General features: G+C 39.7%; 1 pseudogene; it reads left to right on the forward strand.

The window, feature by feature from the left end:
* The first annotated feature begins 26,585 nt into the window (after window positions 1–26,585).
* On the forward strand, window positions 26,586–35,971 carry LOC129649243 (tigger transposable element-derived protein 1-like; annotated as a pseudogene).
* The last annotated feature ends 36,118 nt before the right edge of the window (window positions 35,972–72,089 follow it).

Here is a 72,089-nt window from a genome sequence, read left to right on the forward strand (position 1 = left end):
ACCACTGGGAAAAACCATAGCTTTGAGTGCTGTACTCTCAGCCTTTAGGGGCAAGGTTTCCTGCTCTGCCTTGGCCCAGGCATCAACCTGCACCAGCTCTAGATCTAGCCCAAACCAACTCCCCAAAGGATCTCTTCTCTACCCTCAAAGTCTATGGAGACTTTACCCACTTCTGGTTTTTATAACCATTCATCTTCTAAATCGCATCCACCTCTACTGTTCCTTTCCCAGTCAGGGGAGGGAAAGAGGGCAGAGGTTATGATGTCTCCATTGCAAGTCTCTGATGGTTATCTCTTCATCTATCCTAGTAGACTATAGACTATGGAATTAGGGAGAATAAAAGATTAGTTATCCTCTGAGAACAGCTTTAATGTTAAACTACCTGGGAGTATCTAAATCTTTAAACAGAAAATAAGTGCAAGAAAAACAACCCACGAGTGATGGTGGATTTTTAAGTTCTTAGTTAGAAGAGTTCTAGCTGTTTTTCAGATACAGGGTCTGATCATTCAAGTGGTTGCTGCAATGTAGAAATGGGAGCCACCAGGAACCAGGGCCAGATGACTTATTTTTAGTATTTAGACAAACATCTCTGCACAGTTTAGGTCTGAGAAGCAGGGTTCAGGATTTGGGATTTCTAGGAAAACAAGCCCAGCCCCACTTCCTCCCAATGTGGTGGTGGAGGAGGGTGCTGCAAGTGAAGCACCACATAGTTATGGAAGCCTTAGCTTCCTGGTGTAGCAGTTACACAGAGCAGTTTTCTTGACCTCAGGAATTTCCAGTCTTTAACAGATGAATGTGTAACATACAGACATACATCAATATACACACATACTATATTTACACATACAAAACAGGGCTGCACTCATTTTGTGTTGCAGGATGGGGGAGTTGAGGGGTACTGGGAAAATGGACACATTTTCAATAGGTTTCTCATATTTTTCCGCATTTGCTTCTTTTTGTCCCCCTTCTCTACAAGGATGGTGTTTTAAAAAATTAATGCATGTTTAATTTTCTTAAAAGTTTATGTCTTTTTCTTAAAAGACAAATATGTTTAATCAGTGAACTACTGAACTCCTCTGCTTCATTTTTCCTGGTAACCTATTAACAACTAGAATACGGTTCTGCAAAGTCCAACTTGAAAAATGCCAAGTGTGATGGTTAATTTTATGTGTCAACTTGGCTGAGCCACAGTGCCCAAATATTTGGTCAAACATCATTCTTAAAGTTCCTATGAGGGTGTTTTTTGTATGAGATATACATTTAAATCAGTGGACTTTGAGCAAAGCAGATTGCCGTCCTTAAGGTATGTGGGCCTCTTCCAATCAGCTGAAAACCTGACTAGAATAAAGGGCTTGACTTCCCCTGAGCAAGAAGGAATTCTACCAGCAAACTGCCTTTGGACTTAAATTATAACTCTTTACTGATTCTTCAGCCTGCTGATCTTCCCCATCAGATTTTGGATACACCAAGCCTGCATAATTGCAGAAACCAATTTCTTAAAATAAATTTCTTTATATATGTGTGTGCATATATACTGGTTCTGTTTCTCTGGAGAACCTTGACTAACACATTAAATTAATGTGAATTTGGAAAACAAAATGGAGTCTATTTCCAGATAGACTGTTATTCATTGTAAAAAAAAAAAAGCAATAAGAGCACACACATTTCTAATACTCTATACAAGTAGATTTTGAGATAAAGGACAGTTAAAAACCAGGCACTGTGATCAACTGTGAAACATGTTAAAACAAAGTAAAAAAAAAAAAAGTAAAAAAAGCGCCACCATAAGAAGTAAGGAATTAAGACATCAAAAAAAAAAAAAAAAAAAAAAAAATCCTAGATTCTTACTGAGGGACTATCTAAGGCAAGCCAGACAGACATGAAGCTTTAAGCTGACATGCTGGCAGAGGCTTCAACTCAGGGCTGGCTGATTTCAATCTCTTGACCATAGCGGTTTTCAATAAACCAATGCCATGATTCCTCTGCACACTCAAGAGCCATTGGCTCCCTGGTTAAGAGAATAAACTCTGAAGTTTTGCTATAGTCTAATACGTGACTCAGGTCATATTACTTAACCTTTCTGAGATTCTCTAACTTATCCAAAGCATGAAGATAACAGAACCCTGTAAGGTTACTATAATGATTAAATAATGGATGCACAGTGCCAAGTTCATGGTCTAGTCTGGAACATAGTAACTATTATTACCTCCACATGACATTAATTTTATTTTCTCTTTGCTTTCTCATTCAACTTCAGGATTTATTAGGTTTGGTTTCCTCCCTATCATTCAACTGAAAGCAGGCAAGTGTATATCCTAACCGGCCTCCTTTCCAAATCCAATGACCTTTTTTATCAAATCTCCTTCATCTCTGTATCCAGTTTGCCTATCAATTAGTCATTAAAACTGTATTGCACAACTTCTCTGGACCATACAGTGGGCCACATGTAAGGTACACAATGGTGAATATGTCAGGTGCAATCCCTACCCTCATGGAACATTCAGTCTTGTGCTGGGACTTTGACTTCAACAAGTAACTGCATGAAACCATATTAAGAAATTATACAATCAAAGAAAAGAACAGTGTGCACTAAAAGAGAGTGACAGAAGGGATATTTCATCAAGGAGTGTCAGGGAATTTCTGGGACCAGAGAAGGCAGGTTCCTTCCCACAGAAAGAACAGCAGCAAGTGGGAAGACCGTAAGGTGGAAAAGAGCTTCTCAGAGTGAAGGAAATAAAACAGCATCCACGTAGTTGGACAAGAGGAAGGGTGGTATGAAATGAACCCGGAGAACAGGCATGGGCTTAGTGACACAGGGCCTTGTAAATCATGCTGAAGGTTTAGACTGAATTCCAAGGGCAACTTGGGGCCACTGGAGGACTCCGAGCCAGAGATGATACAATCGCTGTGGCTGTGATCTGGAGAATGGATTAGAATGGATTAGAGACTGAGAGATCAGTTGGTTAGGGGGTTTCTGGTTATGGATGCTGAAAATGGAAGTAGACACACAAGTAGAAGAATCTGAGATAAAATTTTGGTGGAAAATTGAAAGAATCTGGAGATGAACTGGATGTGGAAAATAAAGACGAGAGAAATAAAGTGTAGTCACTCAGATGGGTCCAACTCTTTGCGACTCCATGGGCTGTAGCCCATCAGGCTCCTCTGTCCATAGGGATTCTCTGGGCAAGAATACTGGAGTGGGTTGCTATTTGCTTCTCTAGGGGATCTTCCTGACCCAGGAATTGAACCTGGGTCTCCCTCATTGCAGGCAGATTCTTTATCATTACTCCCAAGCTCAACTTTGAGCATCAGGCTGAATAACTGAGCCATTTACCAAGAAAAGACACAAAGTCATTGTCTGGGGAAAGGACCAGGATCTGAATATTTCCAGAAATCTCCCAGATGATTCCAATGGCTAGTCCCAGTTGAGAAAAATCAAACAAGAGGGGTGGTATAGAAGATAGTAGTAAAGTTTAATGACTAATGATTGTATATTTCTTTGGAGGTAGCTTGCCTTGTTCAAAATTTGTCACTGGGGAAGTTGGCTTCCTCATTTGTAAAATGGAAATAACAACAGAACATATGTTATGGAGCTGTTGTAAACCATTAATCTTATAAAATATCTGGAACGTTTTCAAGCTACCCTTCTTACAGTCAGTTGAATCACCCAGGTGCTTTCACATCTCCAAGCTCTTGCTTCTCCTTTTGCTTCTTCCATGTTGTGATATCCTATATTCTCTTCAGACAGAGTCTTCCTTGACAACTCCCCCTACTACCACCATCCCCAGCCAATCATCAGGGTCATTTCTCCTGGTGCATGATCATAGAATTTAACACATTCCATTCCATTCAGTCGCTCAGTCGTGTCCAGCTCTTTGCGACCCCATGGACTGCAGCACGCCAGGCCTCCCTGTTCATCATCAACTCCCGGAGTTTACCCAAACTCATGTCCATTGAGTCAGTGATGCCATCCAACCATCTCATCCTCTGTCGTCCCCTTCTCCTCCTGCCTTCAATCTTTCCCAGGACCAGGGTCTTTACAATTATTTCTTTATTTGTTTGTCTCCCGAACAAGACTTTAAACTTCTGGAAGTAACTGGCCTTATCTTAAATGTATGTCTACAGAACTTACTCTGATGTCATAGACTGAAATCCAGAATGAATTTGTTGGATTTAACTGAATTCAGCTAAGTTAAAAAACATGCTACCCTCAGGGACCAGACCTTATAAACTCTGGTTTAACTATGTTGTCATATGATGCAAACACAGCAAGTTAACACTCAAGGGATATAAAAAATTTACCCTAAATGGCTATTTAGGCACAAGCTTAAGCCTAAACCAGTCATGCCAAACATAACACCTTCTTATCTGCCTCTCACCTCTGCTTTGTTCTTCCTGGGCAATGTGGGGCCCATGCCTTTCTGAGGAACAGAAGAAGGGGGAAGGCAGTTGGGGAGGAAGAGACATACTCCTACAACTTTACAAAACCTTCCTTCACTCCTTAATGGGGGAAAGGAAGGTAGAGAGAGCTGCTGCATGTGCTAGAAGAAGCACGTCAGATTGGTTTGAGTCCTCTGTACCCCCATGGCTTGGTATAGTCAGTCTAAACACCAGTAGGCAAATACCAGTGACATTACAGGCAGAGCAAACTGGCCCAGAACAATTTTTGTAAGAGACCCATGGTTTTCATCATGACCTTGTATGGAAGCAAAACTTGATCTCCTTCATGCTAAAGCTTCCGGAGCCTTCAACCTCCAAAAAGCATGCATGATGGACTGGTTGTACACTTTAAACCAAAGTAACTTCAGAATCCAACCCCACTCATGTTAATGCTTCAGGAGACCTCAGTCTCCAGAAATATGCAGGAAATAGTGGTCAGGCATCTGAGACTGAAACAACCTGATAAAAGGTTTGGATCCCTGAGAGAAAAGATGAAAAGAATTTGTCATTCTATTCTTTAATCTCAAGGCAAATGGGCATAGCAGGAGGCAGTTTGAAATGTATAAACTGACAGTTTTTTGAGCCAAACAAATCTGTGTCCAGTCCTGACTCATTCACTTTTTAGTTCCTATGCTCATTAAAGTTAATACTAAATAATAATGATAATAACAACAGCTAACACCTACCAGTCTATCCTAAAGGAGATCAGTCCTGGGTGTTCATTGGAAGGACTGATGTTGGAGCTGAAACTCCAGTACTTTGGCTACCTGATGCAAAGAGCTGATTCATTTGAAATGATCCTCCCTGATGCTGGGAAAGATTGAGGGTAGGAGGAGAAGGGGACGACAGAGGATGAGATGGTTGGACTCACTGACCATCACCGACTCAATGGACATGAGTCTGGGTAAGCTCTGGGAGTTGGTGATGGACAGGGAGACCTGGCATGCTGCAGTTCATGGGGTTACAAAGAGTCGGACATGACTGAGTGACTGAACTGAACTGAACTGAACACTTACATATGTTTATTACATGCCAGACTGTTCTAAGTGTCTTATATATGTTAACTCATCTTAGTCCTGAGAAAAATAAAATCCACCAAGGAAGACACTTCTATCATACTTTACAGTGAAAGAAACAGTCCTTCACTGTTAGAATGATTGAGTAAATGGTACATGCTAGTAAAGAGCAGAGCCAGGATTCAAACCTAGGCAGTGTAGGTTCTGAATCCATGTAGTCTGGCTTCAAACACCAGGCTTACATCCACTGCATTTCCCTGCCTCCACGTGCCTCAGTACATCATCATCTGACTTTAAGAATCTATGTTTCATTGTCAAGTGGGTATAATGAGGCCAACCTTAGTGATGTGTTGAAGGATATGGTGTAGGGAGAATCCTGGATACCAAAGGAGCACCTAGATAGGTTAAGTGCCTTTAATTTTCAACCTGTATGCTCATAATGTATTATGTGAATTCTGCTGCTGCTGCTAAGTCGCTTCAGTCGTGTCTGACTCTGTGCAACCCCATAGACGGCAACCCACCAGGCTCCCTCATCCCTGGGATTCTCCAGGCAAGAATACTGGAGTGGATTGCCATTTCCTTTTCCAATGCATGAAAGTGAAAAGTGAAAGTGAAGTCACTCAGTCTTGTCCGACTCTTAGCGACCCCATGGACTGTAGCCTACCAGGCTCCTCCATCCATGGGATTTTCCAGGCAAGAGTACTGGAGTGGGGTGCCATTGCCTTCTCCGATGTGAATTCTAGGAAAATGCTAATAAAAGTCAGTTATCTAGAGTATCTGTTTTTGGGGGTTCCAAAATCACTGCAGATGGTGATTACAGCCATGAAATTAAAAGACGCTTACTCCTTGGAAGGAAAGTTATGACCAACCTAGACAGCATATTCAAAAGCAGAGACATTACTTTGCCAACAAAGGTCCATCTAGTCAAGGCTATGGTTTTTCCAGTGGTCATGTATGGATGTGAGAGTTGGACTGTGAAGAAAGCTGAGTGCTGAAGAATTGATGCTTTTGAACTGTGGTGTTGGAGAAGACTCTTGAGAGTCCCTTGGACTGCAAGGAGATCCAACCAGTCCATTCTAAAGGAGATCAGTCCTGGGTCTTCTTTGGAAGAAATGATGCTAAAGCTGAAACTCCAGTACTCATTGGAAAAGACTCTGATGCTGGGAGGGATTGAGGGCAGGAGGAGAAGGGGATGACAGAGGATGAGATGGCTGGATGGCATCACCGACTCGATGGACGTGAGTTTGAGTGAACTCCGAGAGTTGGTGATGGGCAGGGAGGCCTGGCAATTCATGCAATTCATGGGGTTGCAAAGAGTCGGACACGACTGAGCAACTGAATTGAACTGATCTAGAGAATCCAAGAACGGCAAATGTATGGGTGGGTGGTTGGACAAATTGGATGCTCCAGAATGTACTTTTCTGAAATTTTAATTGATCCAGAAGGCAGTTTTAGTCTGTCAAGTCAATTATCTCAATACTTCTAAGTAAACAATGGCTTCTGTTGTCAACAGAAGCCCACCAAAGAGCAACAACCAGCTGGAGGTATGAGTCAAAAGGTGGGATAGCCTGAGGGAAAACAATTATTTAGATCTGGAGCAGCCAGTTCCAGAAAAGTTACTGATGCATGATCAGAACATTTCCAGAAGAGAAGAGGGAAGGCCAGTGTAATGAGAGGAACCTGCATGATCAAAGGCACTGAGGTGTGAATGAGAACTCCCTTTTCTCAGGGTCAGAGCAGAGTGAACAGTGAACAACAGCAAGGATGATGGAGGCCTGGGAAGCTGGACAGGGTGATGGATGTCACACAGTGGAGTGTGGATTTCATTCTATGTGTGACAGGGAGCCACCAAGAGTTTTAGAAAGGACATCAGACTTGTGCTTTAGCAAGACAATTCGTGTAGTGTTGTGTGTGGATTAAAGTGGAAAGTATAGCCATCAGGGAGACCCTTTTTGAGGTAGAAAGTATAACAGAATTTTTTTTTCACACCAATATATTAAAATATTCACCAAAATACACCACTGTATTAAAATCTTGAGAGAGAAGGACCAAATATTATTTGTACTAAGAGTGAAAATAAATCATTACTGCCTCTAATGAGATTAAATTAAAAAACTGTAGTTCTTAGCAAAACTGCCACGTAAAATTTTAGACACACAAAGAAAATAATTGTAGAAGTATGCACATATTTCCACCAGAGAATGGAATCTGGACAAAGTGGGCAAAGTAAGCAAAGAAGTAAACAGTGTTCAGAGCTTAAGAAATTCCTTGCTTTTCACCAAGAAGGGCCAACACTGTTTTCTTTGAATTGGCTCTTGTACTTCCTTGAAAAGAAATTGATAGTGTTGTGGGAAATTCAACTATTGAAATAACAACGAAAACTGCAACCCAATATGAGGAAACTGGTATTATGTCACAGAGACAAGTCACTGAACTTTTGACCTGCACACCCAAAAAAATGGAGAGAATGTTTCAAAAGAATCAAGTCTGAATAATAGAAAACAGCCTACCACTTCCCCTCATCCACATTTGACCTTGGGGGGACAGACAGGAACTTGGCTAACTTAGGTCGTCCACACTGGTCATTAATTCTCCACAGAATCCAAAGCCAAAACACTGTTTCTTCAAGGTCCCTCCCAAGACCCTCTTTCTAAGTGATATGTCCCCTCACTGAATATTCTTCCCCATACTGATCATTCTCACTACTTGTATGGGTAATTAGTCTAAATATTTGTTCTTCTCAAACAGGGCCTTTTAACTATTCTTCTTTCTTTTTTTTTTAAATTGTCTTTATTTTATTTTTAAACTTTACAAAATTGTATTAGTTTTGCCAAATATCAAAATGAATCCGCCACAGGTATACATGTGTTCCCCATCCTGAATCCTCCTCCCTCCTCCCTCCCCATACCATCCCTCTGGGTCGTCCCAGTGCACTAGCCCCAAGCATCCAGTATCATCTTTTAACTATTCTTTAAATATTTTATGTATACATAGTTTGTTTCTCCAATTTAACAGTAAGCATTTAAAGTGGGAATATTTGGATATATTTTTATAATACTTTAATTGGGGCATACAAAAAGAAAAAACAATAAAGCAACAGCAACAATAACAGCTAAGCCAGTTTGAATGCTAGCCATGTTTTCAGCACTGTTTCAAAAGCTATACATGTATTAATCACTACAACAACTACATGAGGTTGATGCCATTATTGCCCTTAGTTTACACTTGAGGAAACTGAAGTATAGGAGAGGTAATCATTTTTACCACAGTTACACAGCTTGTATGCATATGATCTCAGGAAGTCTGATACCAGAATTGTGCTTCAAAATACCATTTAATGTATTATTTTCTTTGAATTTGAATTCAAAAAGAAATTTGAAAATCAGAGGTGCTAGGTAGGAACTGGAGGCATGATCTGGGATCAAGTAAGGTTTGGTTTTTTAAAACTTTGAGAAACAATTTTTTTCATAGCCTCCAAAAGATTTTGTGGTCCATAATACACAGGGTCATCTTTAACTTGGACACCAAGGGAAACATGCTGTCCTGGACCTCTGCCTCCACTGTATTGCCTCTATTTTAATCTGCTGTCATTTACTGTGACCTAAAAATAATGTGAATAAAGCAGATACAGTGGTAGTAAGTAGAAGATGCATACCAAACAGAAAACATATTCACTTCTCACTGAACCAATAAACTCTTCTCTCACTTTCTATTTAGTTAATGGCTGTGACTGGCATGTGAGAAGAGTGAGGAGAAATGACTTCAGTGGCCCCACAGGAGTTCAGAGCAGAGAACAGGGCATCATCAGGTCTGGCACTGTTCTTGGGCACCAAGTCCCTCGTCTACCACCACAGTAAGTACCTGCCTTCCTTTAAGCCAGAACAGCACACCCCACTGGAAAGCAGAGCTGAGCTGTGAAAGCAACAGGTACTATCTCCAAGCTGTCCTGGTCTTTGAGGCTTTGTGTTCTTGAGTGGTCTACACATTGTGTTTCAAATTCAATTTTTCCAGTGTACAGCTTGGCCTTAACTTTCCTCTCTAACTCTCAGGTTTCAGTATACTCTCTTCTCTAGTTCTATCCCTATGCTCACTTGAGTACCTGGCCAGCCCGCCATATTCTCATGAAGGGAGGGTTTGACCATAGGCAATATCTTATCAGAGTACAGACTCTGGCCCAACCTGCACCTTAACTCACTCCTACCCTTATCATACCCATCATGTATCATGCACAAGGCCTATTCTGGGCATAACTGGCAGCAGGGACATTGTAATAGGACACCTGAGGCCCTACTAGGTAAGCCTCTGGTAGCGACATGACAAGTAAGCCATCAAACCACTGTGCTGCCCTGAGACCACCACGTAAGAGAGCCTGGCCAGCCTCCATGAGGAGAGAGACCACTGCAGTCAATACACAGAACCAACCTCGAGAAATGTGGGTGAGGTCCTCTTGTCTCTGCTGCACTGACAGATGACTGCAGCTGTATCAGGAGTGACCCCAGGCAGGGCAACAAAAGAATCACCCAGCTGAGCCCTGGCTCCTCAGATCTCAGACCTTCCCTGCCCAAACTGCTAAGATGTAGTAATTTATGAGCAGATAATATTAAGTAGATTTTGGCAAGGTTTGTTATGAAGAAATAGATAACTTCTAAAAACTCCAAGTGAAAATTGAGAAAAGAATCTTAATATCTCTTAAAGTTATACCATGATACAACATACTATCTTCTTCAACAGTCACCATTAAACCATTAAACCAAGGTATAGTGTCTAACTGCCCTTTCGCTACTGCCACGACTACAACAACATCATGCATGCACACATTCTCCAATCTCTTGCCTGCTCTATCAGATGTTCTTCTGGACTTTTCCATTTCTCTGTGTCCATATTGCTATATTTCTAGCTCAGTCCTTTTAACTAATCCCATTCCCATATTTCCAGTTTCTTCAGTCTATGAAGAGTAGCCATCACTTACTATGAAAGTGATGGTACTTACAGTACCAGAAACTGTCAGCTTCTCACTATCAACTTATCAAGCAGACACCATTGTTCTGTTCACTTGATATAAGAGAAAGCTTAAGTACAGTAGATTAAGTCTACTCAAAGTCACAAAGCTAGTAATGGTTGATGGAGCTAGGATTTGAATCCAGGCAGAAAGGCTCAAATTCAAACCCTTAAAATTTACGCTGTACAAACTCTCCAGGTGACCCCTCAACCCCCAGGCACTCCAGACTTTACATTTCAAAACCAAACTCATCCTTTTTCTCTTACAAACCTCACATTCCCTTCTTTGATAAATACCATTTACTTACATGCCCAAAGAATAAACTTCCCACACGTCTGATGAGGAACCTCACCCCCTGGAATCCATGCACTCTCATTCATCTCACTATCATTGCCTTACATCAGGATATCATTATTTTCATCTTAAATAACTACAAATAGGCTTGCTGCTAGTCTCCTTACCTGTGACTGGATGGGTGAGTCACTTTTCCTCTTCACTATCTTTTTGTTTTCCCTCAATCCATACCTACATCATTAAGGATATACTTTGCCAGCAGAATATACCATGATAGGTACAAGATAGTTGGCCATACTGATATGAGTATGACTATGTACGATTACTGGAGCTTGTGGGTGTGTGTTTGTGTGCGTGTGTGTGTAAGAGGTAAGTGTTGCTTGTGAATAGGGCAACCAATTCCTTCCAGTTTGCCCCACCAAATTTCCCCTGTTTTTGCACTAAGAGTCTTGCATCCCAGAAAACTGCTGCCTTCCAGGCAAAACCCAACAACTGGTCAGCCTTCCAGAGGGAGTGACTGAGTACAGGATTTAACTAAGTGACTCAATGTGGAACGCTGTGCTGATGTTCTGCCTCCACTGAAGCTAGTTGACATTATGGCTTCTCTCTCTCCCTTTCATAAAACTAACCAGAGAGAGGAGTCATAATAAATGCCACCAGTCTCTTATATCTTCATTTAAATCAACCTACCAGCATCCTCTGAAACAGATGACTGTGGTGTGCTTCTTAAAATGCGGTCTTCACTTGGTTTCCAGCCCTCACACTGTCCTGATTTTTCTCTAGTTTTAATCTCTCAACCTTCTTTGATGACTCCTCTTTCATTGTCTATCTTCATGTTGGAAAGCCCCCACTTTCTGTTTGGCCCTAGTGATTTTTCTCTTCCAGTATCTACTGGATACATGACTTATCTAATACACTGTCAAGTTCAGAATCAATTACAGAATAGATATACAGTCAAGAAGAGGAGATGAAAATGTCACTTTGTTATTGATTTTTAATATACTGGAGAATATGGTTGAGTCACAGATAACTGGCCTTGCTAATATTTTAGTGACAAACCCATGCAGAGATAGTTACAGTTAGACAACCACAGGTTTCTCCCAAAGCAAACAGACTTTGGAAAACTCACAATATAAAAGATTAGAAAATGTATATTCTCTGAAGGTAGATATCCCCAAAAGATACACGGAATTAATTAACTATGAATAGTGCATCTGTCTTCCAAAATGACCAATTAGTTATGTCAACCCTCCTCCCCTGGGGAACAGTGACTAAGAGGACAGTAAGAAGTCAGGACTGGGACACTGATGGCAGTTGGGCTTCCCTTGTAGCTCAGTTGGTAAAGAATCTTCCTGCAATGCAGCAGACCCGGGTTCAATCCCTGGGTCAGGAAGACACCCTGGAGAAGCAAATGGCAACTCATTCCAGTATCCTTGCTTGGAGAATCCCATGGACAGAGGAGCCTAGAAGGCTAGACCATGGGCTTGCAAGTGTTGGACACAATATACCAATTTACTTTAATGACTTTCCACTACATCTCCAGCTTCAACCTCTTCCCTGAGATTCAGATTTACATGTCCACCCACCTACCCAGCCTCTCTGCCTTAAAGTCTAATAAGCATTTCAAACTCAACATGTATAATAGAGAACTTGAGTGTTTCATTATCCTCTTCACTTTTGGGTTAGTTTGCTAGGTTTGCTTGGGTATTGCTATGCCATAATAAAATGCCATAGGCTGAGAGGCTTAAACAACAGAAATTTATTTTCTCAGTTCTGGAAGCTAGAAATCTAAGATCAAGGTGCCAGCAGGGTTGGTTTCTCCATGGCTTGGTTTCTCCAAGTCCCTCTCCATGGCTTGCAGACAGCCTCCTTCTCATTTACTTCACATGCCTTTTCTCTGTGCACGTGCATCCCTGATGTCTTTCTCTTCTTATAAGAACACAAGCCATGTTAGATTAGAGCCTGTCTTATGAACTTATTTAACCTTAATTTCCTCTTTAAAGGCCCTATCTCTAACTACAGTCACATTGGGAATTAGGGTTTCCAAACAGAAACTGGGAGAAAGACAGAATCCAGTCCATTAAAAACATTTTTCCACAATCTGGCCCCCATTTCAGGAAATGGCACTACCACTGGCCAGTTGCCAAAACTTTAGGAATTGAGTAGGACGTATCCAGCACATTAGCAAGTTATTAACACCATTTCCATATCCCACCACCTCCATTACAGACTCTAGGTTCAACCATTATCTTATACCTGCTCTATTGAGACAGTCTCCTAACTGGTTTTCCTGCTTTCTTCTTGCCTTTCCTGCTTCCTTTCATGCCCTGCCATAGTCTATCTTCCATATATCCATCAGAGGTATCTTTAAAAGTGTCAGATGTTACTGCTTCTCTGATTTGAACACTCCAATGGCTTCTCATTACTTTAGAATAAAACCCAGTATAGTCTCTGACTCACCATGATCTATCCCTTACCTGGCTGTCCTTACTGCACATCACGCTTCCCTACCATTCCCTCAACTTCAGTCACTTTGGCCTCCTTGATTTTCTTAAAGCAGGAAAAGCTCATTTCTGTGTCACAAGCATTGCAATGTGGTGGTCCTTGTCCTGCCTGGAACTCTGTAGGACTGTTTTCCCCTTTTAATTTTATTTATATCTCTACAATTGTAACTTCCCTAGTAGAATCTTCCTTGACTTCCTTATTTACAATACACCTTCCCCCCACCATGACTCTCTACTCCCTTACCCTCCTCTATTTTCCCTCAAAGCCTTTATAACCACCTGAAACTACAGTGGATTTGTATTTGATTAGTTGTTTACTGTTAGTCTTTTCTATCAGACTGGAAGCTTTGAGAAGCTTCTTCTTCTCTATGGTACTGAGAACAGTTCTTTAACACAAAACAGAAAATTTGATCATGCTATTTCCTTTCTTAAGTGCTCCAGCATCTGACTTCCCACCCAGTTAAAATCTTGGCATTTTATGCAGTATATAATAAAGTTTTCCTACTCTTCAGTTTCACCTCTAGCTACTCACCATGCAGCCTGAGCTCCAGCCCCTAATAACCTTTTCAAGACCAGAGTCATGCTCACTTATCTTGGAATGTTTGACCTCTAGCATAGTACCTGGCACAAAATGGCTACAAAGCAACTGACATTAAGTGGCAGGAATTATTATAAAAGCAGAGAGCATAAAGTGTCTGCATTTTACATTTAACTAGTTTGCTACTATGTTGATAAAATGGTGATAATAAAATTATCCCTACCAATCCCACAGGTTTATTGCTTTTTCAAAAAAATCAAATTCATTAATATTTATAAACACCTGCTATGTGCCTGGCACCATCACAGGTGGTGGGAATACATTAGTGAGTAGATCAGATGAAGATTTCAGCCTCCGTGGAATTTACGCTCTAGTAAAGGGAAGATATTTAAACACACACACACGCACGCACACACACGCACGCACACACACACACACCCAAGTGCAACAGAGAGAACTAAATCAAGAAAGAAGGGTGAAGAGTATCTGGTGCAACGCATATCACATTTCACATGTGGTGGTCAGGGAAGTCCTTACAAGGCTGATGATGACATTTGAACAGAGACTTAAAAGTGTTGAGGGAACAAGCCAGGTAGGAAGTTCTGGGGAAAGAACATTCCGTTCAGAGGACACAACAAAGGCAAAGGCCCTGAAACAAGAGCACGGTCTACAGAGCTCAAGGCTACATTAAAGGTCATAAAGTAAGTGCCGGTAAATATAAAAGGATCAAATCAGACGTATGCTCCCAGACCACAGCTGAATTGAAGGTGGGAGGAGAAGGGAACCACAGAGGATGAGATGGTTGAATGGCATCATCGACTCAATGGCCATGAGTTTGAGTAAGCTCCGGGAGTTGGTGAGGGATAGGGAGGCCTGGCATGCTGCAGTCCATGGGGTCGCAAAGAGTGGAACACAATTGAGTGACTGAACTGAACTGAACTGATAATAACTTTAATAAATAACAAAGCATCTCTGGATAATTCCCCAATATTTGGAAACTAAATAACACTTCTAACCACCCCATGGATCAAAGAAGAAGTTAAAGGGAAAATTAGAAAGTACTTTAAACTGAATGAAATTGAAGACACAAAATATCCAAATTTTGTGAAATTTATAAAACTAAAACACCTATATTAGAAAAGAACAAAAGTTTGAAATTAATGACTTCAGCTTCTGTCTTAAGAAGCCAAAAAAATAAAAGCATATAAAACCCAAAGTAAGGAGAATAAAATATACTGATAAAGATCAGAGTAGAAAATAATGAAATAGAAATCACAAAAAAAAAAAGAAGAGAGAGAAACAATTAAAAAAAAGAAACTTACTCTTTAGGAAATCAATAAAACTGATAAAACTCTCATAAGCAAGATCAGAAAAAGAAGACATAAACTACCAATATCAGGAAGGAGAGAAGTTACATGACAAATTCTACTGCTATTAAAAGAAAAATAAAGAAATATTATGAACAACTTTATGCCAAGGAATGCAACTAACCTTGCTGAAATGTACAAATTTCTGGAACAGTGTGAGCTACCATAGCTTATACAGAAAAGAACAGATAGTGAATAGCCCTATATCTATGGTTCAAGATGGTGGAGTAGAAGGACATGTCTTCATCTCCTCCTGCGAGAGCACTGAAATCAAATCTATTTTTAAATGCCATCTATTAAAGTTGAATGAAAACCCTTTCCACAAAAACATCTAGGACCAGATGATTTCATTAGTGAATTCCACCAAACATTTAAGCAAAGTATAATACCTATTCTAAACAAACTCTTCTAAAAAATTTAACAAGAGGGAAATTAAAAGATGCTTGCTCCTTGGAAGAAAAGTTATGATTAACCTAGACAGCACAGTAAAAAGCAGAGACATCACTTTGCCAACAAAGGTCCATATAGTCAAAGCTATGGTTTTTCCAATAGTCATGTATGGATATGAGAGGTGGACCATATAGAAGGCTGAGGACTGAAGAATTAATGCTTTCAAACTGTGGTGCTGGAGAAGACTCTTGAGAGTTCCTTGGACAGCAAGAAGATCAAACCAGTTAATCGTAAAGGAAATCAAACCTGAATATTCATTGGAAGGACTGATGCTGAAGCTCCAATACTTTGGCCATCTGATGTGAAGAGCCAACTCACTGGAAAAGACCCTGATGCTGGGAAAGATTGAGGGCAGGAGGAAAAGGGGGCAACAGAGGATGAGATGGTTGGATGGCATAACTGACTCAATGAACATGAGTTTGAGCAAGCTCCAGGAGATTGTGAGGGACAGGGAAGCCTGGCATGCTACGTAACAGTTCATGAGGTCACAGAGAGTAGGACACGACTTAGTGACTGAACAACAGTACTTTCCAACTCATTCTCTGAGACCGGCATTATCTGATAACACAACCAGGCAAAGATAGTAATGAAAACTAAAGCTCTTATGAGAATAGATGTAAAAATTCTTAACAAAACTTCAGCAAGTTGACTGTGACAACATATAAAAAAGGTAATAGCTCAGGGTCAAGAAGGGGTTTATCCCAGATGTACAGTGTTATTAACAGAAAAAGAGCAAGGAGGCCCAGGTGCCTAGACTAAATGAGTCGTGAAACTGAGCTAAGATCTGAGAAGAGGAACTAGATCATGAGAGCAACAGCATAGGTTCTAGATCACTTGACTTAATTGGTTTTAGTGGCCCTAAGCTGAATGCACAATACTAATGGTGAGAATTTGAGACCCTTTTATAGGCAAAAAAGGAAGATTTGGGGGGAGAGTGAATACCAGAGAGAACTGTCAACCTCAATGTAAAGCCTTAGACTTTAAATCTGAGAAGCTATTACAGAGTTTTGAGCAGAGGAGTGATATAATAACATGGCTTAAAAAAAATAATAACATGGCTTGACTCTGTTTTAATAATCTATTTTGTTGAGAACATATTTTAGTAGAGTAAGGTTAGACACAAGTAAACCAAATAATAACATGTAAATGAAAGTATTTTATAAATTATAAGTCAAATATTGTGACAACTTTGTCATTTCTTAGCACATCATTTCTAACATTCATTCTGCTCTACATATATTTCTTACAAAGAATAGACTTTTAATAAAGTACACTTTGATAGGGAGGGCTCTCAGAGAAATGTGGGAATCTTTCTTGTTTGTGGGGTGATCACTGTAGTACAATGGAGTTCATCAAACCCTTTTACTACACATCCCTCAGTTTAATTGTCATAAACAAAATGTAATGTTTAATGGTAGGATCTTAGAATAATATTACATTCCTAATGTCATGGCCCTGACTTGATTGTGATGCCAGAAATACATAATACTTAACATTTTCCCAAAGCATTGGTCTCCCCTAGATCAGCCATCTGCAGTCCTTGTCTTCCTGACTGATGGTATCTTATAGGATTTAACTCCTACTTGTGTCAGAGTAAGCCTGAAGAAGCTTCATCTACTACTAGGCACAACAGGGTGTGAAGTTTCCAAGGCGTAAAGACATTAGAAATGGTATTTATTTGCAATGACTGGAGACAACTTAAAACTCCCAGAAAGTGAAAAACTAGAAAGACCGAGGAAGAAGAGCCAAAAATAGAACCAGATTAATGAAACCAAGGACCAAGTCCAAGATGTAAAGCACCAGTGGGTGACAAGTTCATGTCCAGGACAGCTGGAATCAGAATTTTTGTTCAATGTTGTGGATATGGAATAAAAAATAGAGTTTTCTTTTATAAAAGATTTGGAATATGCTCAGAGGTAAAATGGCCATTTTAAAACATATAATACAACACATGCCTAATTTTTTGTTCAAGGTTATAATGATTTAGTTTGTTTTAGCACTCCTAACAGAATAATACAATGGTGAGAGTGCTAAGTCCCCTCACAGCTGGACAGGGAAGACTTTTTTGGAAGAAGTAAATACCAGGTAGAGAATTATCAACATCATCCACACATAAGTCAGTTCTGCTGACATGAAAATGTTTTTCATAGGTAGTCTTTGCAGTTTCTATTTAGCACACAGGCCTTCTACCTGGGAAAGTCCAGCTTGGTGATGACATTTCGGTCCAGCTCACAAAGTTACCTGTGCTTCAGGGTAATGTTTTTTAAAGCTGAACATTATTTGGAAAACAAAAGTGATGAGCCAACTAACCCACACATGTCATATTGAAATCTTAGGAGGAAATTACTGCCTACAAAACACATACACATACGCACACAACCACTTTTTAACATTTTTTAGTTTCACTGAGTTCTATTTAGTTGACTTCGGAATGTTTGAAACATATGAGAATGTTTGAAAATTTCTGAGAAATTTTGTTTCAATAATTTTCTTATAGAAATGTTCGGGAAATAAAAATGTTTTATTTTATTCATTTGCATATTCACTCAGTAAGCAAATGCTGAAATGTATCCTCAATAGTTAGCACTCAGCTTATAACAATGAAAAATTGAGGTTCATGTACTCAAGGACTAAAGTGAAGAATAGGAGCATATGCAAGTAGCTATAATTCAAAGAGACAAGGTGATTAGAGAAGTATAAACAAAGTACTTGGGGTTAAAGAGAAGGAAGTGTCTAACTGCCAGGGTCTTTGAAGAGCAACAGAAAGAGTTATATAAAACTTCAATCTTCATGGATTAGAAAGAATTTATGAAGATGAGAAGCAGAAAGCATGACATTTCAAGCAGAGAGAATAAAACCTGAAGGTACAAAAGAGCATGTTAAGCCTTATGCCATATTGAAGAAGCCTTCTACCTTTGGTACCCCCAATACCTAGCACCTAACCAGTAATTAATCAGATGGTGATTGCAGCCAGGAAATTAAGAGATGCTTATTCCTTGGAAGGAAAGTTATGACCAAACTAGATGTTGATGTATGGCAAAACCAATACAATATTGTAAAGTAATTAGCCTCTAATTAAAATAAATTTAATTTAAAAAAAAAACCAGAGACATTACTTTGCCAACAAAGGTCCGTCTAGTCAAGGCTATGGTTTTTCCAGTGGTCATGTATGGATGTGAGAATTGGACTGTGAAGAAAACATAGAGCCAAAGAATTGATGCTTCTGAACTGTGGTGTTGGAGAAGACTCTTGAGAGTCCCTTAGAATGCAAGGAGATCCAACCAGTCCATTCTAAAGGAGATTAGTCCTGGGTGTTCATTGGAAGGACTGATGCTGAAGCTGAAATTCCAATACTTTGGCCACCTCATACGAAGAGTTGACTCATTGGAAGAGACCCTGATGCTGGGAGGGATTGGGGGCAGGAGGAGAAGGGGACAACAGAGGATGAGATGGCTGGATGGCATCACTAACTTGATGGACATGAGTTTGGGTAAACTCCAAGAGTTGGTGATGGACAGGGAGGCCTGGCGTGCTGCGATTCATGGGGTCGCAAAGAGTCGGACACGACTGAGCAACTGAACTGAACTGATCTTATGATTGAGAATGAAAATATTGTGATCATTTTGTGCTTATTATGAAATTTTGATGATGACTATAATGATGACAAAACAGGATCATGCTATAGAACTTGATCAAAGTGTCCATGTGGCTATGCTAACCACTTATTTACTACCACAATCAACCTGCTTGCACTTTCCATTTTCAAACCCTTCAGTGTACTCTGAGAAAGTACAGTATCAAAACTTCACACACACAACCAAATTGTTCCAAAATAAATCAGGAAAGTAATAGAGATGATAGAATAAAGAAAATTAGTACAAACTAAGATTGGACTAATTCTATAACGTATACCCTAATATATAGGGTCTTTACAGACTATAGGATTTCTATAGTCTTTAAAATAAAAACAATTTATCACTAGACTAAAAATAAACAGAATGTACAGCCCAGAAGTAGAAGCTATTAGATATAGCATCGTAATAGTCAATAAAGGAGACACCATTAATCAACAAGAAAGTGAAGGTTTGGCCAATAACTGCTGTCTGAGTGATTAGTTAGCAATTTGGAAAAAATCTATTTAGAACCTTATTTCATTTCACTCAACCAAAACAAATTGTAGAAAAATTAAGGAAGTAAATATAAAAAATCAATATGTATATCTATGGCTGATTCATGTTAATATTTGACAGAAACCAACAAAATTCTGTAAAGCAATTATCCTTAAATTAAAAAATAAATAAATTTTTTAAAAGCAATAAAGCATAAAAAATTAGCAATTAGTTGGAAGAAAGAAGCTACATGAATATTTATCGAGTGTCTAGAGGCAAAACGATTTACTAAGCTTAAAAATGATAAAAGACATAAGGGAGAGAATGAAAGATTACACTACATGAAAATACAAAACTTCATATACAAACTCTGAAAATCATGAGCTTAGTATCTAGTTGTAGAAATGCCTAGAGAACATACTAAAAGCATTAATATCTTTATAGTATTAGAAGCTTACATAACTTGACCAAAAACTCCACATAAAAAGGGAGGGTTTAAAAAAAAGGGGGGGGAGGGATAAAATACTTTAAAAATGTAAAATTGTTTCTGTTGTTTAGTAGCTAACTGTCTGACTCTTTGGGACCCCATGGACTGCAGCACACCAGGCTTCCCTGTCTTTAACTATCTCCCAGAGTATCCTCAAACTCATGTCCATTTGAGTCCCTGATGCTATCCAACCATTTCATCCTCTATTGCCCCCTTCAGCTTCAGCATTAGTCGTTCCAATGAATATTCAGGGTTGATTTCCTTTAGGATTGAGTGGTTTGATGTTCTTACTGTTCAAAGGACTCTCAAGAGTCTTCTCCAACACCACAGTTTGAAAGCATCAATTCTTCATCCCTCAGCCTTCTTTATGTTCCAACTTTCACATTGATATAGGACTATTGGAAAAATCATAGCTTTGACTATTAGACCTCTGTTGGCAAAGTGATGTCTCTGCTTTTTACTATGCTGCCTAGGTCTGTCATAGCTGTTCTTTCAAGAAGTGCCTTTTGATTTTATGGCTGAAGTCACTGTCCACAGTGATTCTGGAGCCCAGGAAAATACCTGTCACTGTTTTCATTTTTTCCCCATCTATTTGCCATGAAATGATGGAACCAGATGCCATGATCTTAGTTGTTTGACTGTTGAGTTTCAGGCCAGCTTTTTCACTCTCCTTTTATTCTTATTAAGAGGCTCTTTGGACTTCCCCTCGCGGCTCAGACGGTAAAGAATCTGCCTGCAATGTGGGAAAGAAAGAAATTGAAGTCACTCAGTCGTGTCCGACTCTTTGCGACCCCATGGACTGTAGCCCATCAGGCTCCTCCATCCATGGGATTTTCCAGGCAAGAGTGCTGGAGTGGATTGCCATTTCCTTCTCCAGGGGATCTTCCTGACCCAGGAATCAAACCTGGGTCTCCTACGTTGCAGGCAGACACTTTACCATCTGAGCCACCAGGGAAGCCTGCAATGTGGGAGACCTGGTTCAATTCCTGGGTTGGGAAGATCCCCTGGAGAAGGGAACAGCTAACCACTCCAGTATTCTGGCCTGGAGAATCCCGTGGACAGAAGAGTCTAGCTGGTTACAGTCCATGGGGTCACAAAGAGTCAGACACGACTAAGCGACTTTAACTACTTTCAAGAGGCTCTTTAGATCCTCTTTGCTTTCTGCTATTAGCGTGGTATCATCTGCATATTTGAGGTTGATATTTCTCCCAGCAATCTTGATTCTAGCCTGTGATTCATACAGCAGAGAAATTTAAAATTATTGTATTTATAACTAATCAATATGTATATAAAACTTATATTCATTGTTGGTAATAGAAATAAAACAACACTAAGATATCATTGTTTGGCAGATAGCAATGATATTTTTCTAACTAATAATAATAGTGCAGATGCAAAGATGGTACAGTGTAGAATCTTTGTGTTTGGATAATGGGGCTGATATTACTTTTAGTTTATTGATTTTTTAATGACAAGGAAGCCTGGCATGCTGCAGTCCATGGGGTCACAAAGAGCTGGACACGACTTTGCAACTGAACTGAATTGAACTGAATGCAATTTCAATCAGATAAAATGCTTTAATTTTTTAAAACTAAAGCAGAAAGTTGTAAGTTACAGAGAAAACTTGCACATTAATACAAAAATAAATGTAGCAGATTGCCTGTACATTTTTTTAAAGAAAATTAAGCAAGGAGGGTGCAGTACTTGTTATATGGCTATTAAAACTGTCTACAAAATTACTGTCATCAGATTAAATGTGATGCTGATAAAGAAAGACAAATCAGCAGTGGCCAGTAAAAGATCCAATTACCAATGATTATATATAACAAAATTAACATTTTCAATATAGTGGGGAAAAATCAGGCTATTTACAAATGGTGCTATGATTATTGATTCACTAGAAAAAAAGTCTGTTTAATCTTTATCTCACAATTAAACACAAAAATTTATATACACATATATATGAAGTATACATATATGAGTGTGTATATAAAGTATATATATGCAATTTGTTCTTTCACTTACACTTTGGACTTTTTTCATCAGTATATGTATCTTATTCTTGTTTAATGACCTTTGAATGTAACAATTTATTTTTTTTTATGGACATAGGTCTTGGTTCCAAGTTTTTAAGGATACATTCATAGAAACAATTAGTGGGCAAAACTATATGAGCATTTAAAATAGTTTTGGCACAATTATTGGCAGAAAATTCTAGAAAAAATTCCTCATGTTGTCTCTTTTTTAAGGGATTATTTTCAGTTGGTTCATTGATGTTTTAATTTGCCCACTATTGTACTTAATCAAGATAAGTTTTAATTGAGCACTTGTCTTGCTTCTGACAGTGAGCAAATGACAGGGGCAGATGGTATGGGGACAGTCAAAGGATACAAAAGAAAGTCCTTATCCTTAGGACCATTCAAAAAAAAAAAAGAAAGAAAAGAAAAATACAGATATTTAAGTACCAAATTGGGTGATAATGTCTAGTGCACGTGCTTTAAAAGAATCAGAAATAAAATATTTTTTCAAAGGTAAAACTTAACTATCTTCTGTAAATACATCTAATATTTATGGTGATTACTGCTAATAATATCCGCGATAATTGACTGACTGCAGTTAGCTCTTCTATACCATAGGAAAGTTCAAAATGCATGAATGATCCTGAGATAAAGCTAATGAGCACTTCTTAGCCATGTACTAAATGCTAAGTGCTTTGATTACAGTCTCTTCTTGTCATGGCTTGACAGGAGGATGTTTTGCCAGTGATTCTCTAAAATTAGAGACAGTTTGGAGAAGGCAATGGCACCCCACTCCAGTACTCTTGCCTGGAAAATCCCATGGATAGAGGAGCCTGGAAGGCTGCAGTCCATGGGGTGGCTGAGGGTCAGACACGACTGAGCGACTTCACTTTCACTTTTCACTTTCATGCATTGGAGAAGGAAATGGCAACCCACTCCAGTGTTCTTGCCTGGAGAATCCCAGGGACGGGGGAGCCTGGTGGACTGCCGCCTGTGGGGTCGCACAGAGTCGGACACGACTGACGTGACTCAGCAGCAGCAGCAGCAGAGACAGTTTTAGAGACCAAAGATTAAAAAACAGAAGCTAGCATCCATAGAGCCCCTAATATCTGTCAAGCACTGCACTAGAATCCTAAAGAATACTGCTTCTGTTTCACAAAAACTTGATACTCTAAGTGGAGCTCAAAGATGCCTTTTAACCGGAGATCAAAGAAGTAAGTACTGAAGACAGAATGGAGTCCTCAGGGACATCATCCTAAGGGTTACAAGTTTTCATTTGAGGATCAGAAGTTAGACGTACATGAGAATGGCCTTTGGCTAACAGAAGTCAGCTCATCTAGATATGCCTAGGAGATCACCCTACCATCAACACAACCACCACCTTCCACTCAGTTCAGTTCAGTCGCTCAGTCCTGTCTGACTCTTTGCAACCCCATGAACCACAGCATGCCAGGCCTCCCTGTCCATCACCAACTCCTGGAATACACCCAAATCCATGTCCATTGAGTCGGTGATGCCATCCAACCATCTCATCCTCTGTTGTTCCCTTCTCCTCCTGCCCTCAATCTTTCCCAGCATCAGGGTCTCCAAATGTCAATGGCTGACTCATTTGGAATACAAAAGGCCAATCTGCTCTAATCATAACTCTGTGTGCCATTTATTCTCCAGAGCCCTCCAGTGGTCAGGTCAAGACTAGATTTTATGTGTGACTATATCCATGGTGAACAATGGGCCCTTTCCTGTTTTGCCTCTCTGTCTTTGTTATAGGTTTTTCCAGAAGAACATTCTCTCAATGAGAATTTGGCTCAAATCTATCCCAGGTTCTGCTTTTAAAGAACCCAACCTGTGACAAAGGGGCTTTGGGGGTCCTGGCTGTATTTCTATGTGTATCATACCTAACATTTTCTAATCATCACAATGACTCTTCAAAGTAGGTAGTGTTACTACAGTTTTATGCAATGGCATATTAAGATTGGTCTACTGAGCCAGATTCAGCAAAAAGACAAATCCCAGAGAAAATAGGAGTTAACTGCTTAAATAATTCCAAAAGGAAAGGCCAAAAACTGCCTTTAATAAAGAGGTGTTTCACTATCCCACTCTAGGGCCATCCATTCTAACTTTCCACAAATTTGCCCTTCAGAGGAAAGTCATACCTACGATGACACAAGTGATATTTTATCAATCCTTGTTACAAAGTCACTGTTCTCTATCTTTAATCTTACTCATTTCTGATCCTGGGCCAAGTGGAACTTACTAAATATTGGATTGGCCAAAAAGTTTGTTTAGGTTTTTCCATAATATCTTACAGAAAAACCCAAGTGAGTTTTTTGGCCAACCCAATAAATATTTTTCAAATTAATATATGCCTAAGGACTCTAAGATCTAAACAGAGGTGCCTTTTCTCTAGGCTTGTAGTCTCCATCATTTGTACCTTCCCTAGAGCTAGACTTATTTCCCCATTGTGAGCCTTTTGACTTGAATGCAATAACATTTCTCTACCTCACCTTCCAGTTGCGTGGGTCAGGATCAATAATAGATTCATAAATATACAAACATGGAGGTCTCAAACTATACTCTGAATCAACTGGAACTTTCTGGACCAATTTTCCAGTCTTGAAGTATGCCTTCATATGACTAGCAAGAATGGTAAGTATGCACTGAATGGGACACTATGTCACACTTGACCAAATGAAAGAAAACTTAATTGAGTACAGAGTGGTATTATCAACATTTAGGCTATAGTGTGTTATAGTCCATTGGTCAGCTGATATTAATGAAAGGATCTACCTATTAATAGCTAAATCAGAGCTTTTCACTATAAAGCTACCCAATTAGGTCCTATGCTTTGTACTTCATACACCTTAGTGATCTCTTGAAAGTGAAGTTGAAGTTGCTCAGTCGTGTCTGACTCTTTGCAACCCCATAGACTGTAGCCTACCAGGCTCCTCTGTCCATGGGATTTTTCAGGCAATAATACTGGAGTGGATTGACATTTCCTTCTCCAGGGGATCTTCCCAATCCAGGGCTCGAACACGGGTCTCCCGCATTGAAGACAGACACTTTACCTTCTGAGCCACCAGGGAAGTCAGCGATCTCTTGAAAGACTGACCCTAAATCAGACTAGGTATCTTGGAACCCAATAGTCTAGAAAAATAAAGAGGAGTATAGTAGCTTGGAGGAACAGGACATTATTATGAGTGAAGCAGAAGTGTCTTTAAAGATAACCCATCACTACTACCCAGTCCACCGTCATGGCTGGCTCTTAGAGCATCGTATTTTCCACTGACAAGCCACAGATTCCAAAATGTAGTAGAACACTAAGAACAAAGATTTTCAAAAATTCAAGGCACTACATTCATAAATTAGGGACTCAGCTAGTTTATGAGCTGCTTCAACTGCTTCAACATCTCAAATTTTCTGAGTCTTCGAGTTCATACCTGTTATGCCCTTAATCCCAGAACATGTGTATTACTCTCCATTCAAATTATTTCCTTACAGATATCACCATGGAGCAGGGATGTCAGAGGTAGGAGTAATTACACTGTCACAAAGATACCAATTTTTTCTTCCAGTGATGAAAGGCAGAGATGAAAATAAGCAACAGCATCAGTCTTAGACCTATAGATTCATGACTACAGATTTTTAAAGCTCATAGTAGAAAATAAAGAGAAAGAAATGGCATGGCAGGTAAACACATTTGGGGAGTCTTAAAGAACAGAGCAAGAATAATCACTTATGTCTGTCAGAACAGATGGATCTGGAAATAGTTTGATCTTCAGGGCCAAATGTGATCATAGTAAATTGTTTTTTCCACAAGTCTAAAGCCTATTTATGTTTAAAGCAAAATAAAAACAAAACACTTTGGAGGAATCCAAATGACCAATACTGAAAGAATACAGGAAATAATGTTAATTCTATGTAATAAATTCCAATTTCTCTGACAAACCTATATCCAGCATTGCTTGCAACAGACCTGCTTGCATGGGAGTCACCCTGGAGGCTTCTTAACACAACAAAACAAGGAGACAAAAATGTACTTAACCGTAAAGAAATCTTTATCTCAAATCATCTCCCCGGTAATGATCTAGATTCAGGCTGAGGTTATAACAGTGGTTTTGCTCAGTAAAAAAGGACTGGAGGAGGCTTAGGAAACAGATCTAAGAATCCTGACGGAGTGTCTTGCTGCCTCTTTTGAGTCTTTTTATCTCTCTGTTTACATGTCAACTGGCAAGTCAGTCAGCAGGTGCACAACTCTGATTGCAGAAAAGAACCCCTGGAATATACACCAGATAAGCCACCTCCTCTCTCCACTCCCACTTTCAAGGCAAGGAAGGTTAAACTTCAGTGGTCTGTTACACTAAACATGGGCGGAAAAGCAAAGCGGCAAACCTGGTGGCTGTGGCAGGGAGACGCTGCAGTTCTGTCGCTGCTCCAGGTGAGATCCTGAGTTCACTTTGTGTGAATAACAACATTTTTTATTTTTATCTTTCTTTCATGTGTAGAGAAGCCTCGACTACCCAGAGATAAGGAAAGTAACTCAAGGATGTTGGAAAAAGTACAATATGAACTATGGCTTTGGGACTGGCAACTTCTGGACTCCCCATTCCACTGCTGGTAATGGCTCTTGACACCACATATGCTTTCCAGGAATGTTTTTGAAGCTGAGCCCAAGAGGTTTCTCAGCTATGCTTCCACAGTCTTTGCACACAGCCAAGCACATGCCCACTACATTTACTGTCCTCTACACAGCTTGAGCACCTTTATCTGCCTTAAATATTAACCTTCTGGTTCAGACTATATTTAAAGGGTTCCACTTAATGCACCTCATTCGGTTTCTGAAAACCAGTTAGATTTCTGGAGTCAGAGTTCTATTCTGCATGACACTGACCACCCTCAGCTACATTCTTTGGGTAACTCCATCTATGCCAGAGCACTATTTGTATGGTACAATTTCTCCTCTTATAAAATAGAGAAGATGTGCTTTCATCCTTGCAGGGTAAGTGTGATGGTGAATAAGATAAAAGCTAAATTTACTCAGAGATAAAAAATGCATATTAAGTGTTATAACCACACATCAATAGACTCCATTTTTTATTGTGGTTTCAAGAGTATTAGGCTATCTGCTGGCTTCACTCATCTTACCCCTTTGGTAAGACTGGCTCTTATATTTTTTGTATAGTTCAGTTCAGTTCAGTCACTCATCTGTGTCCCACTCTTTGCTACCCCATGAATCGCAGCATGCCAGGCCTCCCTGTCTATCACCAACTCCCGGAGTTCACTCAAGCTCATGTCCATCAAGTTGGTGATGCCATCCAGCCATCTCATCCTCTGTCGTCCCCTTCTCCTCCTGCCCCCAATCCCTCCCAGCATCAGGGTCTTTTCCAATGAGTCAACTCTTCACATGAAGTGGCCAAAGTATTGGAGTTTCAGCTTTAGCATCAGTCCTTCCAAAGAACACCCAGGGCTGATCTCCTTTAGAATGGACTGGTTGGATCTCCTTGAAGTCCAAGGGACTCTCAAGAGTCTTCTCCAACACCACAGTTCAAAAGCATCAACTCTTCTGCACTCAGCTTTCTTCACAGTCCAACTCTCACATCCATATATGACCACTAGAAAAACCACAGCCTTGACTAGATGGACCTTTGTTGGCAAAGTAATGTCTCTGCTTTTGAATATGCTATCTAGGTTGGTCATAACTTTCCTTCTAAGGAGTAAGCATCTTTTAATTTCATGGCTGCAATCACCATCTGCAGTGATTTTGGAGCCCAAAAAAATAAAGTCTGATACTGTTTCCACTGTTTCCCCATCCATTTCCCATGAAGTGATGGGACCAGATGCCATGATCTTAGTTTTCTGAATGTTGAGCTTTAAGCCAACTTATCCACTCTCTTCTTTCAGTTTCATCAAGAGGCTTTTTAGTTGCTCTTCACTTTCTGCCATAAGGGTGGTGTCATCTGCATATCTGAGGTTATTGAATCCAGCAATCTTGATTCCAGCTTGTGCTTCTTCCAGCCCAGCGTTTCTCATGATGTACTCTGCATAGAAGTTAAATAAGCAGGGTGACAGTATACAGCCTTGCTGCTGCTGCTAAGTCACTTCATTCATGTGTGACTCTGTGTGACCCCATAGCCAGCAGCCCACCAGGCTCCCCCATCCCTGGGGTTCTCCAGGCAAGACCACTGGAGTGGGTTGCCATTTCCTTTCCAATGCATGAAAGTGAAAAGTCAAAGTGAAGTCACTCAGTCGTGTCCAACTCTTCGCGACCCCACGGACTGCAGCCAACCAGGTTCCTCCATCCATGGGATTTTCCAGGCAAGAGTACTGGAGTGGGGTGCCATTGCCTTCTCTGATACAGCCTTGACGTACTCCTTTTCCTATTTGGAACCAATCTGTTGTTCCATGTCCAGTTATAACTGTTGCTTACTGACCTGCATATAGATTTCTCAAGAGGTAGGTCAGGTGATCTGGTATTCCCATCTCTTTCAGAATTTTCCACAGTTTATTGTGATCCACACAGTCAAAGGCTTTGGCATAGTCAACAAAGCAGAAATAGATGTTTTTCTGGAACTCTCTTGCTTTTTTGGTGATCCAGCGGATGTTGGCAATTTGGTCTCTGGTTCCTCTGCCTTTTCTAAAACCAGCTTGAACATCTGGAAGTTCACGGTTCACGTATTGCTGAAGCCTGGCTTGGAGAATTTTGAGCATTACTTTACTAGCATATGAGATGAGTGCAATTGTGTGGTAGTTTGAGCATTCTTTGGCATTGCCTTTCTTTGGGATTGGAATGAAAACTGACCTTTTCCAGTCCTGTGGCCACTGCTGAGTTTTCCAAATTTGCTGGCATATTGAGTGCAGCACTTTCACAGCATCATCTTTTAGGATCTTAAATAGCTCAACTGGAATTCCATCACCTCCACTAGCTTTGTTCGTAGTGATGCTTTCTAAGGCCCATTTGCCTTCACATTCCAGGACGTCTGGCTCTAGGTGAGTGATCACACCATCGTGATTATCTTGGTCGTGAAGATCTTTTTTGTATAGTTCTTCTGTGTATTCTTGCCACTGCTTCTTAATATCTTCTGCTTCTGTTAGGTCCATACCATTTCTGTCCTTTATCAAGTTAGATAAGATGAAAAGATAAGATATTCCTTAGCTCATGCCTTCATTCATCATTTTTTTAAGAGACCCCTCTGATTACTGTATGGAAAATAGACTGAAATGAGAAAGACTAGCAATGGGGAGATTAGTTAGGCAGCTAATGTCATCACCCAGTCAAGAGATAAAAACCCATACTTCAAAGTACATTTACTTTTTTTTTTTTTTTTTTTTTTTTTTTTTATAATGTGGATTTTTTTTTTTTTTTTTTTTTTTTTAATTTTATTTTATTTTTAAACTTTACATAACTGTATTAGATTTGCCAAATATCAGTTACGAAAGTACACAAGTCTCACATGGATGCCTACTGGATCAGCTTTGCCATACCAAAGAAGAGGGGGATAGTGCAACACTAGACTCTTGGTTCAAATTCCAGCTTGGCCATTATAGGACCTTGATTCTTGCACCTTGGTAACTTGTTTCTTGTATCTATGTATCCATGTTTTCTCATCTTTAAAGATGAGTACCACATCTTTAAGTGGTACTCACTTAAAGTGCCACATAGGGTTGTCAAGAACACAGGAGTAAGTATACATGAACTGTTCAAAATAGTACCCACCAGGTAACAAGTGCTCATTGTTTTTTGCCTGACATACAAGTGGGGCAATGTGGTTTGTGGCCCCAAGAGGGCAGCAGAGGAGTAAGAACAGATGTGGAATTACACAAAACCGGATTCACATTAGTTACCAAAGATGTATTGTCTGAAGGGGAAAAAAAAAAAAAAAAAAAACAGGAAGAAGACCTCTATGAATCATGCAAAATGGAAGCTGAGCTCAGAGTCACTTAGACCTTGCTATTTTGTTCTGGCTAACAGTTCAAGACACAAGTATAGTCAAAATCAATCCCTCGAGTAATCAGAAGGATCCAGGAACTCATCCTGGAACATGCTTTCAAGATGACTCACTCACATGGCCAGTAAGTCGATGCTGGCTCCTGGCTGGGAGCTCAGCTAAGGACCAGCGCCTTTGGTTTCTCTCCACCTGGACCTCTCTATGTGGTCTGGCCACGGTAGCTGAGTACCAGGGTACGCATCCCAGAGAGGATAGGTAGAGTGGCATCACTTTTCCTGATCTAGCCTAAAAAGTCACATGTGTCACTTCTACATATTCTAATAGTCAAAGCCGTAACAAAAATCCACCCAGTTTTGAGGGGAAAAGACATAGATGCCACCTCCTAATGGGGAATGACAAGTTCTGGAAAAGCATACAGAGAAATATCCTTATATTCACTTTTTTAAAAATATAATCAACCACAAAGTGGATCCTAGAAATATATACTGGATTCTTTCTGTCTCTCATTTTCACATGCAAAGCATGAGAAAGTCTTTGCAAGTCTGGGGGGAAAATACATTCTAAAACTAATTTGATCTCACTTCTACCCCTCCCCCTGGAGTCCAAGCTGACATGCTTTCTCCCTGGGCTACAGCAAAGCCTCCTGAGAGGCTTCCTCACTTTCAGTTTAGCCCCACATATCTCTCATTTATACTGGAGCCAGTGAAACTTTTAAAAATGTTAACCTGATCATGTCACACTGATCAGCTTAAAACCATCCGATGGCTTCCTATCATCCTTAAAATAAAAGCCTAAACTCTAATGGTAGTCTACAAGATCCCCTGTATTCAGATTTCTGTTTCTCCTTTTCATTTCTCCTTTGGCTTTCCCTCCAGCACACACATACTGACCTTCTTCCTCTAATGCTAATGCCTGAAGGTGTTTCTGTCTCAGGGTCTTTTGTTCCCAAATCACTTTATACCTGCCCTATCCCATTACTCACATCTCTGCTCAAATACCACCTCTCTGATCAGCCAATATAATGAGCACTTCTTTCCCTTAACTCTGCTTTATTTTCTTATCACTGAGATTGTTATTTATATGTTTGATTCCTTGTTCATGGCCTGCTCCTCCCTCGAGAACATGAGCACTTCACAGACAGGACTTTGTGTTTTGTTCACTGCTTTTACTAGCAGCACCTTGATCCATTCAATGAACAGCTATGTTGAACACTGACTAAAGAATTTTTTTAGAAAGAAATACATTTTTTGTGTCCTTCCTGATTGAATGTGGCATATAAAGTAAGCTGTACTTTCACTCTAATGAAAACATGTTTGTGCTCCCTACTAGTCGTGGGCAATTCTTTCCTAGGATCCCGTGGTCTTGTGGACTAGTTTGGGAATAGATGGTTGTTTCAGTGTGTACACTTTAGAGGTTTCAACTTGATACTGGCTGTTTATACTGCTGAAGTTTAGTCATGTCTGGGCTTGTTTAGTGAGCTGATGGTAATGCCTCAGAGAGTTCAATTCTAATGAATTTTTTGGTTTTGAATGGTTGAAGATAAAGGAAACTGTGGTTGGGGTAAATGCAAGAGGTAGGAAATGGGGACAGGATGGGAATCTGAGGGTAATGATGGCTAAGTGAAGTTGTTGTCACTTTTCTGGGCTTCTCAGCACCATCAAACATGCTACACTTGGAGAATTCTCCACCTCCTTGGCAGCTATGACACTGGGCTACAACATAGGCCCCAGCAAACACATATACCAGAAAGGCATTGAATCACTGCAGAGAAACAAGTACCACCTGGGGTTTACTCTAGAGCAACAGACAGCAGGCAATTCCAGTTGCCAGAGGGAGGGGTGGCTAAGGTCACACACTAGCCAAGACTGAACACCAGCAGTGAGTCTGTGGCCAGCAGAGGCAAGTGAGCAGTTTCTAGCAGAGCAATTCTTTAGTGCAATTCTGGGCATCAATCCTGGCTGGGGAGCCTCCCAGTCTGGTTTCTGGCCTCCTGAGATATCCTGTATTCACTAATAAATTCCTTCTCTGCTCACACTATATTTCAATTAGCTGCAACTGAGAACTCTGACAGAGATGAGGAGTGGATGGACTGGCTATTTATTTCCAGTCTAACCCAGGGACCATGCCCAACACCTCTGAAGAAAGAAGCTGGAAGCCAAAATGGCAGAAATTATTTTAATAAGCAAGTCTGTGAGACTCAGAGTCTGAACAGAAGTGCTTTGTTCTGCAGGTGACAGAATTCTACTTTGAGCAGGAAACTGAGCCTCTGCCCACTTTACCTTGGAACATAGCGGAATCCTTCACCAGAGGGACACCAGAGAAACTGTCTTCAAACAACTTTTAGAAGTTCTAATTGGCTACAGTCCGTGGAGTCACAAAAGAGTTTAATAGACCTTAGCAACTAAACAACAACCAAAAAAAAAGAGAGAGTCAAACCCCTTATGAACTGGATAAAACTGAATTTCTTTGGTTGAGGTGGGACTTGGTGCCCCTACCACAGGGGCGAGGGTGCTTACTGATCCCTCTGCCCACTTTGTGATAAATCTCCAGAACTCAATGATGGTGACAGGCAGGAGGCTTACAAACTCTGTGACACCCAGGTGACCATGGAGAATCTCCTGAGATAACACCCAGCAGGTGCATGCCAGAAAGGCAGTGGTCCCAGGTGAGCAGATTCATTTCTGGGCACATCACCTGAGGGTTCCCATAAAGCTGGTGGGGAACCCACTGGGCCTTGTTTCAAAGAATCCAAGCCCTGCTTCAGGGGAGAATTAACCAGAGGGATTTGAACATTATATCACTAAAGCGTTTTCTAACAAAATTTAGTAAAACCTGGAGAAATTTTGGCTGCACACTGGTTTACTCAACATGATCTTATTGGTGGTATACTACACATATTCAAGTTATTTAACTTTCCTTAAACTTTAGTAAATTTATTAATTTCTGTTGTAAATTCAACTCTGAGGAAGAGGAACTCAAGTTGCTCACAAATTCTCTGCCTGCATCTCCAAGCATTTTCCATGCTCACTCACCTACCCTACTGATGGACTTCTGAATTCTAAACACATCAGAGAGCCCTGGGCATCTCCTTGCACAAGGTTCTCCTGATTCAATCTTTACCCACTGGATTGGACCCCCTTACATCACCTTAGCTGACTTTGTTAATGAAGTCCCTGTGGGTATTAGAGTGGAAAGTGTGTGAATGTGGGATAAATTCAGGGTTCAAATAGCAATGGGATTTTCAGAGAGTTGTTTAAGCTCTCTGAGCATCCAAATAGATAAAATAACGGAAATGGCAACCCACTCCAGTATTCTTGCCTGGAAAATCCCATGGAGGGAGGAACCTGGTGGGCTACAGTCCATGGGGTCACAAAGAGTTGGACACGACTGAGTGACTTCACTTTCACTTTCACTTTCAATCTTGTTATAAGGAATTTAAAGTAACAGTAGGAAGCCTTGAACCTAAGTGCTATATAAAAACATTACCCACTTTTGTGAGGGCATTTACTTTCTCAGGACCACTCTTATTATTAGAGGTTTGGTCTCTCTCCCTGCCTGTGGTCTCCCAGTCTGCGAGCTAGCACTAGGAGATGGTAGATCCTACAGACTTAAAACATTTGCTCACTTCATGTCTCTATCACGCTTTGGTAATCCTTCTGATATTTCAAATGTTTTCATCATTATTATATTTGCAGTGGTGATCTATAATCAGCAATCTCTAGTGTTACTACTGGCACTGTTTTGGGGTGCCACAAACCATGCCCATATAAGATGGTGAACTTAATAAGTGTTGTATGTGTTCTGACTACTCCATCAACCAGCTATTCCCTGTCTCTCTCCCTTTCCTCAAGCCTCCCTATTCCCTGAGACACAATAATATTGAAATTAGGCCAATTAACAACCCTACAACATCCTCTAAGTGTTCAAGCAAAAGGAAGAGTTGCACATGTCTCACTTTAAACCAAAAGCTAGTCAGACACGACTGAAGCGACTTAGCAGCAGCAGCAGCATACATAATTCAGCCTAATGATGAAGGCATGTCATAAGCCAAGATAGGCTGAAAGCTCAGCCTCTTATGGCAGCTAGCCAAGTTGTGAGTGCAAAGGAAAAGTTCTTGAGGGAAATTAAAAGTGCTACTCCAGTGAACATATGAAAGGCAAGAAAGCAAAACAGCTTTATTCCAGATATGAAAAAAGTTTTAGTGGTCTGGATAGAAGATCAAACCAGCCAGAACATTCCCTTAAACCAAAGCCTAATACAGAGGAAGGCTGTAACTCTCCTCAATTCTATGAAGGCTGTAAGGAAGCTGCGGAAGGAAAGTTTGAAGCTAAGAGAGGTCGGTTTATGAGGTTTAAGGAAACAAGATGTCTCCATGACTTACAAAGGTGGCTACACTGAACAGATTTTCAATGTAGACAAAACAGGCTTATATTAGAAGAAAATGCCATCTAGGACTTTCACAGCTAAAGAGGAGGAGTCAACACCTGATTACAAACCACCAAAAGGACAGACTGATGCTCTTATTAGGGGCTAAGACAGCTGGTGATTCTAAGTTGAAGCCAATGCTAATTTATTATTCTGAAAATCCTGGGCCCTTAAGGGCTAAATCTACTCTGCCCGGCCCAGCTGGTAAAGAATACTCCTGCAACACAGGAGACCTGGGTTGGATTCCTGGGTTGGGAATATCCCCTGGAGAAGGAAAAGGCTACCCACTCCAGTATTCTGTCCTGGAAAATCCCATGGACTGTATAGTCCATGGGGTTGCAAAGAGTCGGACAAGACTGAACAACTTTCACTCTCACTTTCTGTGCTCTATTATTATAACAGTGAAACCTGTATTACAGCACATCTGTTTACAATATTATTTACTAAATATTTTCAGCCCACTGTTGAGACCCACTGCTCCAAATAAAACATTTCTTTCAAAATGTTACTGCTCACTGACAATGTGCCTGGTCACCCAAGGGCTCTGACAGAGATGCTCTACCAGATTAATTTTGTTTTCATATCTGCTAACATAGCATCCATCCTGTAGTCCATGGATCAAGCAGTAATTTCACTTTTCACACTTTAATATTTATGAAATTAATTTTGTGCAGCTATTGCTGCAAGAGACAGTGATTCCTCTAATGGATCTGGGCAAAGAAAATTGAAAAAATTTTTTAAAGGATTCAGCCCTATATGCCATTAAGATTACTCATGATTTATGGGCAGAAGTCAAAATACCAGAATTAACAGAAACTTGGAAGAAGTTGAATACAATCATCGTGGATGACTTTGAAGGATTCAAAATTTCAGTGGAGAAAGTAGCTGTATATATGTTGGAAATATCAAGAGAATTAGAAGTGGAACCTAAAGATGTACCTGCGTTGCTGTAATCTCACGATAAAATTTGAACAGCTGAGGAGTTTCTTCTTATGAATGAGCAAAGAAAGTGGTTTCTTGAGATAGAATCTACTCCTGGTAAAGATGCTGTGAAGACTGTTGAAATGAAAACAAAGTATTTAGAACATTATATAAACTTGGTTGACAAAGCAGTGGTGGGGTTTGAGAGGACTGATTCCAATTTTGAAAGACGTTCTACTGTGGATAAAATGTTATCAAACATCACTGCATGCTACAGAGAAATTGTTCATGAAAGAAAGAGTCAACTGGTTCAGCAAACTTCACTGATGCCTTATTTTAAGAAATGGCCACAGCCACCCCACCCTTCAGCAAACACCACCCTGATAAATCGCAACCATCAACATAAAAGCAAGATCCTCTACCAGCAAAAAGATTACAACACACTAAAGGCTCGGTTTAGGATTAGCTTTTTTTTAGCAATAAAATATTTTCATTACAATATGTACATTATTTTTTAGACATAATGATATTGTACACTTAATAGACTAAAATATAGTAGTATGAATGCAACTTTTATATGCACTGGGAAACCAAAAACTCCTGTGACTTGCCTTATTGCTATATTTGGTTTATTGAGGTGGTCTGGAACCCAATCTGTCATGTCTCTATGGCATGCCTGTAGATGGGAGAAATGAGTTGCAAAAGCCTACAAACAGTATAACACCATTTTAATAAAGCTCAAAACAACAAAACTACATGATTTTATATATACATATATATATATATATATGTAAGTGCTAAAACTGCCAATTAAAGCAGGCGAAGGAATGATACCTACAATTTACAGGATAATGGTTGCCTCTTGGAGGGAGGCAGGAGGAGAGAACATGATACAAGCAATGCATTGGTAATGTGTTATTTTGTTTTGGGGAGGAGAAGTCATTGGTGTACATTTCATTATTATGTTACTGTATTCTTTTATATGTGCCAAATACTTCATAATAAAAACAAAGAGTGACCAATAGAGCTAGAGGAGTTAATTAAAACCAGTAGGAAACAGGCACTCTTTTGGAAATGGCACAGACTCTGTGTCCTCTAAGGGAAGGGTGCCTGGATCCAGCCTTTCCCTTTCAAGTATTTGACACTTGCTCTCAACAAACTATGATAAATTTACCCATGCTACCAAAACATACAAGAGCCAGAGAAAGACATCAAGATGCCAATGAACATGTTTATAATGAGAAGCACAATTCTCACATACTGGACATACTCATCTAGCGTGATTAGCGGATCCTGTACCTATAGGCAAACTACACAGGAAGTCAAATTATAATGAGAAGTGTCATTACTGAGTTTTTACAAGAATTCTTGGTCAGAAAGATGGGCTTACTAGTTTTAGCAACTCATCAGACAAGAATGAAATAAACTGAAACTTCACAGAACAATATATCTTAAGAACACAACTAATACAAAAAGCTAGTTTCACCCTCATATCTATGTAGACAAGTCTGCGTGGGAGTCAAAACATGAACATGGATCAGAATTCAAGAAGTAGACTAAGTGAGAATAAAACAAAGCTAAGCCTCAGTTTCTCATTGTCTTCAGTCGAGTTTGACATAACCAAGCACATGTGATGTCACTCACACTCTTCATGCCCAGGACAGACACCATTCATTCATCAGGGATTTTTTTCCACAGGAATTACTCAGGACTCTTCTAAAAGCACTCCAGATAGCCACTATTAACTGGGTTGGTACATAAAGTAAAAGCTATTATTTATAAACATGGACCAACAGTTAAAATGGTACAAATTAACCTACTTGCAAAACAGAAAGAGACTCAAAGACTTAGAACATGAACTTATGGTTGTTGGCGGGAAGGGAGAGCTGGGGACTTTGGGAAGGTCATGTACACACTGCTATATTTAAAATGGATACCCAACAAAGACCCACTGCATAGTACATGGAACTCTGCTCATGTTATGTGCTAGCCTGGATGGGAAGGGGGTTTGGGGGAAATGGATACACATATACATATGCCCGAGTCCCTTGAAACTACTACAACATTGTTTTTTTTATTGAAAGATAATTGCTTTACAGAATTTTGTTGTTTTCTGTCAAACCTCAACATGAATCAGCCATAGGTATATGTATATTCCCTCCCTTTTGGACCTCCCTCCCATCTCCCACCCCATCCCACCCCTCTATGTTGATACAGAGCCCCTGTTTGAGTTTCCAGAGCCATATAGCAAATTTCCGTTGGCTATCTATTTTATATATGGTAATGTAAGTTTCCATGTTACTCTTTTCATACATCTCACCCTCTCCTCCCCTCTTCCATGTCCATAAGTCTATTCTCTATGTCTGTTTCTCCATAGCTGCTGCCGCTGCTAAGTCACTTCAGTCGTGTGCAACTCTGTGTGACCCCATAGATGGCAGCCCACCAGGTTCCCCCGTCCCTGGGATTCTCCAGGCAAGAACACTGGAGTGGGTTGCCGTTTCCTTCTCCAGTGCATGAAAGTGAAAAGTGAAAGTGAAGTCGCTCAGTCGTGTCCGACTCTTCGCAACCCCATGGACTGCAGCCTACCAGGCTCCTCCATCCATGGCGTTTTCCAGGCAAGTGTACTGGAGTGGGTTGCCATTGCCTTCTCCATCTCCATTACTTCCCTGTAAATAAATGCTTCAGTAACATTTTTCTAGATTCTGTATATGTGCGTTAGGATACGATATTTATCTTTCTCTTTCTGACTCACTTCACTCTGTATAATAGGTTCTAGGTTCATCCACCTCATCAGAACTGACTCAGATTGATTCCTTTTTATGGCTGAGTAATATTCCATTGTGTATATGTACCAAAACTTTATCCATTCATCTGCAGATGGACATCTGGGTTGCTTCCATGTTCTAGCTATTGTAAATAGTGCTGCAATGACCAATGGGATACTTTTGTCTTTTTCAATTTTGGTTTCCTCAGGGTATATGCCTAGGAGTGGGATTGCTGGGTCATATGGTGGTTTTATTTCTAGTTCTTTAGGGCATCTCCATACTGTCTTCCATAGTGGTTGTATCAATTTACATTCCCAACAACAGAGCAAGAGCGTTCCCTTTTCTCCACACCCTCTCCAGCATTTACTGTTTGTAGACTTTTCAATGATGGCCATTCTGACTGGTGTGATGTGATAGCTCATTGTGGTTTTGATTTGCATTTCTCTAATAATGAGCAATGTTGAACATCTTTTCATGTGTTTGTTAGCCATATGTATGCCTTCTTTGGAGAAATGTCTGTTTAGGTCGTCTTTTTCCCACTTTTTCATTGGGTTGTTTGTTTTTCTGATATTGAGTTGTATGAGCTGCTGGTATATTTTGGAAATTAATCCTTTGTCAGTTGTTTCATTTGCTATTTTTTTCTCACATTCTGAGGGTTGTCTTTTCACCTTGCTTATAGTTTCCTTTGCTGTGCAAAAGCTTTTAAGTTTAATCAGGTCCCACTTGTTTACTTTTGTTATTATTTCCATTACTCTAAGGTGGGTCATAGGGGATCTTGCTTTGATTTATGTCATCAAGTGTTCTATGTTTTCCTCTAAGAGTTTTACAGTTTCTGGTTTTATATTTAGGTCTTTAATCCATTTTGAGTTTATCTTTGTGTATGGTGTTAGGAAGTGTTCCAGTTTCATTCTTTTACATGTAGCTGTCCAGTTTTCTGAGCACCATTTATTGAAGAGGCTGTCTTTGCCCTATTGTATATTCTTGCCTCCTTTGTCAAAAATAAGGTACCCATTGGTGCATGGGTTTATTTCTGGGCTTTCTACCTTGTTCCATTGGTAATATTTCTGGTTTTGTGCCAGTACCATACTGTCTTGATGACTGTAGCTTTGTAGTATAAGCTGAAGTCAGGAAGGTTGATTCCTCCAGCTCCATTCTTCTTTCTAAAGACTGCTTTGGCTATTATGGGTCTTTTTTGTTTCTATACGAATTTTGAAAATTTTTGTTCTAGTTCTGTGAAAAATGCCATTGGTAATTTGATAAGGATCACACTGAATCTGTAGATTGTGTTTGGTAGTATAGTCATTTTCACAATATTGATTCTTCCTATGCAGGAAAGTGGAACATCTCTCCATCTGTTTATGTCATCTTTGATTTCTTTTATCAGTGTCTTGTAATTTTCTGTGTACAGTTCTTTTGTCTCCTTAGGAAAGTTTATTCCTAGATTTTTAATTCTTTATATTGCAATGGTGAATGGGATTGATTTCTTAATTTCTCTGATTTTTCATTGTTAGTATACAGAAATACAAGTGATTTCTTTGTATTGATTTTGTATCCTGCAATTTTGCTAAATTCACTGATTAGCTCTAGTAATGCCAAATGCCCAAACTACCGCACAATTGCACTCATCTCACACGCTAGTAAAGTAATGCTCAAAATTCTCCAAGCCAGGCAATATGTGAACCGTGAACTTCCTGATGTTCAAGCTGGTTTTAGAAAAAGCAGAGGAACCAGAGATCAAATTACCAACATCCGCTGGATCATGGAAAAAGCAAGAGAGCTCCACAAAAACATCTATTTCTGCTTTAACGACTATCAGATCAGATCAGATCAGTCACTCAGTCATGTCCGACTCTTTGCGACCCCATGAATCACAGCACGCCAGGCCTCCCTGTCTATCACCAACTCCGGGAGTTCACTGAGACTCACGTCCATTGAGTCAGTGATGCCATCCAGCCATCTCATCGTCTGTCATCCCCTTCTCCTCCTGCCCCCAATCCCTCCCAGCATCAGAGTCTTTTCCAGTGAGTCAACACTTCGCATGAGGTGGCCAAAGTACTGGAGTTTCAGCTTTAACATCATTCCTTCCAAAGAAATCCCAGGGCTGATCTCCTTCAGAATGGACTGGTTGCATCTCCTTGCAGTCCAAGGGACTCTCAAGAGTCTTCTCCAACACCACAGTTCAAAAGCATCAACTCTTCGGCGCTCAGCCTTCTTCACAGTCCAACTCTCACATCCATACATGACCACAGGAAAAACCATAGCCTTGACTAGACGGACCTTTGTTGGCAAAGTAATGTCTCTGCTTTTGAATATGCTATCGAGGTTGGTCATAACTTTCCTTCCAAGGAGTAAGCGTCTTCTAATTTCATGGCTGCAGTCACCATCTGCAGTGATTTTGGAGCCCACAAAAAATAAAGTCTGACACTGTTTCCACTGTTTCCCCATCTATTTTCCATGAAGTGATGGGACCGGATGCCATGATCTTCGTTTTCTGAATGTTGAGCTTTAAGCCAACTTTTTCATTCTCCACTTTCACTTTCATCAAGAGGCTTTTTAGTTCCTCTTCACTTTCTGCCATAAAGGTGGTGTCATCTGCATATCTGAGGTTATTGAGATTTCTCCCAGCAATCTTGATTCCAGCTTGTGTTTCTTTCAGTCCAGCGTTTCTCATGATGTACTCTGCATATAAGTTAAATAATATACAATATTATTTATTGTAGGCTGACAATATACAGCCTTGACATACTCCTTTTCCTATTTGGAACCAGTCTGTTGTTCCATGTCCAGTTCTAACTGTTGCTTCCTGACCTGCATACAAATTTCTCAAGAGGCAGATCAGGTGGTCTGGTATTCCCATCTCTTCCAGAATTTTCCACAGTTTATTGTGATCCACACAGTCAAAGGCTTTGGCATAGTCAATAAAGCAGAAATAGATGTTTTCTGGAGCTCTCTTGCTTTTCCTATGATCCAGCGGATGTTGGTAATTTGATCTCTGGTTCCTCTGCCTTTTCTAAAACCAGCTTGAACATCTGGAATTTCATGGTTCACATATTGCTGAAGCCTGGCTTGGAGAATTTTAAGCATTACTTTACTAGCGTGTGAGATGAGTGCATTTGCGGTAGTTTGGGCATTCTTTGGCATTGCCTTTCTTTGGGATTGGAATGAAAACTGACCTTTTCCAGTCCTGTGGCCACTGCTGAGTTTTCCAAATTTGCTGGCATATTGAGTGCAGCACTTTCACAGCATCATCTTTCAGGATTTGGAATAGCTCAACTGGAATTCCATCACCTCCACAAGCTTTGTTTGTAGTGATGCTTTCTAAGGCCCACTTGACTTCACATTCCAGAATGTCTGGCTCTAGGTCAGTGATCACACCATCGTGATTATCTAGGTGGTGAAGATCTCTTTTGTACAGTTTTTCTGTGTATTCTTGCCATCTCTTCTTAATATCTTCTGCTTCTGTTAGGTCCATACCATTTCTGTCCTTTATTGAGCCCATCTTTGCATGAAGTGTTCCTTTGGTATCTCTGATTTTCTTGAAGAGATCTCTAGTCTTTCCCATTCTGTTGTTTTCCTCTATTTCTTTGCATTGATTGCTGAAGAAGGCTTTCTTATCTCTTCTTGATATTCTTTGGAAGTCTGCATTCAGATGTTTATATCTTTCCTTTTCTCCTTTGCTTTTCGCTTCTCTTCTTTTCACAGCTATTTGTAAGGCCTCCCCAGACAGCCATTTTGCTTTTTTGCATTTCTTTTCCATGGGGATGGTCTTGATCCCTGTCTCCTGTACAATGTCACGAACCTCCGTCCATAGTTCATCAGACACTCTATCTATCTCTCAGATCTAGGCCCTTAAATCTATTTCTCACTTCCACTGTATAATCATAAGGGATTTGATTTAGGTCATACCTGAATGGTCTAGTGGTTTTCCCTACTTTCTTCAATTTAAGTCTGAATTTGGCAATAAGGAGTTCATGATCTGAGCCACAGTCAGCTCCTGGTCCTATTTTTGTTGACTGTATAGAGCTTCTCCATCTTTGGCTGCAAAGTATATAATCAATCTGTTTTCGGTGTTGACCATCTGGTGATGTCCATGTGTAGAGTCTTCTCTTGTGTTGTTGGAAGAGAGTGTTTGCTATGACCAGTGCATTTTCTTGGCAAAACTCTATTAGTCTTTGCCCTGCTTCATTCCGTATTCCAAGGCCAAATTTGCCTGTTACCCCAGGTGTTTCTTGACTTCCTACTTTTTTTTTTTTTTCAAGGGATTTTTTTTAAATTTTATTTTATTTTTAAACTTTACATAACTGTATTAGTTTTACCAAATATCAAAATGAATCTGCCACAGGTATACATGTGTTCCCCATCCTGAACCCTCCTCCCTCCTCCCTCCCCATTCCATCTCTCTGGGTCGTCCCAGTGCACCAGCCCCAAGCAACCAGTATTGTGCATCGAACCTGGACTGGCAACTCGTTTCATACATGATATTTTACATGTTTCAATGCCTTTCTCCCAAATCTTCCCACCCTCTCCCTCTCTCACAGAGTCCATAAGACTGTTCTATACATCAGTGTCTCTTTTGCTGTCTCGTACACAGGGTTATTGTTACCATCTTTCTAAATTCCATATATATGCGTTAGTATACCGTATTGGTGTTTTTCTTTCTGGCTTACTTCACTCTGTATAATAGGCTCCAGTTTCATCCACCTCATTAGAACTGATTCAAATGTATTCTTTTTAATGGCTGAATAATACTCCATTGTGTATATGTACCACAGCTTTCTTATCCATTCGTCTGCTGATGGACATCTAGGTTGGTTCCATGTCCTGGCTATTATAAACAGTGCTGCGATGAACATTGGGGTACATGTGTCTCTTTCCCTTCTGGTTTCCTCAGTGTGTATGCCCAGCAGTGGGATTGCTGGATCATAAGGCAGTTCTATTTCCAGTTTTTTAAGGAATCTCCACACTGTTCTCCATAGTGGCTGTACTAGTTTGCATTCCCACCAACAGTGTAAGAGGGTTCCCTTTTCTCCACACCCTCTCCAGCATTTATTACTTGTAGACTTTTGGATCGCAGCCATTCTGACTGGTGTGAAATGGTACCTCATAGTGGTTTTGATTTGCATTTCTCTGATAATGAGTGATGTTGAGCATCTTTTCATGTGTTTGTTAGCCATCTGTATGTCTTCTTTGGAGAAATGTCTATTTAGTTCTTTGGCCCATTTTTTGATTGGGTCATTTATTTTTCTGGAGTTGAGCTGTAGGAGTTGCTTGTATATTCTCGAGATTAGTTGTTTGTCAGTTGCTTCATTTGCTATTATCTTCTCCCATTCTGAAGGCTGTCTTTTCACCTTGCTAATAGTTTCCTTTGATGTGCAGAAGCTTTTAAGGTTAATTAGGTCCCATTTGTTTATTTTTGCTTTTATTTCCAATATTCTGGGAGGTGGGTCATAGAGGATCCTGCTGTGATGTATGTCGGAGAGTGTTTTGCCTATGTTCTCCTCTAGGAGTTTTATAGTTTCTGGTCTTACGTTTAGATCTTTAATCCATTTTGAGTTTATTTTTGTGTATGGTGTTAGAAAGTGTTCTAGTTTCATTCTTTTACAAATGGTTGACCAGAGTTCCCAGCACCACTTGTTAAAGAGATTGTCTTTAATCCATTGTATATTCTTGCCTCCTTTGTCAAAGATAAGGTGTCCATATGTGCGTGGATTTATCTCTGGGCTTTCTATTTTGTTCCATTGATCTATATTTCTGTCTTTGTGCCAGTACCATACTGTCTTGATGACTGTGGCTTTGTAGTAGAACCTGAAGTCAGGAAGGTTGATTCCTCCAGTTCCATTCTTCTTTCTCAAGATCACTTTGGCTATTCGAGGTTTTTTGTATTTCCATACAAATTGTGAAATTATTTGTTCTAGCTCTGTGAAGAATGCTGTTGGTAGCTTGATAGGGATTGCATTGAATCTATAGATTGCTTTGGGTAGTATACTCATTTTCACTATATTGATTCTTCCAATCCATGAACATGGTATATTTCTCCATCTGTTAGTGTCCTCTTTGATTTCTTTCACCAGTGTTTTATAGTTTTCTATATATAGGTCTTTAGATTCTTTAGGTAGATATATTCCTAAGTATTTTATTCTTTCTGTTGCAATGGTGAATGGAGTTGTTTCCTTAATTTCTCTTTCTGTTTTCTCATTATTAGTGTATAGGAATGCAAGGGATTTCTGTGTGTTGATTTTATATCCTGCAACTTTACTATAGTCATTGATTAGTTCTAGTAATTTTCTGGTGGAGTCTTTAGGGTTTTCTATGTAGAGGATCATGTCATCGGCAAACAGTGAGAGCTTTACTTCTTCTTTTCCAATTTGGATTCCTTTTATTTCTTTTTCTGTTCTGATTGCTGTGGCCAAAACTTCCAAAACTATGTTGAATAGTAATGGTGAAAGTGGGCACCCTTGTCTTGTTCCTGACTTTAGAGGAAATGCTTTCAATTTTTCACCATTGAGGATAATGTTTGCTGTGGGTTTGTCATATATAGCTTTGATTATGTTGAGGTATGTTCCTTCTATTCCTGCTTTCTGGAGAGTTTTTATCATAAATGGATGTTGAATTTTGTCAAAGGCTTTCTCTGCATCTATTGAGATAATCATATGGTTTTTATTTTTCAATTTGTTAATGTGGTGTATTACATTGATTGATTTGCAGATATTGAAGAATCCTTGCATCCCTGGGATAAAGCCCACTTGGTCATGGTGTATGATCTTTTTAATGTGTTGTTGGATTCTGATTGCTAGAATTTTGTTAAGGGTTTTTGCATCTATGTTCATCAGTGATATTGGCCTGTAGTTTTCTTTTTTTGTGGGATCTTTGTCAGGTTTTGGGATTAGGGTGATGGTGGCCTCATAGAATGAGTTTGGAAGTTTACCATCCTCTGCGATTTTCTGGAAGAGTTTGAGCAGGATAGGTGTTAGCTCTTCTCTAAATTTTTGGTAGAATTCAGCTGTGAAGCCGTCCGGACCTGGGCTTTTGTTTGCTGGAAGATTTTTGATTACAGTTTCAATTTCCGTGCTTGTGATGGGTGTGTTAAGATTTTCTATTTCTTCCTGGTCGACTTTTGGAAAGTTGTACTTTTCTAAGAATTTGTCCATTTCTTCCTCGTTGTCCATTTTATTGGCATATAATTGTTGATAGTAGTCTCTTATGATCCTTTGTATTTCTGTGTTGTCTGTTGTGATCTCTCCATTTTCATTTCTAATTTTATTGATTTGATTTTTCTCCCTTTGTTTCTTGATGAGTCTGGCTAATGGTTTGTCAATTTTATTTATCCTTTCAAAGAACCAGCTTTTGGTTTTGTTGATTTTTGCTATGGTCTCTTTTGTTTCTTTTGCATTTATTTCTGCTCTAAGTTTTAAGATTTCTTTCCTTCTACTAACCCTGGGGTTCTTCATTTCTTCCTTTTCTAGTTGCTTTAGGTGTAGAGTTAGGTTATTTATTTGACTTTTTTCTTGTTTCTTGAGGTGTGCCTGTATTGCTATGAACTTTCCCCTTAGCACTGCTTTTACTGTGTCCCACAGGTTTTGGGTTGTTGTGTTTTCATTTTCATTCGTTTCTATGCAAATTTTGATTTCTTTTTTGATTTCTTCTGTGATTTGTTGGTTATTCAGCAGCGTGTTGTTCAGCCTCCATATGTTGGATTTTTTAATAGTTTTTCTCCTGTAATTGAGATCTAATCTTACTGCATTGTGGTCAGAAAAGATGCTTGGAATGATTTCTATTTTTTTGAATTTACCAAGGCTAGCTTTATGGCCCAGAATGTGATCTATCCTGGAGAAGGTTCCATGTGCGCTTGAGAAGAAGGTGAAATTCATTGTTTTGGGATGAAATGTCCTATAGATATCAATTAGGTCTAACTGGTCTATTGTATCGTTTAAAGTTTGTGTTTCCTTGTTAATTTTCTGCTTAGTTGATCTATCCATAGGTGTGAGTGGGGTATTAAAGTCTCCCACTATTATTGTGTTATTGTTAATTTCTCCTTTCATACTTGTTAGCATTTGTCTTACATACTGCGGTGCTCCCGTGTTGGGTGCATATATATTTATAATTGTTATATCTTCTTCTTGGATTGATCCTTTGATCATTATGTAGTGACCATCTTTGTCTCTTTTCACAGCCTTTGTTTTAAAGTCTATTTTATCTGATATGAGTATTGCTACTCCTGCTTTCTTTTGGTCCCTATTTGCATGGAAAATCTTTTTCCAGCCCTTCACTTTCAGTCTGTATGTGTCCCCTGTTTTGAGGTGGGTCTCTTGTAGACAACATATGTAGGGGTCTTGTTTTTGTATCCATTCAGCCAGTCTTTGTCTTTTGGTTGGGGCATTCAACCCATTTACGTTTAAGGTAACTACTGATAAGTATGACCCCGTTGCCATTTACTTTATTGTTTTGGGTTCGCATTTATACACCATTTTTGTGTTTCCTGTCTAGAGAATATCCTTTAGTATTTGTTGAAGAGCTGGTTTGGTGGTGCAGAATTCTCTCAGCTTTTGCTTGTCTGAAAAGCTTTTGATTTCTCCTTCATACTTGAATGAGATCCTTGCTGGGTACAATAATCTGGGCTGTAGGTTATTTTCTTTCATCATTTTAAGTATGTCTTGCCATTCCCTCCTGTTGACTTCCTACTTTTGCGTTCCAGTCCCCTATAATTAAAAGGACATATTTTTTGGGTGTTAGTTCTAAAAGGTCTTATAGGTGTTCATAGAACCATTCAACTTCAGCTTCTTCAGCATTACTGGTTGGGGCATAGACTTGGATTACTGTGATATTGAATGGTTTCCCTGGAAACGAACAGAGATCATTCTGTCATTTTTGAAACTGCATCCAAGTACTGCATTTCAGACTCTTTTGTTGACTATGCCAAAGCCTTTGACTGTGTGGATCACAATAAACTGTGGAAAATTCTGAAAGAGATGGGAATACCAGACCACCTGACCTGGCTCTTGAGGAACCTGTATGCAGGTCAGGAAATAACAGTTAGAACTGGACATGGAACAACAGACTGGTTCCAAATAGGAAAAGGAGTATGTCAAGGCTGTATATTGTCAGCCTACAATAAATAATATTGTATATTATTTAACTTATATGCAGAGTACATCATGAGAAACGCTGGACTGAAAGAAACACAAGCTGGAATCAAGATTGCCGGGAGAAATCTCAATAACCTCAGATATGCAGATGACACCACCCTTATGGCAGAAAGTGAAGAGGAACTAAAAAGCCTCTTGATGAAAGTGAAAGTGGAGAATGAAAAAGTTGGCTTAAAGCTCAACATTCAGAAAACGAAGATCATGGCATCCGGTGCCATCACTTCATGGGAAATAGATGGGGAAACAGTGGAAACAGTGCCAGACTTTATTTTTCTGGGCTCCAAAATCACTGCAGATGGTGACTGCAGCCAGGAAATTAAAAGATGCTTACTCTTTGGAAGGAAAGTTATGACCAACCTCGATAGCATATTCAAAAGCAGAGACATTACTTTGCCAACAAAGGTCTGTCTAGTCAAGGCTATGGTTTTTCCTGTGGTCATGTATGGATGTGAGAGTTGGACTGTGAAGAAGGCTGAGCACCGAAGAATTGATGCTTTTCAACTGTGGTGTTGGAGAAGACTCCTGAGAGTCCCTTGGACTGCAAGGAGATCCAACCAGTCCATTCTGAAGGAGATCAGCCCTGGGATTTCTTTGGAAGGAATGATGCTAAGGCTGAAACTCCAGTACTTTGGCCACCTCATGCGAAGTGTTGACTCATTGGAAAAGACTCTGATGCTGGGAGGGATTGGGGGCAGGAGGAAAAGGGGACGACAGAGGATGAGATGGCTAGACGACATCACTGACTCAATGGACGTGAGTCTGAGTGAACTCCAGGAGCTGGTGATGGACAGGGAGGCCTGGCATGCTGCGATTCATGGGGTCGCAAAGAGTCGGATATGACTGAGCGACTGAACTGAACTGAACTGAATTTTCTGATACTATCTTTAGGGTTTTCTATGTACAGTATCATATCATCTGCAAACAGTGAGAGCTTTACTTCTTTTCTGATCTGGATTCCTTTTATTTCTTTTTCTTCCCTGATTGCTGTAGCTAGGACTTCCAAAACTATGTTGAATAATAATGGTGAAAGTGGACACCCTTGTCTTGTTCCTGATCTTAGGGTGAATGCTTTCAGTTTTTCACCATTGAGAATAATGTTTTCTGTAGGCTTATCATATATGGCCTTTACTATGTTGAGGTAGCTTCCTTCTATGCCCATATTTTGAAGAGTTTTAATCATAAATAGGTGCTGAATTTTGTCAAAGGCTTTTTCGGCATCTATTAAGATTTTCATATGATTTTTATCTTTCAATTTGTTAATATGGAAATCACATTGATTTATTTGCATATATTGAAGAATACTTGCATTCCTGGAATAAACTCAACTTGATCATGGTGTATGACCTTTTTGATTTGTTGTTGAATTCTGTTTGCTAAAATTTTGTTGAGGATTTTTGCGTCTATGTTCATCAATGATATTGGCCTGTAGTTTTCTTTTTTTGTGTTGTCTTTGGTTTTGGCATCAGGGTGTTGTTGGCCTCATAGAATGAGTTTGGAAGTGTTCCTTCCCCTGTAATTTTTTGAAAGAGTTTTATAAGAATAGGCATTAGCTCTTCTCTAAATGTTTGACAGAATGCTCCTGTGAAGCCATCTGGTCCTGGGCTTTTGTTTTCTTTGGGAGATTTTTGATCACAGATTCAATTTTGGTGCTTCTAATTGGGTTGTTCATAATTTCTATTTCTTCCTGGTTCAGTCTTGGAAGATTAAACTTTTCTAAGAATCTGTCCATTTCTTCCAGGTTATCCATTTTATTGTCATATAGTTGTTCATAATATTCTCTTATAATCCTTTGTGTTTCTGCATTGTCTGTTGTAACCTCTCCTTTTTCATTTCTAATTTTGTTGATTCAATTCTTCTCTCTTTTTTCCTGATGAGTCTGGCTAAAGGTTTGTCAATTTTGTTTACCTTCTCAAAGAACAAGCTTTTAGTTTTACTAATCTTTACTACTGTTTCTTTCACTTATTTTTCATTTATTTCTGCTCAGATCCTTATGATTTCTTTCCTTCTGCTAATTTTGGGGGTTTTTTGTTCTTTTTCCAGTTTAAAACGTTTTAGGTGTAAAGTTAGGTTGTCTATTCAATGCTTTTCTTGTTTCTTGAGATAGAATTGTATTGCTATAAACTTCTCTCTTAGAACTGCTGTTGCTACATCCCATAGGTTTTGAGTTGTTGTGTTTTCATTGTCATTTGTTTCTAGAACTTTTTTGGTTCCCCTTTTTATTTCTTCAGTAACCTGTTTCTTATTTAGAAACATGTTGTTAAATCTCCATGTGCTTGTGTTTCTTACAGTTTTATTGTAATTGATATCTAGTCTCATAGCATTGTGGTCAGAGAAGATGCTTCATACTATTTCGATTTTCTTAAATTTACTGTGGTTTGATATGTGACCCAAGATGTGGTCTATCCTGGAGAATGTTCCATGTACACTTGAGAAGAAGGGGTATTCTTCTGCATTTGGATGGAATGCCCTGAAGATATCAATGAGATCCATCTCATCTAATATATCATTTAAGACTTGTGTTTCCTTTTTAATTTTCTGTTTTGATGATCTGTCCATTTGTGTGAGTGGAGTGTTAAAGTCTCCTACTATTATTGTGTTACTGTCAATTTCTCCTTTTATGTCTGTTAAGTGTTTGTCTTATGTATTGAGGTGCTCCTGTGTTAGGTGCATAGATATTTACAATTGTTATGTCTTCCTCTTGGATTGATCCCTTGATCATTATGTAGTGCCCTTCCTTATCTCTTGTAATCTTCTTTAAGGTATATTTTGTCTGCTATGAGGATTGCCACTCCACCTTTCCTTTGCTTCCCATTTGCATGGAATATATTTTTCCATCCTCTCACTTTCAGTCTATACGTGTCTTTAGGTCTAAAGTGGGTTTCTTGTAGACAGCATATATATGGGTCTTGTTTTTGTATCCATTCAGCTAGTCTGTGTCTTTTGGTTGGAGCATTTAATCCATTTACTTTTAAAGTAATTATTGATATATATATATATATTCCTACTGTCATTTTCTTAATTGTTTGGGGTTGGTTTTGTAGATCCTTTTTCTTCTATTGTATTTATCAACTGTATAAGTCCCTTTAATATTTGTTGTAATGCTGGTTTGGTGGTACTGAATTCTCTTAACTTTTGCTTGTCTTTTTATTTCTCCATCAATTTTAAATGAGATCCTTGCTGGGTACAGTAATCTTGGGGGTAGACATTTCCCTTTCAGTACTTTAAATATATCCTGCCATTCCCTTCTGGCCTGCAGAGTTTCTGCTGAAAGATTAGCTGTTAAGCATATGGGGTTTCCCCTGTATGTTACTTGTTGCTTCTCCCTTGCTGCTTTTAATATTCTTTCTTTGTGTTTTGTCAGTTTGATGAGTGTGTGTCTTGGCATGTTTCTCCTTGGATTTATCCTGTATGGGACTCTGTGCCTCTTGGACTTGATTGACTATTTCCTTTTCCATGTTGGTGAAATTTTCAACTATAATCTCTTCAAAAATTTTCTCATACACTTACTTTTTCTCTTCTTCTTCTGGGACCCCTATAATTCAAATGTTGTTGCATCTGATATTGTCCCAGAGGTCTCTGAGACTATCCTCAGTTATTATCATTCTTTTTTCTTTATTCTGCTCTTCAGAAGTTACTTTCACCATTTTATCCTCCAGTTCACTGATTCGTTCTTCTGCTTCAGATATTCTGCTATTGATTCCTTCTAGAGTATTTTTAATTTCAGTAATTGTGTTGTCTCTGTATGTTTATTCTTTAGTTCTCCTAGGTCTTTGTTAATTGATTCTTGCATTTTCTTTGTTTTCAAGGTTTTTGATCATTTTTACTATCGTTATTCTGAATTCTTTTTCAGGGAGTTTGCCTATTTCCTCTTCATTATTTGGACTTCTGTGTTTCTAGTTTGTTCCTTCATTTGTGTAGCATTTCTCTACCTTTTCATTATTTTTTTTAACTTATTGTGTCTGCGGTCTCCTTTTCCCAGTCTTGAAGGTTGAATTCTTTCTTCCTTTTGGTTTCTGCCCTCCTAAGGTTGGTCCAGTGGTTTGTGTAAGCTTCCTATAGGGTGAGATTTGTGCTGAGTTTTTGTTTGTTTGTTTTTCCTCTTATGGGCAAGGCTTCGTGAGGTGGTAATCCTGTCTGCTGATGATTGGGTTTGTATTTCTGTTTTGTTTGTTGTTTAGATGAGGTGTCCTACACAGGGTACTACTGTGCTTGGGTGCTTGGGTGATGCCAGGTCTTGTATTCAGGTGGTTTCCTTTGTGTGAGTTCTCACTATTTGATACTCCCTAGGGTTAGTTCTCCAGGAGTCTAGGGTCTTGGAGTTAGTGCTCACACTCCAAAGGGTCCAGGCTTGCTCTCTGGTCAGGAATGAAGATTCCACAAGTGGTCTGTTATGGCATTACGTGAGATTAAAACAAATATCCAAAAACGAGAAACCAAAGACAAACCCCAAACAAATGGCAGTTACAAAACCAGGCAAATAATAATTAAAATCATGGAATATACACATATACATATACACCATGCTGCTGCTGCTGCTAAGTCGCTTTAGTCGTATCTGACTCTGTGCGACCCCATGGACGGCAGCCCACCAGGCTCCCCCGTCCCTGGGATTCTCCAGGCAAGATCACTGGAGTGGGTTGCCATTTCCTTCTCCAATGCATGAAAGTGAAAAGTGAAAGTGAAGTCGCTCAGTCATGTCTGACTCTTAGCGACCCCATGGACTGCAGCCTACCAGGCTCCTCCATCCATGGGATTTTCCAGGCGAGAGTACTGGAGTGGGGTGCCATTGCCTTCTCCGATATACACCATGAGCAAAGTCAAAACAGTCAAACAAAAATAAGTACAATAGATTGACTCAGTGAACGAAAGAAATCAAAAGTTATATTTATCAGTTAACAACAAAGCTAACTAAAGCACAAAGTGGAAAACAAAACTGAAGCAAGCTGCCAAGTGGGGAATAAAGCAATGAAAACAAAACTAACAAATATGTTAGAGGAAAGGAAAAATAAAAAGAAAGAAACAATAGACATGCAAAGTTAAATAAAGGTAGATGAAGATTTATACACATTAAAGATTAACTGCAAGGGGAAAAGAACAGTAAGAAAGGCAAATGAATAAATGTAGAAAAATATAATAGGCTTAAAAAATTAAAAGTTAAAATTATAAAAAAAGAGAAAATAAAAAAAATGGAAGAAGAAAGAAAGAAAAAAGAGGAAAACTCCACAGAACTGCAAAAGCCCAACGTAGATTCAAAGGTTTATAACAACAATAAAAAAGTATGACTGAATATACACATATACATATACACCCATAAACAAAATCAGAACAGTCCAACAAAAATAAAGTATAATAGATTGACCTGGAGAACAAAGGAAACCAAAAATTATATCTACCTGGACAAAGCTAACTAAAGCACAAACTGGAAAACAAAACTAAAGCAAGGTGCCAATTGGGGAATAAAGCAATGAAAATAAAACTAACAAATATGTTGAGAGGAAAGGAAAGAAAGAATAGATATGCAAAGTTAAATAGAGGTAGATAAAGATTTATATACATTAAAGATTAACTGCAAGGTGAAAAGAACAGTGGGAAAAGCAAAGGAATAAATGTAGAAAAAATAATAATAGGTTTAAAAAACTAAAAATTAAAATTAAAAAAAGAGAAAAGGAAAACTCCCCAGAACTGCAAAAGCCCAATGTAGAGGCAGAGGTTTATAACAACAATTAAAAATGTGACTGAGGAGGAAAAAAGCTCAAAGGCTTAATTAGATTTCATAGTGCCAATAAAATTGATGACTACAACGGGGAGGGGGGGGAGAAAAAAGAAAAAAATTCAAAAGAATCTACAGAACAAGTCAAAACATAAGAATAATAAATGTTTTTCTTGAATCACTTCTAAGAGAGTCCTTTCCCTTGTGGGGAGGGAGTCACAGTCCACCTCACCTCCCTAGGATGCCCTCCAACACTGTGCTGATCTCTGGACCTGTTGTGGGGGCAGCTCAGATTCTAATCTGGTCCTACTCCTCTATGTTCTTGCCTCCAATGTCCACAGCTATCAGAAGTAGTGCATTTTCTTTTGTGGGAGCTCTCAATGACCTTTTATATATTCCATAAGCACAGAGTCTGCCTAGTTGATCATGTGGATTTAATCTGGGGTTTTGGGTCTTCTTTCTTAGTCACACTGCCTCTGGATTTGAATTGTGGTTTTATTTCCACCTCTACATGTGGGTGGTCCACTGGGGTTTGCTCCTGAGGCTGCCCTGGAGGATATGGGTTTGCCTCTGTGAGGGCCAAGTGTGGAGGTGGTGCAGCTGCTTGGGTCACAGGGGTTCTGGCAGCACCAGGTACTCAGGGGAGTTGGCGCCTATGGCAGCAGGAAATATAGTGCTCTAAAAGGGTATGGCAACCAGTAATAGCCAATACACTCCAGTATTCTTTCCTGGAGGACTCCCCTCCCTGACAGAGAAGCCTGGCATACCACAGTCTACAGGGTCACAAAGAGTTGGACACTACCAAAGCAACCCTGTACGCATAGATGCAAGACTTCTTTTGCCTGTGGCAGCTGTGCCCCAGTGAGAGTTTAACATGAAGGTGGCACAGCTGCTTGGCTTGCGGGGACCCTGGCAGCGCCACGTGCGCAGGGACACGGACTGCCTCCACCACAAGAGTTATGGCCCTTTTGGAGTCTTTTTTCAAGCCTCTTGTAGCTGGCAATCAGAAGGCCTCTTTGGCCAGTCTTTCTCCATAGCTCTGCCCATTCAGGCACTTAAGAGGGCTTCCTTGCCTGGGTTCCTTCTCTGTTGTTCAGTGCATCAGGCACATAGAGGGACCCCCCTGACTGGGGTCCTACTCTGTAATTGGCACATCAGGCACTTAATGGGACACACTGGGTGGGGTCCTACTCTGTAGTTCAGTGTGTCAGGCATTTGATGGGCCAGCCTCTCTATTGTTCAGCTGCCAATACTGGCGTGTTGGGGGATAGAGGCTATGGTGATGGCTCCACCTGCTACGTGTGACTCAGCAGTATCGCCTTGCTTCCATGGCTGCCCGGCTTTCCTCCACAGGCATTTCCCACCACAATCTCCTCCCTCACATCCCCTCGATCTGTCTCTCCGCAGTCAACAGCAGCCCTTGCCCTGGGATTGCTCCACAATTCCTAAACTCCAGCTCCCAGCCGCTGCACCTTCCAGGGCATCTAATCCCTACCTGGGGTACGTATGGCTGTGGTAAGGACTGTCTGATTCTCATTCCATTTAGGCTGCCACAGATCAGCTGTTTCACTCTCCACCTTAAATGTTTCTCCTCTGACTCAGGCAACTGCCCCGATGCAGGGACCGGACCCCTGCTTCAGTTCCCCCACCCGCTGAGGGCAGGTCCAGTCCTACTAATGAAGGAGGAAACAGACAGAGCTGGACTGCATCTCAGGCCAGGCTGCAAACATTAGGCTATATGCATGGTCACCCTCCAATGGACTTTGAACTTTGCACCTGGTGTCTACAGAAATAGCATACCAATGGAAACCAGACCTCCCAGATAAAAGAGCCTCGGGACTTGTACTTGGACTCTCCATTGCCTAAAAGAATATGCTAATTATCTCTGTAACAGAACAAAGTCATAAATTCCATTATGTTTATCAGGATATGACCACAGGGCTATTGATATATGTCCACTGTTTAACTATCGGCTTATGACACATGAATCATGGGTTAACTTTGATTGTATCTCTCTTTTACCTTGTCCAGACTAGTTTCAAGGAATTTGGGGAGGTGGGTTTGAGCACGTACACTTAGGGTATATATAAGGTTTTCACAAAAACTGGTCAGAGTCCTTGGCTAAGAGGAGAATCTGCCTTGGGCCCGCGGGTGTAATAAACTGCACTCCACTATCTGCATTGTCCTTCTGAGTGAGTTTGTTTCCCAGAACGCGTGGCTACAACACTAACACTCCTGGTTTTTCCTTCATCCTACCAAGTTTTGCGTGGGTCTATATATTCATTTCCGCTGGCTAGGTACTCCTGTCTGCTGTCAGCTGGTGTTCTGCATGCACTTCTGTGTCTGAACATGTATTCCTGATGTATCCATGGAGATGCACTCCACGTCCACCTACTCCTATGCCATCTTGTTCTCTTTAAACTACTACAACATTGTTAATCAGCTATACTCCAATACAAAATAAAAACTTTAAATTATACTGTCATAAAGGACTTACAATCTGGCCACAAACTACTTCCTTTGGCTCCATTTGAAGTAGTATTTTCACTGGCCCCCAAAATGTTCTGTACTATTCTCACATGCTCATCTGTGTTCGCTCTAGAGCCTCCTACACACACACACACCAACCTGAAGTGTCCATTCTTTTTTCTCTGTCCTGCTTGAATCCAACCTCTCCCATGAAGTTTCCCTGACCACCCCTGCCAGAAACCCTGTGTCCCTCTTCTAAATGCCTGATATTTACATGTTTGGGGCATAAAAAAATTAATATCTTTAATTCTAAGAAAATCCCATGTAATCTTTTGCTCTAAAAAGAGAAGAAATGAGCAATAAAAGAACATTTCACAAGATATATGTTCTAATTGCATTTTTAATTGAATCTTTCATTAGGAAATTGGGGGAAGAGACTGGAGGAGGCAGTATGCGTGAATATCAAATTACTAAAGTAACCAAGAGGGTAAATGGATCAAATCCCAGAAAAATTATGCATAATTTCCCCTTTCTCCCCTATATATGATGCATTTTTAGTGATAATATCAGGATAATAAACTCGGTAAAGAGAAGTTATGCCTAGTCTTTTGTATTTCTAAATATTTATTATCTTTATAATGTTCACTATAAAAAAATTCAAAAAAAGAAAAGATTAAAAAAAAAAAAAACAGGAGTCCTCAAAAATCTCACTACCCAAAGATAACCATAGTTTGGCATATATTTATTGTTATTCATTTCCAAATGCACATATGAAGCTAAAATATATATTCCTTTATATGATAGGGTCATGTTTACTTAAAACTTGCTTTTCCACCCAGGAATCTATTATGGAAATTTTCTTAAATCCATGAACATTGATATACATCATCTTTTCTGCCACTACACAGTACAGTGTTGTATGTGCATTTGTCTTCAAGTAACAGAACACAAATATGAACTGACTTTAACAAAATAGGAGGTGAATTAGATCGTGGAATCCAAGGAAAGGCTAAATAACTGAGAAAAGGGCAAGGATGTAGTGGAACCTCAGGAAAAACTTAGGAGGAGGGACTGAAACAACATTAAGAGTTCTGTTCTCCTCATCTGTTTTCTTTCTTGGGTCCATTTCATGTTCTTTCAAAGAAGTATGGATTTCTCCACACAGCAGGAAACATTGCTCTGACTGTACTGACTATACTTTTTAGGCTACAATGTTCAAAATCTCAAGGAAGGGGCTCATTACTTAATTTCCACACCTGTGCCAATCAGCTATTAGAATGCAGCAACTCCATAGTAGCCATGGGAATGGACAGACGCAGGACCTGGAAGAACAAAGGTACTCAGCAGACAAAAGTATAGATGTTCATCATAATTCACATAGTCAATATCCTATAAATGACCATATAGGAGGCTTACAATTTTTAGTGCTGTAAATTCTCAATAAATATTTTAAATTACCGATACTCTGAACATTCTTATACATTTAACTTTTGGCACTTATCTGATAATATCCTTGGGTTTCCCTGGTAGCTCAGACAGTAAAGAATCTGCCTGCAATGCAGGAGACCCAGGTATATCCTTATGGTATACTCCTAAGCTGTATTTATTCAATTTATCTATTCACTCGATAAATATCTTGAGTATCTATATCCCAGGCTATATTCTAAACACTAGAAAAATAGCAGTGAACAAAACAGAAAAACCCCAACTTTGAGGAGCTGATGTTCTACTGTGGAAAGACAGGCAATAAATAAAGTTAAATGTATGGGGGAAGGGGTGAAAATGGCAATTTTTGTCTTGTATTGTGTGCTGAAACCCAGGAATGAAAATATAGCTTCTTTTAAATAACTAGTGAAAGAGGGCAGTATTTAAAAGAGACATTAATTGGCAACCTGAAGGAGATGAGAAAGATACATATGACTTTCTGAGGAGAACTCATTCTGAACAGAGAAAACTTAAAGTGCAAAGATCAGGGGTGAGAAGATGCGTGGCCTGTTCTGAAAAGAGCAGGAGCCTAATATGGCTGGCCAAGAGGCAAGCTGCCAGAAAAAAGGCAGAAAAATATGATAGGAGGCCAGATCACAGAGGCCTCTGAGGCCGCCACTAAGTCTTTGACTATTGCCGTGGGCAAGGAGAAAGTCACTAGTAGGCTTGAGCAGGGAACTAACATGATCAAAGCTGCTGCTGCTGCTAAGTCGCTTCAGTCGTGTCCAACTCTGTACGACCCCATAGACAGCAGCCCACCAGGGTCCCCCGTCCCTGGGATTCTCTAGGCAAGAATACTGGAGTTGGAGTGGGTTGCCATTTCCTTCTCCAATGCATGAAAGTGAAAAGTGAAAGTGAAGTTGCTCAGTCGTGTCCAACTCTTAGCGAACCCATGGACTGCAGCCTACTAGGCTCCTCCGTCCATGGGATTTTCCAGGCAAGAGTACTGGAGTGGGGTGCCATTGCCTTCTCAAAGCTGATGCTACCCAAAGTGGGGTCCATGGGTCTCTGCCATCTGTAAGTGGTGTATTATCAGTTGGTGACAAAGCAACCTGTAACTGAAATTTAATTTTATACTTTTTGAATCAAATAATAAGTGATGTGTTCTGCTTGTCTTTTTAAATTTATTTTTCCAGTAGTTCATTCTGTACTGTATTTTACAGAGGCATCAATCCATGATGGAATGAAATTTTTTAAATAGATCTTTATCACGGGATAGTTGCTGAGTAGTGCCTTAACTTGCATTTTAGAGGACTGCTCTGGCTTGCCTTGTTGAGAACAAATATGGACGAGAATAAAGAGAATAGTTAAGAATCTTCTGTAACAGAGTCTTGGTGGATGAGACCAGGATGGTAAGAGAAGATGTTGCTGTTTATTATTATTTAAAAAAAAAAAAAAAGTGGTGGGTAAATTCTGTGTGTATTTTGAAATTAGAGCTTTCAGGATTTGTTAAGGAAATGAACATGGTATATGAGAGTCAAATCTTTCCCTGAGTAAATGCTGAAGAACAGGAGGGGAGTAAGATAGAGGAATTCTGTTTTGAACATTCTGAATTTCCAAGGGGCTTCCTGGTGGCTCAGTGCTAAAGAATCCACCTGCCAATGCAGGAGACACAGGTTCGATCCCTTCCCACATAGTATGTGGGAAGATCCCACATACTGTGGAGCAACTGAGCCTTTGCTGTGCTCTAGAGCCTGTGCTCTAGAGCCCAGGAGCCACAACTACTGAGCCCATGGGCCAGAGCTACTGAAGTCCGGGCACCCTAGAACCTGTGTTCCACAACAAGAGAAGCCACTGGAACGAGAAGCTCATGCACAACAACTAGGGAGTAGCCCCGCTTCGCTGCAACTAGAGAAAAGCCCAAGCAGCAACAAAGACCCAGCACAGCCAAAAATAAATAAAATAATAAATATTTTTTAAAAGAATTTGAATTCATGGGAGATTCAAATATATGGAGATTTAGAGATTGGGGAAATACAGAGGCTCTAGCAAAGGAGTCTGAGGTAGCCACTGAAGTAGGAGGAAAACAGGAGAATGATATCTTCTAGGAAAGTGAAGAATATCCAAGAAGCAAGGAGTGATCAATTATGTTAAATGCAGTTAACAGATAAATAGGATGAGGGTAGAGAGATGACCACTGAATTTGAAGAAACTGACAGTTACTAGAGACTTTGGCAAAAGTAGCATCTATGGAGTAGTGGGAGGCAAAGGCCTGTTTAGACATGGTTCAAGAAGTAATGGGAAGAAAAGAATTTTGACAACAAGTATAGATAACTTCACTACGTTTTGGTTTCAAGGTGAGCAAAGAATTAGGGATATGGCTATCACCAAAAAAGATAATAAATAGCAAATATTGGTGAGGATGGGGAGAAAGGGAACTCTCATGTACTGTTGGTGGGTGTGCAAAATGGTGCAGCCCCTATGGAAAACAGTATGGAGGTTCCTCAAAAAATTAAAAATGGAATTGTCATTCTATCTAGCAATTCCACTTCTGGGCATTTTTCCAAAGGAAAAAACCACTAATTTGAAAAGATATATGGACCCCAACATTCATAGCAGCATTATTTATAATAGTCAAGATATAGAAGGATCTAATTATCCATCAATAAATGAATGGATAAAGAGGACATGGAATATATATGCAATGGAATATCTATCTCAAAGACTGAATACTTTTTAAAATCTAAACATACAAGTTTTCTATCACTGCTATAGCAAATTGCTATGAATTTAGTTGCTTGCTGCTGCTAAGTCACTTCAGTCGTGTCCGACTCTGTGCAACCCCATAGACGGCAGCCCACCAGGCTCCCCCGTCCCTGGGATTCTCCAGGCAAGAACACTGGAGTGGGTTGCCCTTTCCTTCTCCAATGCAGGAAAGTGAAAAGTGAAAGTGAAGTCGCTCAGTCGTGTCCGACTCCTAGCAACCCCATGGACTGCAGCCTTCCAGGTTCCTCTGTCCATGGGATTTTCCAGGCAAGAGTACTGGAGTGGGGTGCCAAATAACATAAATTTATTACCTTACGGTTCTGTAGGCTAGCAGTCTGACACTGGTCTCACTGGGATGGCATTATTCTGTCAGGCAACATCATGTCCCTTTAAAAGGCTCTTGGGAAGAATCTGTCTCCTTGTCTTTGCCAGCTTCTGGCTTTTCTACCTCCTTTCTCCATCTTCAAAACCAGCAACAAGAAATCAGAGCCTCCTACACCATTCTACTCTGACCTCTTCTTCTGACTCCCTCTTCTGCTTCTAAGGACCTTTGTGATCCCACTGGGCCCACCCAGGCAATCCAGAATAACCCCTTTAAGGTCATCTGATTAAGCAACCTTAATTCCACCTGTAATTCCCTTTTGCCCTATAACATATATTCAGAGGTTCTGGGCACTAGGATGTGGACATTTTTAGGGTTTTGGGATCTGCCTCCCACAACACATAATGCCAAAGTGTCCTGTAGAAACATCACACTCTCTCCAATACAGTATGAAAAGGACAATTCACCACTACTTCACTAACTCTAGGCATTGTTTTTCAGTTTGTCAGTGGACAATATCACAAATAGTCTTTTTTTAGAACCTATTTGATTACTAAAGAGCCTAAGCACCTTTTCTATAGAGTTTTATTCTTCTTTTGCAAAGAAAATTAGTGCCCTCTGCAAAAATTTTAAAGGTCTTTTTTGTTTGCTTTTCTAAGAGTTAAGAGAGATTAATTTTGTGCCAAGCATATATACTATAAATCTGAGAGGGTTTCCAGCTTATCATTAGTCTTTCAACTTTCTTTTCATTATTTTCTCATCAAATCTGTCAGTTATTTTAGGGGTGTGTTGGCCTTTATGTTTTTAGAAAAATATTCTCCACTATAGGTACGTAAAATTTCCCTGATTTCTCAGTGCCCTTGTAAAAATGTCCTAAGCCTCCTGAGACATGGACATGTATCTAAGATAGGGTACGTTTATTTTCATTTTCCCTAGAAGAACTGTGCTCTGCACATACCAAGAGAATTAGATTCTGTAACCAACTGTCTAGTTAACTGCTCTAATTCAAATGGTTACAGTCTGGTCTAGGCCTCCAGGGTAGTCCTCATGGAGTCAGGATGGGAGCTCTAAGTATTTACGTTTTAAAAGGCATGAAGTCCAGACTTTGGACACATCTTCATATGGGGCCTCCCAGATGGTGGTAGTGGTAAAGAACCCACTGGCCAATACAGAAGATATAAGAGATGCAAGTTCGATTCCTGGGTCCAGAAGATACCCTGGAGGAGGGCATGGCAACCCACTCCAGTATTCTTGCCTGGAGAATCCCATAGACAGAGGAGCCTGGAAGGCTACATACGGTCCACAGGGTCGCAAAGAGTTGCATATGACTAAAGTGACCTAGCCTACATGCATACAGGTGCTGATCAGATTAGAGTATACAGTGGAGACACCCACGGTTTCTCTGACCCTTGGGAGGACATAATTACCTTCCAAAACAATTAGAGAACTTAGGATTCTTTCTATACCTCAATAAGGAGACTAAGTTGTTTTTTTCTTTCCAGATGGCTGTATGTTTTGTTTTTACCAGATGGCTCTTTGCTGTACATAAATAGAAATAAAAAACCCACAGTAGTGTATAGCTACTCTCGTAGGACATTTGGCCTAGCTTTCACTTCATTACCCCTAGGGTAAGATCTGGGATAAGTGAACTATCTCACTTATTATTATATTGTGAGGTAATTACAAGAAATCTCCCTCCTACCCAGAACACCTCCTATGCATACTCAGGTTTAAATTAATAAAGATGAATATTAAAACTCAACAGCCTCTCTATAAAAATAGTCTATCTTCTGGTAATTTATAGTTTTATTTCATACATTTAAATGTTGAGTTAATTGTATTTTATTTGGTGTATGAACTGAGATGGACTCTGTTTTTCCCTATAGATGGCTCTCCAATTGCCATAGCCCATTTTTGGAAATAAGCAACTTTGCTTCTGCAATTTGAAATATTGTGAGTTGGGAGGCACAGAGAATTTTGTTTCTATTTTATAATTCAGATATCCAAGGGCCAAAAGATTAAATGATTTATAGAAGGCAATGGCACCCCACTCCAGTACTTTTCCCTGGAAAATTCCATGGACGGAGGAGCCTGGTAGGCTGCAGTCCATGGGGTCGCTAGAGTAGGACACGACTGAGCGACTTCACTTTCACTGTTCACTTTCATGCACTGGACAAGGAAATGGCAACCCACTCCAGTGTTCTTGCCTGGAGAATCCCAGGGACGGGGAAACCTGGTGGGCTGCCATCTCTGGGGTCGCACAGAGTCGGACACGACTGAAGCGACTGAGCAGCAGTAGCAGCAGCAGCATTATCAAAAAACATTGGTGGAGTCAGGAATAGATTTTTGGTTAAAAAAAGAAGAAAAATACTTTTTCTGTAGCTTCTTTCTGGCAACTAGTGGCTTGTTGTACCTAAAAGTAATCTACAGGAAAAAATTACTGGAAGATAATGACATAGTGTGACCTGCAGCCTCCATCAGCAGGCAATATTGGAGCAAAACACAGTATCAGTGGCAATTTCTCCTTCTACAGATTCACAGATTCAATTTCAAAGTGACTTTGTATTTCCTATCTATAAGTAATTTCTCTCAATGGCATAAAGCTTAGGAAATTTGTAAATGTGTAAATAAACTATGATGCTGATGCTGAAAGTGTGGCCTCTTGTGTACTGGTGGCAAATCAAATCTCAGAGACAGAGTTTTAGGTGTAGCAGAATAAGAAAAGCTTTATTGTTCTGCCAGGCAAAGGGGGCCACTGCAGGGTCCTATCCATGGAACTGGGTGTCCCAACCTGGGAGGACCTGATGAAGAATTTTATAGCAATGGTTCAAAGGTAGGGGTGCTGATAAGATTAGGAGGTAAACAAAGCTAGTGAAGGTGATGGAACTGCAGCTAAACTATTTCAAATCCTAAAAGATGATGCTGTTAAATTGCTGCACTCAATATGACAGCAAATTTGGAAAACTCAGCAGTGGCCACAGGATTGGAAACAGTCAGTTTTCATTCCAATCCCAAAGAAGGTCAAAGCCAAATCAAAGTCAAAGTCAATCCCAAAGAATGTTCAAACCACCACACAATTGCACTCATTTCATATGCTGGCAAAGTAACGTTCAAAATTCTTCAAGCTTGGCTTCAAGAATATGTGAACCAAGAACTTCCAGATGTATAAGCTGGATTTAGAAAAGGCAGAGGAACCAGAGATCAAATTGCCAACATCCACTGGATCATAGAAAAAAGTAAGAGAATTCCAGAAAAACATCTACTTCTGCTTCACTGACTGCACTCAAGCCTTTGACTGTGTAGATCACAACAAACTGTAGAAAATTATTAAAGAGATAGGAATACCAGACCACCTTACCTGCCTCCTGAGAAATCTGTATGCAGGTCAAGAAGTAACAGTAGGCACCAGATACAGAACAACAGACTGGGTTCCAAATTGGGAAAGGAGTACGTCAAGGCTGTATATTGTCACCCTGCTTATTTAACTTATATGCAGAGTACATCATGAGAAATGCCATGCTGGATGAAGCACAAGCTGGAATCAAGATTATGGGGAGAAACATCAATAACCTCAGATATGCAGATGATACCACCCTTATGGCAAAAAGTGAAGAGGAACTAAGGAGCCTCTTGATGAAACTGAAAGAGGAGAGTAAAAAAGCTGGCTTAAAACTCAACATTCAAAAACCAAAGATCATGGCACCCAGTCCCATCACTTCATGGCAAATAGATGGGAAAACAATAGAAACAGTGGCTGACTTTGTTTTCTTGGGCTCCAGTGTCACTGTGGACAAAGACTGCAGCCATGAAATTAAAAGACTCTTGCTCCTTGGAAGAAAAACAATGACAAACCTAGACAGTGTATTAAAAAGCAGAGACATTTCTTTGCCTACAAATGTCTGTATAGTCAAAGCTTATGGTTTTTCCAGTAGTCATGTATGGATGTGAGATTGGACTATAAAGAAAGCTGAGCGCTGAAGAACTGATGCTTTTGAACTGTGGTGTTGGAGAAGACCCTTGAGAGTCCCTTGGACTGCAAGGAGATCCAATCAGTCCATCCTAAAGGAAATGGCACCCCACTCCAGTACTCTTGCCTGGAAAATCCCATGGACGGAGGAGCCTGGTAGGCTGAAGACCATGGGGTCATGAAGAGTTGGACAGGACTGAGCGACTTCACTTTCACTTTTCACTTTCATGCATTGGAGAAGGAAATGGAAACCCACTCCAGTGTTCTTACCTGGAGAATCCCAGGACGGGGGAGCTTGGTGGGCCGCCGTCTATGGGGTCGCACAGAGTTGGACACGACTGAAGCGACTTAGCAGCAGCAGCAGCAGCAAAGGAAATCAGTCCTGAATATTCATTGGAAGGACTGATGCTAAAGCTGAAACTCCAATCCTTTGGCCACGTGATGTGAAGAACTGACTCATTTGAAAAGACCCTGATGCTGGGAAAGATTGACAGTGGGAGGAAAAGGGGACGACAGAGGATGAGACGGTTGGATGGCATCACCGACTCAATGGACATGAGTTTGAGTAAACTCCAGGAGTTTGTGATGGACAGGGAGGCCTGGTATGCTGCAGTTCATGGGGTTGCAGAGTCGGACATGGCTGAGTGACTGAACTGAACTGAGGCTCTCTTCATTTCCTTCAAAAACAGATCTATATCCCATGAGCAGAAGCTACAGAGAAGTTCTTTGAGGTTTACTATAAATACAAGTTTTACCAAAAGGAAAGAAGCTCAAAAGCAGACTGGTCTCTTCAAAGGGCAGTAAATCCTACAACTCTCCTAACCCCTTTACCTCTGCTAGTATACAGAGATTAGATGACAGCTTGTTGAGGACACTGCAGAAAGAGATTTATGTATGATCGATGACAAAGAGTGCTCTGCCTATATTCTCTTCTACAAACTTTACAGCATCAAATCTTTCATTTAGGTGGGAATGTAAACTGGCATAGCCACTGTTGCAAACAGTATGGGGGTTCCTCAAAAATCTAAAAATAGAACTACCATATTATCTAGCAACTGTACTTCTGGGTATATATATCCAGAAAAAGTGAAAACACTAATTTAAAAAGATACATGCACCCCCCAATGTTCATAGCAGCACTATTTACAATAGCCTAGATATGGGAGCAACCCAAGTGTCCATCAAAAGACAAATGGATGAAGGGGTGTGTGTGTGTGTGTGTGTGTATAGAAAGAGAGAGATGGAATACTTGGCCACAAAAGAATGAAATTCTTCCATTTGCAGCAACATGAATGGACCTAGAGAATATGATGCTTAATGAAATAAGTCATACAGAGAAAGACAAACACTATATAATATCACCTACATGCACAATCTAAAAAATAAAAATGAATATATATATAGCAAAACAGATCCAGAAAACAAAGTAGTATTTACAATGAGGAGAGAGAAGGAAGGAAGGGCAAGTCAGGGGAATGGAATTAAAAGATGCAAACTATTACATATGAAATAGATAAGCAACAAGGACATTGTATAAAATAGGAAATTATAGCATTATCTTAACTTTTAATGGAGAATAATCTGTAAAAATACTGAATCACTATGCCATATACCTGAAACTAATATAATATTGTAAACCAAGTATACTTTAATGAAAGAAAAGGAGATTCATGTAACAGCTTCCAGGATATCCCTATCTCTTCCTGTCCTCAGCAGGATCTTGAGGACAAAGCTTTCACTAGAGCAATATAGCCTCTTTCCCCTATTTCAAGGGAAAGTGGACTTCTTGACCAGCCTCTAGGCCCAAGGATGAGGATAGTTTTCCTGGGATCTCCAGGAAGAGATAAATATTTCTCCTTTTCTCACTTTAGATCATTTTTACACATCACTATCAGATGACCAAGTTACAATATCTAAATGTTCAAGGATCCTCTAGGTCATGTATGGAAGTCTTTATGGTCTAGTCTCATCAGCACAACTTCAGGATCTTTCTTAGCATCTCCTAGAGCTCTGACTTCTACTGCTGGGAAATCTAGGGGAAAGCAAGCCCTTAATCTCAAGATCAGTCTACTTCTATATTTGTTCTCTTTCTAGCTCCTCCCAAAGATCTCAAGACCAATTCTGCTGGAGGTGCGGAAAATGCAACCAGGTCAGGCAGATGTGACCTCAGGGAATGAGCATGGTAAGCCTTAGGGAAGATGCCCTATAGTCTGGGGCAAAATGGTGGCAGGAATAAAATGACCCACGTCACCGTTTTGTGTTAATCTTTCTCATCAAGATTGTGCCCCAAAGCGGTATTTTTGGAGCCCAGATTTTTACAAAGTCATTACATTAATGTGGCATTTTATACTTAACAAAGTGTTTCCCAATTTTCTCTCGCTTATTCCTCTTCACCCACAAAAGTATTTTTGGAGATAAAGTATCTATCAATTATGATTAAATACATACAGGAGAAAACTCAACCAACAATAGCTTAATCAACATAGAACTGTATTTTTATCTAATGTAAACAGGAAGCCTTGGAGTACAAGGCTGATCTGGTGGCTCCACTGACATCAGGGACCCAGATCCAGAGTCTTTCTGCTTCCTCATTTTCAGTGGATTTCCACCCACAAGGTGACCTCCTGTATAGTTACAGGAGTTCCAGCAATCACAGTCTTGCTCTCGGAAGGAGGAGGAAGAAAGGAGAAAGGGTATATCTCCCAACTGACTTTTTTCGTTTACATATTCCGCATTGGCCACTCCTTTCTGCAAGGAAGGCTAAGAAATGGCCTTTAACCTTTTTTTTTTTTTTTTTTTTTTTTGGCCTTTAACTTTTTAAAAAAATGTAGACACAAATCTATCCCTATCAATAGGGATCTATTACTAAGGAAATAGAGGAGAATGATTATTGACTAGGAAAACAGTGGTCTCTAACCAAAGAAACAGAGGCTAATGAAGATTTAATTATTAACATTTGGTCAGGGTAACATAACTACTTAGTTTCTTATATAGGTCCTAAGAAATCTGTAAAACTCTCTCCTGTTACTGCCCAGTCCACAGGGACATACTGACCTCACATTCTATATAAATGAAACCCTTGTGCACCTTCTATTCAGTGCACAACTTGTACCATCAGAGATGGCAACATGCCTCTCTCTTCTACACTTGGTAAAGTGTTACTTTAAGACTATATGTTACTATATGACTATATGTGTTACTATATGACTGTGTGTGTCATATCTTTCACCTCCACCCTGGAATCCTTCTTTCTTTGCTCTAATCATTTGGAGCTGAATACTCAGTGCTGCATATTTTATTAGAGGAGTTAGGTCCCTGTCCATTTACTCAAAATTAATAAGTCCTCTTCAAGTTTCTGCACCTCTGGTCAGGGACTTCCCTGATTAGGAATAGAAATGGGAAGAGGCCACCATCTTTTTACTTCTAGATGGATGAAGTCATCAGTAAGTTTGCACTACAGGTGTACTGGAGAAGGCAATGGCACCCCACTCCAGTGCACTTGCCTGGAAAATCCCATGGATGGAGGAGCCTGGTGCGCTGCAGTTCATGGGGTCGCTAGGAGTCGGACATGACTGAGCGACTTCACTTTCTCTTTTCACTTTCATGCATTGGAGAAGGAAATGGCAACCCACTCCAGTGTTCTTGCCTGGAGAATCCCAGGGACGGCGGAGCCTGGTGTGCTGCCATCTCTGGGGTCACACAGAGTTGGACACAACTGAAGTGACTTAGCATAGCATAGCATAGCACAGGTGTACTTTCTTCAATTTGTATGAAAAAAGTATATGTTACAGTAAGTGAAACGAGTCAGACAAAGAAAGATAAATATCATATAATTTCACTCATACATGGAATATAAAAAATAAAACAAACAAGAAAAAAACAAAATAAATGAACAAACAAAAACAAACACATAGATACAGAGAACAAAGTAGTGATTACCAGAGGGGAAGGGGTGGGGGTGGGGTGAAGTGTGTAAAGGGGACCAACTGTATGGTGGCAGATAGAAAATTAAACTTCTGGTGGTAAGCACACTGTAGGATATACAGAAATAGAAATATAATGTTGTACATGTGAAATATAATTTTATAAACTAATATTACTTGAAAAATAAACCTTAAGAAAAGAGTGTGGGGAGGACTGGAGAGTTGAGAAAAGAGTAAATACAATCTTGTCCCACTCCCAATTTCACCTTGGTCACTAACCCCATGTCTGCCAAAAAAAAAGTATATATTGAACACTGGCTTTTAAGGGCCTCGTTTGTTTACTAGAAGCTTCATTTTAGGCATTATAGGGCTTTTACTAATATTAATAGAGTAATACTTTAACTTTCATCTAATTATACTCCTCATATATATTTTCTTTATTTAGAACCCTGAAGGATGGGAGGAAACCACTAATAATTTCATTTTATTATAAATCGGAACAGAGTGTGGAGTCTTACTTTTAAAAATTAATCATTATATTTTATGCCTATTTATCATAATACTTTAAAAGTAAATGAATATATTCCTGAAACAGTTCCTATTTTCTACTTTCCCTAGAAACTGAATTTAGGAGGGGGGACTATTGATCAAAGATTCAGGAATAGATTGGGTTATTGGAGATTTCATTATATGAAGTTGTAAATGCAATAAACAGGGATCTCACTTTCCTGATAGGATAGGACATGGGTATACTTTCCTTAGGGGTTTCCGTGGTGGCTCAGTGGTAAAGAACCCACCTGCCAATGCAACAGACGAGGGTTCTCTCCCTGGGTGGGAAAGATCCCCTGGAGAAGGAAATGGCAACCCATTCTAGTATTGCTGCCTGGAAAATCCTATGAATAGAGGAACCTGGAGAGCTACAGTGCATGGGGTCGCAAAGAGTTAGACACGACTTAGTGACTAAACAACAACAATATACTTCCCTAAGTATAGAATTTTGGTTTTGAAGGTGTGATCACTGCAGCCTGAAGTCAGGAAATGAGGAGTCTTCTTGGGGCCATCCTGGGGTCTTTCAGTAAACTGAAAGTAACTGAATGAAAAGGAATCTCCAAGAGAGGCCAGGGGAGTGCCACCAGCCCACCACTACAGAGAAGTTCAAAGATAAGTCAACTCAGAAAAAATGCTCAACCACAGGGCGGATGTGCTGCTTTTCACACCCAAGTCATTTATTTGAAAAGCAAAGGCAGTAAATTTTTGAAGACTTCACAATGTTAGGATTACTCCGGAACAAAAGAGAAGATAAAGAAACATTAAGCTTCTCCTTCCAGTGTCTTTCTTGCTCACTCATTTCTTCCAGGCAGATTCTTTAAACCTTGTGTATTTCCTTAACAGAAAACCATAAGATTAAGACAATCATTTTTAACTTTTAGGGGTATTTATTTGTTGACTGTTGTATCTATTGTAAAAACAGTAAGAACTCCCTGGGAAGTGAGTACAAGTTCCACATGAATAAATGACAAGACTATTAATTGGCTTAAAATACCAATAAGGCTTTAATTCCAACAGGTGTTAAATACATGAGTAATAGGAAATCTAAAGAGAACGGACTATGTTTCAAAAAGCCAAAGTAGTATAATCAATTAAGACTGAAAAAAATTAGCCAATTAAGTGAAAAAAAAAAAAAAGATATATCCCAATGTTCTTTATATGCTGATATCTTCAAGTTTTCACTATGTCTCCTTAATTTATTGCCTAAGAATTAATGTAAAAAATCTTTAAGGTCATCCCCAAACAGCATGTTGTTTAAAAAGGGCAGATATTTGCTAAAGCATATATCCAGTTTGAATAAGGTTTAAAACTTACTCAAAATATTTCTGTTGAAAGCATACTTGAATGTCACTGGAAAAATGTTGTCTGGACAGGTTGTTGGGGCATAAACTACCACAGGACAGTTTTAGCATCGTTCATCTCCTGCTTGCAACCACACTGATGAGAATGGAAATTCTATACATTCAGTTAAATGATTTGCATACTGGAGCAGTACACAAATACTGGAACAGAGGCCCCAAACTTAGGTCTCTTGCATTTCCCACACTCTTCTCTGAACTCCTGTATCACTTATGGTCAATACCACATAGCTCACTGCTTAGTCATGCAATCCTCTATTGTTTGGGTGTCCAAACAGATTGGAAGCTCTATATGTGACAGGGACCACCCTGTTAATACTAATTATGTATCTTCCACAACGCCTTTTACAAAGCAGCCGTGTTTAAATGCATTCATCCATCCATTCATCCACCATATGTGCAGAATTCATTCTACATATATGCTGAGGAGATGGGCTGCACAAAATCTTTACTTTTCTAGGGTTTAAATTTAAATGAGATGGGATAGTAAAAAAACAAGAAAAATATATGAAGTAAAAATTACGATAGAGAAAATTAAACTAGGGTAATATCATAAAGAGAAATTGAGCAGCTACATTGAATTGGAAGGGCAGCAACCTCTCTGAGAAGGTGCTATCTAACAGAGACCAAGGACTTAATGATGAACTGTGTTGGCAGGTACTATGGAACCAGCAGAGGCCCTGTATGGCTAAAGCACAGTGAGGGAGGAGTATGACATGAAATGAAGGGAAAAGAGCAGGGAAAAGTTCTTGGGATGTTGGAACCACAGTTTTGTATGTGAATTTTATGATAAATGCAGCACAAGGTTTTATCCAGAAAACATGATCCAATTTACATTTTTAAAAGACTGTTCTAGTTACTGTATACAACAGAAAGCAAAACATGAAAGGGAGTAATTAGGTTATTATAATAATTCATGAGAAAATATTATGCTACTTGGATGAGGGAGTAATTAGAGCTATAAAAAAAGACTGAGATATTTTAGGGGTATCTTCAAGAGGATTTTCTGATGAACTGTCTGGGGGAAATGATGAAAACAAAGAAATCAAGGATTACTCAGATTTTTGGCTTAGGCAAATGAATAAATGATGATGATTTCTACTGAGATGGATGAGGAACAGGTATGCAGAAGGTGAAGGTAGAAGAGGAATCAAGAGTTCTCTTTAGATAGAGGTGCTAACTGAAGGTGCACAAGTTGAAAGGTCAACCAGGAGGCTGAATACAGACTTCTTGAAAAAGGCTGAGGAGAAACTAACATCTGGGACCCATAAACCCACACATGGTATCTACAACCATGGGCTGAGGTTAGATAGAGAAGCTCAGAGGGACCTGCTTAGAGGTTGGGGGCCCTTCCTGTTTACATTAGTAATTAGCAGATGAGCAAGCTAAAACAAGTAAGAGGGCAAAGAAGTGGGTTTTCACAGCATTTACATAAAAAGGTAAAGAATTAGTATCACTAAAAAAAGGCCCATATATTTGCTTCCTATAAGAGACTTACTTCAGATCTAGACACACATACAGACTGAAAATGAGGGGATGGGAAAAGGTATTCCATGCAAATGGATATCAAAAGAAAGCTGGAGTTGCAATATCAGACAAAATAGACTTTAAAATAAAGACTGTTGGATGGTACTGGCACAAAATAACAGAAATATAGACCAATGGAACAAGACAGAAAGCCTGGAGATAAGTTCATGCACCTATGCACACCCTATCTTTGACAAAGTGAGAGCGTAACAGGCAGGAAGGCCAGGGGTCTCCAAACGGAGGAAATAGCCTGCAAGTGTCAGACATTTTTATCTCTCTTAAGTGGCAGGAGGAAACATTTTTTTCCTTCTCTATACATATTTAAAAGGAGGTTTCTCTTAAAATGCTGTGTTGCCACAACGACACCTGGTTTCTCCTGAAGTTAACCAATGCCTTTTTCTTATGGAAATGTTTGTTTTAAGCTATGCTAATGTACTATGCATTTACCCCCAAACTCTGTCTTCAAGTCGGTCCACCTCTTGGCTCAGAACCTGCTTGACAAACCAGTATGTTATACTCAGATATTGTTTCCCTAATCTATGTAAATGACACTATTTGTATGGTGGTCTGCCCTTCTTCAAGATTCAAGTTAATCATTTTATGGCCCAGGATAAACCATTTAATGCCAAGATTATCCCAAAATGCATCTTATGG

The sequence above is a fragment of the Bubalus kerabau genome, chromosome 1, assembly GCF_029407905.1.
Source record: "Bubalus kerabau isolate K-KA32 ecotype Philippines breed swamp buffalo chromosome 1, PCC_UOA_SB_1v2, whole genome shotgun sequence".
Classification (NCBI taxonomy): domain Eukaryota; kingdom Metazoa; phylum Chordata; class Mammalia; order Artiodactyla; family Bovidae; genus Bubalus; species Bubalus kerabau.